The sequence below is a fragment of the Corvus hawaiiensis genome, chromosome 26, assembly GCF_020740725.1.
Source record: "Corvus hawaiiensis isolate bCorHaw1 chromosome 26, bCorHaw1.pri.cur, whole genome shotgun sequence".
In the NCBI taxonomy this organism is placed as follows: domain Eukaryota; kingdom Metazoa; phylum Chordata; class Aves; order Passeriformes; family Corvidae; genus Corvus; species Corvus hawaiiensis.
The window spans coordinates 404,787-464,940 of NC_063238.1; the positions used below are offsets into that span (position 1 = coordinate 404,787).

General features: G+C 39.6%; 1 long non-coding RNA gene across 2 annotated transcripts; it reads left to right on the forward strand.

The window, feature by feature from the left end:
• The first annotated feature begins 13,417 nt into the window (after window positions 1–13,417).
• On the forward strand, window positions 13,418–39,221 carry LOC125317391. 2 transcript variants are annotated; one of them, XR_007200052.1, is made up of 5 exons: window positions 13,418–13,737; window positions 21,944–22,191; window positions 24,989–25,103; window positions 35,997–36,146; window positions 36,917–39,221. It is a non-coding gene; the product is annotated as an uncharacterized LOC125317391 (long non-coding RNA). The 2 variants fall into 2 exon arrangements; XR_007200051.1 differs by lacking the exon at window positions 21,944–22,191.
• The last annotated feature ends 20,933 nt before the right edge of the window (window positions 39,222–60,154 follow it).

A 60,154-nucleotide genomic window follows, 5' to 3' on the forward strand; every position in this document is an offset into this window, starting at 1 on the left:
TCCATACATGGTGACTAGCCAGAGATTAATTCCTCAAAAGGCATTATACCAATTGCACATATATCTAAGTGCAATTTTTATTTAAAACATTTCTTACTGCAAAATGGAGTGTGATATTTTGTTGGGTTGGTTATCAGCACAATGCTGGGCACTGCAGTGAGCTGAAGGACCAGCCTGTCATGCAATTAGGTGGGTAAATGAGCAAAATGTTGTGGTGTTCTTTTGCCTCTGTGTTTTCATAACCTTACTCTAGTAATTTCTTCGTGTTTATTATCCAAATAAAACCCCTGCAGAAGCCAACCAGTGCATGCAAATACCCAGCTGAAAATGCATTTTAGAATTTGTGTAGACATGTTGGGCTTTTGTAGAACAAAATGTTTGGTAAGCAGTGTGTAGTAAGTATTTTAAAAAGCTTTACAAAAACTCTTGATTTTGTCAGTGTTCTTATCACCAGGTTTTAATATCCCATGGGAAGCATTTTGCATTAAGTTCAGCTTTAGGTTTGCAGAACAGAAACTTACCCAGGATGTTTTCACTGAAATTTTAAGGGGTTTTCTGCCCACGCCTTTAACACAGAACACTATTTTTCCTCTGAAAGCCTGTCAGATCAGACCCTTACTATCTGACACTGACATTTTCTGACCTTTTCTCTGACTGGTTCCCTTGTAAGAAATGCTCACATAAAGTGCATAAAAACAAACATTAAAATACAGACAATAACAGTATATTCTTTTCAGGCTTCCAGTTCACATCTCATTTTCTCTGTTCCTGCCTATTCATTTGTAAATTCTTTGTCTCTCATATACTGCAGTGTTCAATGCTGTCAATTAGGAAATTAATAAGGGTGAAGAAAAGTTTTGTGTGCACTGACTGTACAGAATGCCCTCTCTCTGAAGCACATATTGGCTCTCCAGTCAGTATATAATTGTATCCTGTTATTCAATATATTTATCCTTGGTAGCCCTACATTTTACAACTCTCTCTCCTCTATAGATGGGAATTTGAGGTATAGAAATAATAGAGGTTGGATCTGCCAAATGAACTTAATATTATATTGCTTCAGCAGCCCTAGCAGCATGTAAACATGATGAGAATTTAGAATCTCAATTTACCCACTGCCTACCCCTAGAATATGTAAAGTCCCTAAGTAACTGATTTTGCACTATGAAGGTCACTAGATGTCCAGCCAAGTTTTCCTGAGACTGCCCTAAATTATCCAAACCTTTCCAGTGCCAAGTAGGTAGGATCTTGACACAAAATGGGGTTCAAAAACTGAATGTTTCCCCGAGGTTTTTATATGGTTGGGTTCCTCAAGGTGTTCCCAGGTAAACCTAACTAGAAAGTGCTGGGAACAGTAAGGATAGTCTTGATCACTGACCCACATCAGAGGCAAAGCTGCAGGAATGCCAGTACCAAAGCCACTGCAGCAACTGCTAATATCTCCACATGTTAAACAAATAAACAGAGGTTGAAATTTATCACAGGACAAGACCAATGATGCATTATCAAAAGGCTGGGGAGATCCAGAGCAGAACACAGATTTCACCCACTAAGAAAGATCCCAGGTAAAATCTAGATGCTGTAGAGTTTACCAATTTCAGGGCAAAGTACTAAACTTTAGTTTAGTTGATTCAGCAACGTCAGGTGAAGCGGTATGGTTGAATGCTTCCAAGCTGGAAAGTTAGTATAACATTAGCTGAAATTATGATAAACTATCTGGGGAACACAAAACCAGTCCTCAATGTGTTCTATAACTTCAGAATATTTTCCTATGCGTTATAAACTTATCCCCGAGACATTTTCACTATGAATCAGAGTACAAGTACTCTATGAATCAGAAAACACCACCTCTCTCGCATATTCTTTCCTTTCTAGTGTCATGAGCACTAAAATATTTAACAGTAACCTTTAGAATAGTGTGACTGATACTTGTACCTCACCACTATTGTTTCAGACTGAGACAGATACATGTGTAGTGGTTGGGTTGTCCATTGTATTCTCACGGTTTATTTTGAGCACTGCAATTAGAGAGTCAACTTTCCTTTCAAAATGAAGTTTACTGTCAGAGGAAAACTCTGACAGCTGTCCTATCCTATAAAGGAAGCATTCTCCTTATTTAGGAACACTGGTCTGATGTGTATTCAGAGGAAGAAAAGTGATTAGAAAACAATCTTAATCCAATGAACATACTCACAGGTTTCAGGGAGAAAAGCACGGTTCAATCTTTTTCAGATATATATGAAATTATATACTTAATGAAAATAATATAAACCAACAATAAGGTTAAAAATTACTTTTAGTCTCCACTTGCAGAAAAAAAAAAAGTAGAAATTACTTTTTATCTCACTACCATTTCATTCGTCTCTCAAATTTCCATTCTGAAGAGGTTGTAGTTGTAGCACTAGACATGGAAAAAAAGATGTTTGCATCTTGTTAGGATTGATCAAATTTGTGAATATTAAATGAGCATAAGATACCTTTTGAACTCTTTCCCTGTTGCGCCATGCTCTGTGAGTCAGTAGCTGGACTATGTTCAGTGGAAGAGGGCTGCTGATTATCCATTCCAAAGGGATATTTTGGGCTTCTGTCCAACTGTTTTTACAATGCAGGTGAATTTACATTTCTGATCAGGAACCTATTTTAAAGGGCTTTTAACTGATTTTTCACTGGGTTTGCTCCATACAAAAAGGAAATTATTATTTCCTGAAGAATAAATTCATATTGAAGAGTGGGATGAACTCATAATTTTGAATTCCCAGAATCCAAGAAGCATGAAGTCTTTTTATTGCTTTTCCCCCTTACACTAACGCACTGTTTGCCTTTAACCCTAATTTAACTTGATTTTCTTTCAAGTTTTACTGTCTCTGGATAGATTTACTGTTCATTATATTTATGTCTTTCATTAGGGGGCAGTAAAGAAAGAATCAGAAGATTAAATTAATTTTTTGTTTCTATTTTTATAACTCAGCATTAGGACCTGAACTAGTCACTAGATGTCATTCTAACACACCAAATAATTTCTTTGCAATTAGGCAGTGTTCTACCACAAATGCTACCTGTGTCTTGAATTTCCATTTAAAGGTGAATGCTTACTTTATTGCAATTCCTACTCATTGCAGCTGCAACTAATTAATTGTTTCAATGTTCTGACCACAAAAAAAATTTAAGAAATTGTTGAAGCTAAATGATTAATATCATCAGCAATTCTTGCATTACACTGAATTTGTCATCTGAGACTCATTAAATAATCAGCCACTGCTGAGTTCAAAAAATGTCAAAGATTTCATTAATTCTAGTATGTTTGAATGTTGTCTAAAATTCATACTGAAAATGTATTATTCATTTTCATTTCATTATATCAGCTGACCCAGGAAAGAGCAATATTATGCAGCTTTGGTGATCACTTTGCTGCTTGAATGAGTAGTCAAGGAAACAATGTTCTTACACAATATTTTTTGGTGAAAGCTATAATCAATCTCTTTTCAAAATATGCCTGTCTGAGGACTTAAAGATCCTTTGTGCCACCATTCTGCAGTAGAGGAAGACTGGCCACTGCCAGGGGAATAATAGCAAGGCATTCCGGAGTTTTAACTCACTGTCCTCCACTGCTTCCTTTCGTCTTTCGATCCCTCTGATGGTTGGTATTTTCATGTGGGTGTGATGGCTAAAACATGAACCTTACTGAAGGAGCTCAGTGTGTACCCAGATCCAAGACTGAAGAGAATGAAGACAGGGACAAGGTCAGCCTGTTGTTCTAATCTTTTGCCTTTATTTTCTTATGTTCTTTCTCTTCCTATCAATCCTCCTTCACTTCCCTTTGAAGTCCCATTGGTATAAGATGGCTATTTTCCAGCTAGATCAATTCTGAATGTTGATTCAATGTTGAAACATTACTGTAAGATCCTGCATGTGTCTGGATACTCTGATTTACAGATCAGGAGCTGATGTTTTTGCTAAAGAAATTTCCGCCTTTGGTTGTTCAGTGCCCTTTACTGGAGATTACCCCTTACTCCCCCCATCCAGTAAAAGAAAGTGTGTGAATTCCCAACTCATGATGACCAAAGTCAGTTACTTTAAATCAACTAATCAATGAAAGAAGTGTCTATAAACTCAGCTGGTTTTGATTGAGGTAAGCTAGGCTGGGCTCTTAGAAGCCTTTCAGTAAAGAGGTAGGGAGTTGCACAGGAAAGCAAAGAACAGCTGAGGGTAGTAAAGGCTCCATCTGATATGGATAAAGAAGGGAACATCCACCCCAGAAAACGTGGAGTTAAAAAGAAAATACTTTTAGAGAAAACTTTAATATAAAAAAATATTTGTAGAATTCAATTTAATTTAGAAAAATCCAGCTTGCTACATGCACCAAAGGTGAACTGAATTAAACACAGTGAGAAAGTCACACATTGAGAGCTTGTTTCTCTCTTCATATTTTGTTCCTGGTCAATCTTATGACAGATCAAATCTTCCTTCTGATAATTCATGGACTACTGTGGCAAAAAAGAGTGTCAAAAATGTTAAGATATGGGTAGAGTCTCATGAAAAATTGTGCCTATACAACTAATTTGTAAGTTATTATATTGCATATTGAGCCGCAAGTGAACATAATTTTTTGCCTATTGAAGACCAAAGCAATTAATTTTTAATATATATAATAAATAATATATAATAAAGGTAAAGAAGCTTCTGCTTCATTAAGTTTTATTTAGTTTATTATTAAGTTTTATTTAGTTTATATGGAACCTTTGAATCAGTGCAATTTTTTAATTGACAATTTAGGTAGATCGTATATATATGCAGACATGTTTTATAGCATATTGCAAACCTACAGTGTGACATCTGATGATTTACAGCTACCTAGAAGGTCCATTAAATTAGTTTGCTGCAGAACAATGTTTACACTGAAAGTTACTTACCATTTTCTTTAGTGGAAAACCTGTCAGCAAACTAAAAGCTTTGCATTTCTATCCAGTTCCCAATTTGTGCAACCAATCCTTTCCCATGAGAATTATATTGTGGACAGGGTATTGTTGATACAAGATAAAGGAGAGGGAAGGGGCATATACTTTTGCAGTAAAGAAAGGCAAACTCCTAGTCTAATCATACTTTATGTGGAAACTAAAAACCTGCGGTTTAATCATTATACTTATAACAGAAATTAGTACAAATATACCTTTGAGAGCACCTAACTAGTAGATATCACTGGTAGATTTGTCTCAAACCAGAGAGGTGCAATGCAATTCATGCATGCACCTAATCCTTAATTTCAATAATTTCTATTTAAGATGTTGTTGGACACAGAGTTCTCCCAGACTACCTGCACAGTGTTAGAAGTTGATTCTAGTGATTGAAAAATGGAGTATGATGTTTCCTTTTATCTCCGCTTCTGTGGATTTCCTCTGGCAGATGTGGGGTAAGTGCTGTAGTTTCTAAAACAGCATGACAGTAATGTATAATAATCCTGCTTCACCTCTGGAAGATTCATTCTTAACTTTTCCTTCTTGGTGTGGGACTCAGCCCTTCTGGAAGGAGGTGCCTCCATACCTTCTGGAAGAGTTCTTTGAGCAGGTCAAACGGGGAGCTGGGGTTGATCTTAAAACCCACATTACAATTTTTGTTGCATATGCTAGAAAACAGACTGGCCAGGAATAGCCCATGCCCAGTTCTGCATGAAATTGTTGTAGTTGATCCACTGAAATATTTAAGGGTTGTAAGTGGAAGTGTTACACAAGTGAGGTTCCATTACATAGAAGTATTTCTTGTGCTGTTTGCAAAGAGGGCAGAACAGAAAGTCTGAATGCAAGAACTGCAAAGAAGTAAAATGAGTCCTTCAGATACAGTGAAATGCTTTTGTCTCCCAGCCTTTCAGTAAGGAAACACACAGCTTTTGTCCTAACCCAAATGGCTCTTCCTAATGCAGTTTGAAGTCATCCAACCTGTCTTAAATCACTTTTTAAAGTCATAGCTTCTCTTCTACATACCTTTCATAATCCTACTGAAAAAAATCCTGGGGTTAAATTATCCTCCTAGCAGCAGTTATCAGAAGCTAAACAGGAATAAAAGAGATGGATTGCATATTTTTACAATGAAAGATTGCAGAATAGTTGCATAGTTTTACATTTTTATTTGTCTCCCTTTGTCAATTTAATGTTGGCAGCAAAATCATTAGGTTCTGGACACTTCAATCTCAGCAATTTATAGAACGTATGTCAGAAATACTGCATGCTGAACTTACAAAACTCATCACTATGGAGACTATAATTATTTCAAGAAAAAAACCATGAGAGATTGTTGGAAAAAAAGCTTCATCCTTTTGTGGAAGAGGAACTCTGTTAGTATAATTCAGGGCTTGATTTAATAACTGTAGAAGCCTACAAAATGTATTTTTCTTTCCACCTACATATAGTCAAAACTAAGGCCATAAATGAAATTCTGACATACACATGAGATCCTTCAACATGTTCAGATTTCTCTGGTTAGAGCTGTTTTACACCCCTGTTACAGAGATGCCTGTGGTTTAGCTGTACCCTCACAGTTGTGTTGGGACGATGCAATATTTACTGAAAAATGAAGATTTTTCACCCATTTAGCTCTTCTACCTCTTGAAGATCTACAAGCAGCTACACCTTGCACTGTGCAATGTGCAAAGGCATTATTTTACTGGCCAGCTGACTGAAGTCTGGGGTTTAGTCCAACACCACCCATTCTGGGCTGTAGACAGAAGTAGCATTTCTCTCTACTCCTGGCAGACACAGCTGTGTCACCAGAGTCCTCATATTGAGAACAGAAATTGGCCTTTATTGTAGGCAAGAGCTTCCCATTTTGTCAATGCCAGTCAGATAAAGGGAAGCTTTTGTTTTTGTGAAAGGTCGTTTAAAGACTTGGGTCAGGGCTTGAGGGAGACTGTAGAGTATAAATCAGTTTTCACTGGTTTATTTTACATAAATTTTATGTGAATGCATTTGTGTGAAAGCTTTAGGACTTTTCATCTTCCTCCTGTGCAAGTTGGACCCAGTTCTCTTGAGCTACATGTATAATTGCCAAAATTATTGTTACTTATACTTAATGAGCACCTGAAAAGATGTCTGGTTCTAATAATGCACTTTGGAGTACCCTGTGCTGTTGTTAAATCACCTTGAGCCCTGTTGTCAATGATTATTATACAATTGTTGCAGCTCAGGGGACTGGGGTTCACTTGAGTATCAGGAATCTGAACTAGAATAAGAGTATGTCTTCATTTTATTAACTCACAGTGTTAAATATACCCTGGTTGAACACGAGGATATTGAAAAAAATGCCATCTAAGAGGAAGTTGCAAGATGGACAGGGAGGAAGTTTATCTCATGCTTTGGCTTTACCATGAAGTTGCTAACTTCCACTAAATTATCACCTGGACAGCCTCTAAAGGCAAGTATCATACATTTTGCTTTTTGTGTATGTAAAAATGATCTCTGTCATAACAAAGAGATAGCAAGAACCTTCACAGTGCACCTACTTTCCTTTGCAAAGCACTTGTCTTCTACTGACCTAGAAACTTGCATAAGAAACTGGCTTGAGCACTGGCAGAAGGAAAAGGTGGGAAGTAATTTACCCAGTGGAAATCTTTAGCCATTTAAAGCCTCGAGCTGCTACAATTCAGCACTAAATTGGCTCAGGCAACAGTCAGTCCTGTTTGCATTTAAAGCTTAGCTTTCCACTGCTCCAGCTGGAGGAAAGCATTTGCTCTCTGTCACCAGGTAGTGTTGTGCAGCTGAGCAGACTGAAGGCAAAGCCCTGCATGCACACAGGCTGACTTCCAGCATCTCCTTCCAGACAGGTCAGGCCACCAACACTGCAGCTGCAGCACATTGCCTCAGCTTGGTGGTGTCCACAGAGCACCAAATTGTTCAACTACATAAGCCCAAAGTGCTTTAAGCACATCTCTTGGGTTTTGCACTAAAATTGGCTCTGGGTGCCTACACAGCCAGTTACAGCCAAAAGGCTCCTCACGGCTTTTGGCAGGGAGTTATTTTTTTCCAGCTAAGAGCAATACCTGACAAAACTGAGGACAGGCTCGGTGTGTCCAAAAAATTATATCTGGTGCATTAAGAAAACGTCCCTAAAGGAAGTCTCAATTGTCTCCCCACATCTTGCGGGGTCTTCACACATTCAGGCAGAAAGACTGGCCAAAGAACCGAGCCCGCAGCACCCGAGTGCAAAAGCAGGGCTTTAGGCACTGAGCCATCTGCCTTCTGTTTTACTGGGAGTGGCAAAAAAGTGAAAATATACATTTATTCTGCAAAAACTGATTTAAATTTTTAAAAATCCAGAAAGCTGAAAACTGAAGTCTTTGGTTCATGGGTCTGTGACTCAAAATTAATTGCTAAATCTGCTATACAATAAGATCAGTTAATTAGGGCTCTCTGGTTCCTTGCATACTAGAGGACACGATCATCTGACTTTGCTGTTTGTATATTGCAATGTACTGAAAATAGAAAATAAAAGTTACACATGATAAATTATTGATTAATTGTCTCCAAAAAACAAAAAGACAAAACAGCATTAACCAATTATACAAATCTTTAAAAGATAAACTCATGGAAACAACATTTCCTTCTGTTACAGTTTCGTTTGGAACAGCAGGCTGTGCTCCTGAATTAATTTTACAGCTGAGACACAGCTAATCCACAAATAAGCCTGTTACAGTTGGTGGGCATAACAAAAGAAATGCTTGCCAATAGGCACACATGACATCTGGAGCTTGAAGGCAAATTTAAGGGGAAAAGTATTTTTGGTAATACATTAAAACTTGAGTAGGACCTCAGAGAAAAATGTATCCACAAATATCCATACCTGCTATAGATTCTCACAAGGAGCATGTGCTCACAGAGCATCTGCAAATATGAGAAAAGCTCTTTTAAATATTCTCACTGATAAAAAATTATGTATAAAAAAGTGGGAACTCACACTTTTCTTATTCTTTAAATTAATTTCTTATACAGAGAGGACTAAGACTAATTTTTATTTTAATATGCTATTACTGAAACCTGTTTTCAATATATTAAATATTGAAGCACAGAAGTAGTTCTATTTGAGCAGGATTGTGAGTAGTACAGGTGAGATCTTAGCCCTTTTGAAGCCAGGAGCCTGTCTCCTACGATTTCTAAGGAGACCAGAATATTATTCTGAATATTCAGGTACATGTAAAACTTAAAGCTGATAATTCTAAAAGGAATTTACTCTGGAACACCTACCAATATTTAGTTTTCAAGAAATTTGTAAATTTCAGGAGTTCCACATGTGAAAAAGAAAAAGTAGGTTCATTCACATCATTTCCCTATCTAATAGAGCTGATGCCAGCCAGGAGAGTAACGTCATTTCATACGTGTTGGCACTTTGTGCACACAGGCAATGCCAGATTTTTTAAAAATCCGTGGGCCAGCTCAAAGCCCTGTCCTTAAGTGCAGAGATGAGGAAGAAATGAGAGGCCAGTGGGAAGGCAAACCACGTCTGTCACCTATCTCCTGCGTGTAATGTTCTCCTAATTAAAATGACATTCAGGCAAACACTTGAGCAAGTGCTAATTTAGGTAATGACTTTAATAGAATGATTCTCATGCTTAAACATCACATGAATAATAAAGTGCTTTGAGATGTAAATCTGTCCCTTACAGAAAGATATATAAGGTGCCTTTAAAAAGCTGGTAGTTTGTGTTTTCTCAAGCAAAAAAGATTTCTGTGTTGGTCAAACTATAGAGGGTTCCAGACTGGTAGAAAATATTCATTCTCAGTATGTACAACTAAATTCAATGGCTAATTATAGTCCCATTAAGACTGTGTTCCACATCGTTTGAGGAAAAATGTCAAAGGATACCAGTAACGTGAAATTTAACGACAAGAAGGAGATTCCTTGTTTATATGGGAATGCATTGCTAATAAGGGCTTTAATGTGAATAAATTGATGCTTTAATGGTAATTAATTTCAGTGTGCATTGCTAAAACTTAACTGCATGTAAAGGAGCAACTATAACTTAAAATATACTGGCCTTTGCCCAGCGGTCTGGAAAATGCACTGCATAATCAAAATCATGAGACAACTGTGCAAAATATTTTGTTATCATATCAAGGGTTGAACTGCATGATTGCTATTAAAACCAGTGTTAGTGGCAGGGCTTGATATCATTTTTGTAGTGCTTTGCCATTGCTATCCTTACAACCCACAAAAATTTCTAGCAAGCTCAAGTTTTAAAAATCCAGCCCTGAATACTTTACGGAGAAGTTTGCATTAGATTTGCAGATGCTCTGCCAATAGCATTTATGCAAGAAAATATTGCTAATGATGTTAACACATTTGGTCTTGGCTTAAGATGTTGGCAAGTTCAATTTCAACATATTTGACTGTTTGTTACCTTTATGGGTTTCAAATAGAGGTGATCCAGCTTCTATTTATGTTCTTGAGCAGCACTGGAGTACTGTAACAGCCAGCTAAGTCTCTCATGTCTCCAAGAAAAGGGCTGCTTTATCAAGAAAATGTTAAAAGAGGAGCTATAAAAAGTAGGTGTGCCAGCTCTGGAACTCCCTGAAGCAAAACCTAGTGTGAGAGCTTTGCAAAAAAATCTCATACTTTGTTGCTCTGATTTCAGGTTTGGGTGTGATACAGTGGTTTAGGGTGTCAGTATTTTCTCAGGAGAACATTAATTGTTCTCTGGGCTGCATTAATTTGCTTACAACAACCACTCAGCAAGAGGGTGATAATTGGGACATATGCCATTGGGACAGCTCTTCAATGTGTTCTATCTTTTGACATTTGCTTGTCTTTTCCTAACACAGGAAGTGTACACAGGTAAAATGCCCTGAATTAGTGGTTGGACTGGAGGCTGGCAAAGGGAGCAGCAATTGCGTTCTGTGTGGCCAAGCTGAGGTGAATCCGTGATGGTAACATGGTGTGAAGCACTGGGCTGTTTCAGAAGAGCTAATTTCTCAAAGTTGATGGAAACTTTTATTCCACACTTATGATGGTCACCTATTCAAACAATAATGTGCATGACTGTACACCAGTACCAAAGCAGGTTGGCACCCTGTATGGTGTTTTACTTCCAAACTGTGAGAAGCTTCACAGAAAAAGAAATGCTTTGACCAGAGAAACCCTCTCATCCTTTGTGTGCAGCTCTTCTTTTTATCCTCAAGCAGTTTCTGGGTTTAAAGTAGTTCTTTCCTCTGTTCTATCACAGATGAGAAGAAAAAGACCATGATTCCCTTTGTGCACTCTCTGAGCTGTCTGCTCAGTATCACGATGAAGAGCTCATCTGCACAATAGAAGCAGGCTTTTCAACCTCTAGTTAGAGACAAGTTCCCAGCATGGAAGCAGCCAAAATCTTGCTCTTGGGGAGCTTTTTAAGATAGTCTTTGTCAGTTGATTCACAGATCCAGCCTTCAGCTATGAGAAAACACAGTGCAGTGCAGACCAGAGTGGATCTCTGCAGTCAGTAACTGCAAGGTACTTTGGCTGTGGTTAGACCTTCCAGCAGTCACATAACTAGTCCCTGAGCCCTGCCCCAGCAGACCATGAAGGATTGATATGAATTCTTCATTTTAAAAGCTAGGATAGAAGGCATTCAAATATCTCTAGTGGCCCACACATACCATAAACTGTGAACTCAGTTTGTATGGCAGCAATCATTCAGTGCAAAGAAGCCAAAAAACAGTTTAGGATCTGTATCTGGAGACTCATATATTTGATTTTAAAAGCATATTAACAGTATCCCAGCTATCTGTTCAATATGAGGGGTCTAACAAAAACTGGCTAATTTATAAAGACCAAATTAAAAACCAAAAAATTGTAACATAGTCAAAATTGTGTCCATTTCTTTAAAGCTGATAATCACATTTTCTCAGTGTATCACTTAACTAGCCTTCTATTTAAAGGCCTCACACCTAGCTTTCCTGAGTTGAAAAAGTCAGCACTGTTGTTAAAAAAAAAAAAGAGAAAAGATAAATTGCAGTATTTGATGCATCATACCTGCAGTTTTGGTTTAGATTTTTTTTTTATTTCTGCAGAAATACTGCTTTTCAAGTACGAGGTGCCATTGATAAACATCTCACTGAGCCCCAGCTATAAATTTTTTTTAAAAAAACCTTTATGATGTTGTCTGAAATCCACTTCAAGATATTTGAATCCAGGCATGTATAGCAGTTTATAAAATAGCATTTTATAAATTTTAGAATTTTACTGAGACATCTACACAATTCAGTTGTTTTGGCAATGGAAAGCCTAGATCTGAGACGAAAAATACTGATCTCTAGATGATTTTTTTGTATTCTCATGCACTAAACTAGAACAACCTTCTCTGCTCAGTGCAACAGGAGCCTCTATTTTTACTGGCAAGTAAAAATTAAATTTCTGGTTAACTTATCAAAGCGTGACATTGGTGGAAACTCAAAGTAACAAATATATATATTAATTATCATCTCTCTGTTCATAATCTACAAAGGACAACTCTTACAGAGAACACGTAATATCTAAATGCTTCATCATAAAAAAAATTTGCCTCATCCAAATTCATTGAAACACTTTGATTCTTGTTCCACCAGTTTCTTTTGCTGCACAAAGTGGAATGATTTTGCTATTCTCATTTGCTGATGGTGTCTTTTTCAGAGGTCAGGAGTGCTGCCTCTTTTTGCTATCTTAGCAGCCTTAAATTGTGATGCTTTCAGAACTATTTCTTAATTTTTCAAACACGCTGAAAAAACCCACAAGTTTCACTATCAGCACCTAGCTAATAAAAAATCTCATTTATAGAGCATTAGCCAGGGAACTGACAAAAGACATTGACATGCACCTTACAACTTCTCAGTGTCAAACAGCAGATTGAAGCAGTCTATTAAAACAGTTGGTTTGTGTCACCAAAAGAAGCATTAAAACCCCCATATCATCTGAGGCACACAAGTGTAGCAGAATGCCTCAAATTAGCCCTCAGGAGAGTGAAAGAAAATTTGGAGAATGGGTAAAACCTTGGGAGAAAAGCACTGCATGCAGTGTTACACACTGTAATACTTTATCAGATTAATAGACCCTCCTGTGGTTATTAGTTAATGCCAAAAAATGATGTCTTAAGATATTAAAAAGCATAAATTAATATGAAATAATACATAATAATCATAAAAGAGTAGATGACTCCTCCATCTTGTGGCTGGCATCTTCTCCAAGCAACCCTCAGTTTGCATAAGCAACTTCAGTCTCAAGGACATCTCTGTCTTTTCTTACTTTCTCAGTGAACTGTTTGAGCTGCTGCTTGTAAAGAGTGGGAGACATTGCTAGAGGTCATGGAGTTTCTCCCCTGAGGAAGTCAAATGCTTCTGTTTCCTTGCACAGTTTTCTCAGAAGGAGAATCCTCTACCCAGGCAGGCTGTTTCCTCAATGTATGAACTGACAACCTACACCAGATTCAGCTCCAGAGGGCAGAAGTCTGCAGGAACTTAGAAAACTTTCTCCTTCATAGAGAAGTATTTAGGCTTCCAACACTGTTTATTACAGGAAATTCTTTCAGATTTTCAGAGCACAGAGCAGACATGAACTTCTCTGCTTATCCCCATTACAAGTAAAATGCATCACAGTAACCAGACCCTCTATTTATAGCAATAAAGTTTAACAACAGAAGGCTGGGGGAGGGAAACAGAATGAAGGCTTTGTTCATCTGTTGCAGCAAGAGTGGATTTTGATATTTTTCTTTGAAGAAATCCATAGACCCAATTTCAAATGAAGATGGTAAGTACATAAATAGTGCTTTTCTGAGTCAAAACTACGTAACATATTCTTTTCAGTAAAATAATTGTAGGATTATGAATGTCTCCAAAACTATAGATTTAAAGACAGAAATCTGTTTGTTATTCATTATGTTAATCCTTCAGTTTTCTTTATTGATGTTCATATTCTGAATCTTATTCCTTTTCGTATTATTTGGGAGTTCACTGTAGGAGGAAAAAGTCAATCCATTAAAGTCATTTGCATATCAGAATAGTTGACTGAGCACAAGACTCAAATACTGAATTTTAAACTAGGGGAAAATAAAATATACCAGCAGGCACTGACCTAAATCCAAGTTTAGTTTTGGCCACCACTGAGAAATATTTATAATAAACAAATGTATGATTATTTGCCTGCAAGAAATTTTATTTCCTACTACGTAGAGTGTGGCAGGTGTTCTTGAGCAAGAGATTATTTTCATTTCCGAGCCTTGTATTTTGTTTTGTTTAGGATTATGACAGAGTTTATTATTTAATTCTGTGTCTCATCATCAGTTAAAAGTAAACTGTGTAGAAGCTCTAGGTACAAGAAAAGATACAGGATCCATGTTTCCCTTTTTGTTCAGCCACAGTATTACTGCTTGTGTAGACACCCTCAAGGGGGATCCTTCTAGGGTTTTCTTGCTTTAAATTACCTTGTGGTTGTGCATCACATTAGTTTAATTAAGTCGCAGTAAGTCAAAAAGCTGTAATGGGTAATTATGCAATTACACATAATTACTTCACTGAGATGAGTTATAACATGAGCATTTTTATTAAGCTTGAAAGTCAGGAGGAAAACAGTGTGTACAAGCATTGTTCTCCTAATAGCCAGCCATAAGTTGTCCCCACATTGGTTCTTCATTCATGAAGGAATTGCAGCCGCACAAGGAGACAGAGACAAGAAAATGAGTATTTGTTTCATGATCCCATGTCCTGAAAAGCTCCGTGAAATTTTTAAAGAGTTATGGTAGTAATTTCAGTCTGTTACAGTAGGCATTCAGCTCTGGAGAACCAAGAACTGCACTTCATGGGTAAGAGGATATGTACAAGGATCTTTTCCCCATTCATTTTTTCCTACTGTGACATGAAAGTGGAAAAAAAAAAAAAAGAAACTATTTCTTTGGCACTTTTCCTAGAAGGTGGTCATTCTTGAGCTACACAGGGTCAAAATGAAAAGAACAAAAATAATCTCCATTTTAGTGCCTCATTTGTTGAAAGAATGGAAAGAGTAAAGAGTTCATACCACCTTCTGTCAATGGAAATTCAGTTAAGACTATCAGTTATTCAGTCAAGTACTGCTGAATTCAAATATTTTTCATTCGTCTAAGTGTTTTGAGACTGGCATAATTGTTCTATTCATCCCAGAAACCACTGGGAGTAACAAGAAACAGTGAAAATCTCAGCAGGTTAAGAAAATGCATTGCATAAAACTCTGCCATGGAATTGCTAATATGAAAGAGTCCTGAAAATGTTTAGTGGTTTTGTCATTTTTATAAGAAACTTAGGGTTGTCCTTCTTAAATAAGTCCAGCAACTCATTTAGGAAAACCAAAACCTCTCCCTGCACAGGAGACACAGAACCTGTTTTTGCAACCAAGTTAATTCTTTGAAATATGAGTTCATCACAGAAGCTCATTTTATTGGGTAATGGGTTTAAAACAAACCAAAGGAAATTATTTTTTCCTATAGAATTCCCTACTACAACATGTTGCTTCTGCTGATGCAGTGTCCCAGAGGGACTGGACAAATGCATGGAAGAAGAGTCCATTAAGAGCTGTGAAAGTCTGATATAAATCTATGTTCTAATCCTCTGTCTTAGGAAGTGCCTTAGAGATGGAGAAACAGAAACAGACTGGAAAAGCAGAAATAACTGTGTATATATATATTTATACGTGTGTATGTAGATATAGATGTAGATATAGATGATATAGATATAGATACAGATGTAGATACGCCTTGCCATGTTTTTTTCCAAAGTGTCTTCTCCTGAACACGGTGCTTGGGTCAGGAGTTGCATCTGAGTTACATTAAAGAACTTATCCTTAGGCAAGGGAGTAGAGTGTCTCCCTGCAGTCCCAGTGCTTTTTGCTTCAATTAATTTCTCTAGTTTTTCTCTAGCTAATTCTCAGTTTACAGTGCAGACTGAAAAGGGGAGGCAGGGAGTGGGGATGCACCAGCAGACAAGAGTTGGCGTGATGGCTGAAGTGAAGTTAGAAGTGTCTTCCTGCTCCAACTTGGTGTCAATGTGCATCTTGAGTGTGAAGAGGGAATTGAGAAGTCCATAATATAAATGCAGGAATGACAGTCTTCTTCCTGTGTGTGGATACTCCCTCTGCTCCCAAGCCAGAGCAGGAGGCAAGGATGTGTACATTGGGACACTGGAAGAGTGGGCTGAGCTCTGCAATAAACTGTCTGTGCTACAACATTAGTTTGAGGTTGAGGAACCAGAGCACTGGACATACTTCTGTCAGCTCAGGTTACAGGTGGCAACCAAAGACAGACTATTTTGTGGTTCATTGAATATTCTGTGGCATGACAGGAGGGTCAAGAACATTTTTCCTCACACATTTGTTTTCCTGAGGATTAGGGTGGTGTTTTGCATTCATACTGTAACAACCCACAAGAAGTTACCATTACAAAATAACCTCTAAATTAAATCCTGCTATGATGGAAAATGTATTTTTACATAAGAATCAGTGTGTCAGAGGGAGACAGAGGAAGAGATGTGTAGGATGTGCCCCCTTCCCACTGAACGCTTGAGATTGGAAGGGACATCTGAGGTCCTAGAGCTCAACCTCCTCTTTCAAAAAGGACCAGTTTCTATCAGGTTGCTCACACCTCATCCAGTCCAGCTTTGAATGTTTCCAAGGGCAGAGATTCCAGGGACCTTCTGCTCAACCTCTTGCAGTGCTGAGCCTCTTTCACAGTGAGTAATTTTCTTCCTTACATCCACTAGGAGTTACCCTTGTTCCTTGCTGCAATGTGTGCTCATTGATCCTTGTCCTTTCATTGTATACTCCAAGAAGAGCCTGTCTTCACTATAATCCCTCCTTAGATCAGTGGCGGTTGCCCTCCTTAACCTTCTTTTTTCTAGGATGAAAAACCCCATGGTGATAACACAGCACATCTTGAGATTATAGACCTTGCCTGGGAGTTGGCAGCTTAGGCTCAACACCAGGGTGTCACAAGAACTGGCATTACAGCTTAGAGCTGGCTGACACCCTCGTGGTGCAGTCTGCAGGCAGAGCAGGTTTACACCAGCCTGCAGCCTGTCAGGTCGGCAAAGCTGCAAGGATGCTGCTGAGTTTCTCCCGAGTATTTAATCTGGTGGCACTCACTAGAACAGAGCACAGTAATAACCAGCTTTATCTGCTGAGCAGCATTAGCGGGGAGTTAGAGTCTAAGCTGCTGGAACTGAGCCCAGACACTCAACTCCAGTAACACAGCTTCAGTTTAAAAGGATCTACCATGAATCTTCATAATGCCAGAGAGAACAAAGAATCCATTATTATTACAGATCTCTATTCCTGTAGCAGTTGGATCTCCCACATCTTAGGTGAAGACCAAGCAAGTACAGAACAAAAGGTTCATCCCCTGTCAAACACCTTGTGAGTACTGTATATTCTAAAAGACATTGCTGTAACTGAGAACAAAAAATAAGATTTCAAATTCCTTGAAGAAAAAGGCCAACACATTATAAAATATTGAAACAGGTGTGCCAAGAGTACCTTGACAACATTGCTAAACAGGTTATGATTACCAAGGAGACTAGCTAGGTTTTGTTATTGCTTATGAGAAAGGTTATCACTGCTGCAGGACAAAGCTGAAAGCATCTCTCCTGACTTGTAATTGGTTTTAACACAACAATTAAGCAGAATACGTAATTCATCACCTTTTATTTCATGACAGAGTAATTAAATTCCATCTAATTTTAAAACTTTGGTAGCAAAAAATTGTGGCTCTTGATTTTTCTCTCATGTCTCTAATCATATCTCTAGTGGACAATTTTCTTGGTATTATCAGAGGTGTTAGGTATGATTCTAAACACACATTTTATTTCCAATTACTTAGCTCAGTGGAAATACTCCCCTACTGTGCTCTGGTATTCTTGATAGAGTTTCTGGCACTTGAGACTTGCTAGTTTTCTAAAACTTTTGTAGTATTCAAGGTGGAATACTAGACTGTTGCCTTTTGTAGCTAACATTTTCCATGAAACTGTGGAAGAGAGCATGCACTGGTGTGGAAAAATTTTTTTTCTGATTTTTTCTGATCTGAATTTCATGTAGTAAAATGAAGTAAGGCAGCACATTTTCTTCACCTGCCCTCTTTCTGAATCAGACACTATGTATATATTTGATGAATGTGCCAGGAAGTTCTCTGCCTAAGATAGCACAGCATCTCTCAAAGGAAAATCTTACAAGATTTTCCACTGGTCAAGTATAGGCCATGAGGAGCTCTGTGTAACGACCATAGCAACACTGAGGCATTCTGACAGGATTAACTTGACTTGCCTGAAGGGTGCTTTTGCACAGATTAATACTTTTGGTTGGCAGCAAAGGGCTATTGGGTCACCTTTATCTGAAACAAAGACTGCAGTTTTGTCTCTGCAAGTTTAAAGAGAGCATCTCAGCCTATCATCTCTGCCAGCTTCCACTTGATTGATGGTGGGATAGACTGTATTTCAGGATGAGTGACAGCGTAGGAAGTCATTACATGCATGGGTGCTTGCTCTAGGAGTTTGGTGGGAGGCTTAGTCACAGTGTGTTAATTCTGGCAGGCATAATTATTAACACCAACACATCTTAAGAATTGGCTTCCTAGTATAATACAGTGACAAAACCATGAAGCAGCTGTGTCACACAAAAATGGTTGCACACAGATCTAAAACACTTCATCCGCTCTTCAACCACACAGCACCAAAATCAGCATCACATGAAAGGTACTTCACACGATGGTCTGGACCAAACAACACCTCCATCCTGTGTACCTTCTCTCACTCATCTTTTCCCTTCTCCTCCCTGGTGTTCTGAATCAGTAAATTAATTTCCCGTTAAAAATGCTGAAATTAAAATCTTCTGACTTGATATTTCAAGTGGAAATGCTTTGAGGCAAGAGTGAACACAAATCCAAGAGACAGAAAAGCATTTCCATTGTGCTTTCAGGTATCTGAACACCCATATGCATTTTCTTTCTCAGAAATATATCTTTGTACACAGGCAAAAAATCTTATCTTTCCCAGCCCTAGGGTTTCTATATTATTTTCCTATTTATTGTATTAGTACTACAGTATTGCACCTGGGCTGGGCTCAGGGTTCCAATGCTCAGATTTCTTTGAGAAAACATCACTTTGTAAAGTCGGCATGCAGGTTTCCATCCTCTTTCTATCCTCAGCAGAACAGTGCATGCAGTAGTCAGCTGGAGTTCACTGCTGACTGCTCACACCTCAAGCTTCAGGCAGATGAACCAGGCCTGCAGAGATGCAATTTTCTCATGTTCACTGCCCCAAAATAGCAGTCAGGAGTGCCACTCTTAAATGGTGCTCCTCTCTTCCTGACAATGTTGTCTGCAAGAGTAGCATCATTTGAATGTAAAACTAGAAGGAAAGAAACACTTGGGAGATTAAACAACTATAGTTGACTAAATATTCCTCAGGCAAAGTAGGCAGATGGGGCCAAATTTTTAGTAATTACTAAGAAATGCAGACAGACATTTAAGACAAAAGGACATTATGCATTTCTTCTGCTGAGACAGAAAGAGTATCCACCATAATCACTGACCTCTTTCCTCCTGGAACAGATTTCAGTGCACCTTCTCCACACCTTTACCAGAATTTCCTCCAGGTAGGAGCAGTAACATCTCAGTGAAATCTCAGCATTCATTGCATCAGAACGTGTACTACAGGTTCTGCTACTAGTACTACAAGGAAAATACCTTATTGCCCCACTCTTTGTGATGCATTGAATATCCAGAAACTGGGATGTTGGATTCCTGTTTTGTGAAAGGACACCCCCACCCTGTTTCAGACACCAACACCTCACTTACATGGCAGCAACCCTTCCTCTCCCTGCTCATTTCCTGCAGCCTAGAGAAGCCTCCAAGACCCTCGGAGAGACTGGTGTTATAATAGTTGATGTCCCTGCCTCCAGAAGCAACTCTCAGACTTAAATCTTTATGAATTTGTTCATCAGCTCAAAATGTGTTACTGTGTTTACAGGCTACAAGACACTGGGGAAATCAGTCGTAATTGCTTCATTTTGCAACTATGAATAGCTTCTTTTATATTACTACAGAATCATATTCCAGAGCCTCTGTGAGTCCTTGCACGTGATTAGAGGCTGATGCCTCCCAGGCAATTCCCCAGCAGGCTCTGTCCTAAAAATTATTTTGAATATTTTTGAGTAATTTCAAGTTTTAAAGAGAATTGAAAAAAGACCTTGTTTGTCTTCGGTGTAAATGACAGACAACACTGACAAGTAGTGAAGGGAGAGCAGTGTTTTGGTCTGAGAGCTCAGTGCCCCTCTATATGATACACAGCATGATAAATGCTACAGCAGTAAAATCAGAGTATGTCCCTTACTCCCAGGCACATGCTGATATTAAGGAAAGGGGTCTGTTATTTCAAATCGGGAATATATTTATTCTGGGGCAAAAACTAGCAGCCCAGTCATCAAAGAATCATGGGAAAGACAGTCTGGGAAGTTGCTTCCTTAAATCTAATTTAAAAAGGGAAGAAAGTTTGCCAGGAAATGGTAAAGACTGAAATCATTGTGTGCCTCTGGTCATGCACAGTTTAGTCACATAACGGAATAACCACGTGTCAAAACTGGAAAGTGCCATTCATTAAAGCAAAAGTGAGTTTGTGCAAGCTTGACAAATACTCCACATGTATTCTCAAGGTTTTATTTTATACCTGAGCTAACATGCAGAGTCTGTTATGCAGAATAGATCTTGACAAGTGGTTTAATGGGGGTTTTTTTAATCTCTTAGGGGAATCTGATGAAAAAAAAAAGACAAAAGAAAAAACGGGAGAAAAATAAGCTCTCACACAGAACACCGCCATCCTTTTTAATCTATTATCTAAACCAGAAAAAATGGAGTCTGGAAAATTTTACTGTGCCAAACTGGCCTTGCTCTGACCCCTCAGCCTCATAAAAATTGTGAGGTTAAAGGGAGGGGAAAGAGAGTCTGTTGCACTTTTCTTGTCTTTTTCAGCATTCCACAGTCGAATAAAATGCTTTATAGGCAAGCTTCCAGCTCTTGCTGGAATCTTCCAGCTCACTTGCAAGCACTCTGATTAGTTAGGAAAGATTCAGGAAAAGAGCTGCCTTTTCTCCTCAAAGGTGTTTCTGCTAAGTCACTCGACCTCACTGTAGGAGAGTTTCAGGACAGCTTAGTACAATTTCTTTTCTCATAAAATAAACAGCCTTAATTTAACCTGGACAACACCTTTTCTCTTCAGCACTCAGATGTTTTGGCTTTGTTAATCTGTGGTCAGTACTTATAAAAGAAAGTCTGCCTTGCCCCACAGAATTTATTCTCTCCTATTTCCTTACACCAGGCACTGTGGTACTATGGTAGGTCATGCTGCTCTTCTCACATTAAAAATTCTGGTATAGAAGCAGCACCTAGCCACCCATCTTTTACAAATTCTCTAAAATTCACATGGGACATGCTAAAGGAGAAAAATGCACCTATATTTAGTTTGATAACTCTCTTGCCCATGAAAGTCTCACTTTTACACCTCATTTTTGGAACTTTGAGAAGCATCTGTGTACTGCGTCTGCTTACTATGCTTCCAGTAGAGTCTGGCTCCTACAATTTCTCACTCCTGGAAAAATGCAGTGGGGCTTTAATATGAACTGATTATTCACTTCAGCTTGTACATGAGAAGTCTCAGATAAAGGCATCGTGCAACAAACCAAATGGCGAAGATTTTCTATGTTTCTTGGCAGTTACCACTGTTATGAAAAATTCCAATTAGATATTCTACAGCTGTATATTTCTTAAGTCAAGGTACCTTATGGAATACTGTCAACTTTGATTAACTTCAAGGTTAAAAGTCAGGCAGGTTACCAGCAAAAAAAGTGCTTTCCAGACACCTTTCATACTTCACCTTCTTTGCTGCCAATGTACTTGGCAGGGTAATGAACTGCTGAGGCTGGAAGCTTTCTGATCTTTTATTTCCAGGTAAACCAACCAGTGAACTGCCTTGGAGGTGAAGCCATCATAATTTTCTAGTCCCCAACTCCAGGAAAAATGAGCAATTTTATTTCACTGAGAATTACAGTTTTTGGGAATGCGTTCTGGAAAACCAACAAGAAGCTGTAGCAGAAGAGTGTGAGGAGTCCTCCCCCTGAGGAGGAGGGAGTGGCAGAGACATGTGATGAACTGACTGCAGCCCCTGTTCCATGTCCCTCTGTGCCATTGGAGGAAAGGTAGAAAAATCAAGAGTAAAGTTAAGCCTGGGAAGGAGGGAGGGATGGTGGGAAGATGTTTTAAGATTTGGTTTTATTTCTCATTATCGTAGTCTGATTTGATTGATAATAAATTCAGTCAGTTTTCCCAAGATGAGCCCGTGTCCTGTGGCAGTAACTGCTGCATTATCTCTCCCTGTCCTTATCTCCACCCATGAGCCTTTCATTATGTTTTCTCTCCCCTATCCAGCTGAGGAGGCGAGTGATAGAATGGCTTTGGTGGGCACCTGGCATCCAACCAGGGCTAACTTGCCACATCCTCTTACATTTTAGTGTTAAGTATCAAGCTATGAGCTGTTTCAAACTACCCAACAGAAAGCTGAAGAGGTAGAAAGACTTGTTTCAATGAAGTCAAAAATATATTTAAAAGTAAAATGATTGGATTTAAAAAAAAAAACAGCAGAAAACCCATAAGAAAGTAGCTCTTCATTTGAAGAGCACTACATTAAAACCATGCTATAAGGGGTCATTGACCATAAAGAAAAAGCATAATTAGCCAAAAGCAATTAGGTCAAAACTCCGTTCGGACTGATTGTTATGCAAATGTTCTGGACTGGAGATTATATTCATGGCCACTGGCCCTTTGGTACATTAAGTTTTAGAGGATATGAAAGAATTTGTGTTTCTTTCATGGGCAGGATGGGGGGGAAGTACAAGTTTTACCACAGAAACTCATCAGTGGCCTCTAGATTCAACTGTGATATTTTAAAACTGTAATGCACATATTTTATAAAGATATTGAGGCAATTTGACTGGGGAAGAACATCTTCTGCAGATGGCATGATACCAATTTACTTTTTGTTCAGTGTAATCACAAACGCAGTGCAGGGCCAATAGCTTTCCCAACACCCTGACACCTGTAATGCTTATACAACCTCAATATACTCAAAAAGTCAAAATATTCTGACAGGTCTTTCCACATCTGAAATACTTTTCCAGACTGACTAAAAATTCACCATTTCTCTCTGAAAGCTGTATTCTTTCATACAGGGATGGTAAGTTTTGGTGGCCATCTTTTTATATGTGTTGCCTGCTTTTAAGAATGCCTCTTTTGAGAATATCCTGGGAGACACCGCCAAAAACTCTACTTAGGTCATGGTTCACATTTTCCTAATTCACCAGGCCAGACAACTTGTCAGGAAATTAGACTATTTTATTATGCTCTGTTCTTAACAAACCCATTTTATCATCTTGCAAATCAAAATTAATAACTTGAGCAGAACCTTTGCAGTTATCAAAGTTCAAGAAAAAAAAGAAAACAAAAAGTTATGGACCTTCTGCCTTTTAACAATGCATAACGTTGATTCTTTTCCAGTCTTCTAAGACCTTCCCTGTCCTTCATTAAGTCTCCAGGTAAGAGCTAGTGTTTCACAAACTACCTTGGCTGCTTCTTTAAATTCCCTTATAAAGTGCTTTTTAATATTGCTTTGCCAAGGAATTGTAGCACACCTCCATTAGCTAAATATACTTGAGTCTGCTCTTTAGCCTCTTGTGAACTTCTCTCCCTTCTGTAACTACTTAATTTAAATTATCATATTGTCTTAAATTTTTGTGAAGATTGAAGCAAAGAAAAAAAAATTGAATCCTTTAACAATCTTTGCTTCCCCTCTTACCTGTTCTTTTCTTTTTAATAAGGCCCAGGGCACACTGCAGCAGAGGGAGCCTGCCAGGTTTCCCCAAGAGTGATGTATGCAAAAAATGGCTTTTCAGAGCAGCTGGGTTTCAGCTGCCCCACTTAGAATAAGAGCCCACCTTGTGTAAATACACTCCTATGCTGCAGAAATAACTGGAGAGTTTTCATCCCTGCATCAGTCAAGCCATACTGTGTACAGAATTATTGTAGTTCCTCTCTGGCATCAGGCTCATGGGTTGTGCTCGCTGAACACAGAAGAAAACATCTCCAGAGTTTATTTATGCAACATTCCTTTGTAAAACTGCAAAAAACATCACCGGAAAAATTTTCTGACTTCTGAAAAACCTTAAAATTTTAAAAATTAAGTTTTCTTCTTTTGACAACGATATATACACGGCTTTTTATGAAATTGTATTTTAAGAAAATACTTAAGGATTTGATTACTGATTTCTTTTTCCTTTTCCACACTGTTAGTATTTCTTCTTACAATGGTCATGTAACAAACAGAAGGGTTGAATCTAGCTTTTGCAGCAGATCATGAGGGCAGAGGGGTTTTGCTCTCAGCTAGGGCAGAGTCTGCTGTCCTTGCCAAGACAGAATTCCCGTGGATCTCCTTGCAGCTGTCATGTATTCCTTCTTTTTACACGACAGCCCACCTAACAGAATGGAGGTTTTAAATCCTCTATCCATGCTGAAAAAAAGACATTGTCTTCACATATCTAACCCTGAAAAGTGAGTTGTATTTCCAAAAGGATACCCTGGGGGAAAGCATGTTTTTCTTCCTTTTAAGACTAGGTAAATTGTGAGTCCACAACGAAAATGGTTTTCTTTTTTTTAGTCTTGAAGTTTTTTGGGTCGGTGCAGTTTAGATCACTCAGCAGGTCTGCATTTTGCATCACTTTCCAGACAGCTGTCATACTCATAGGTCGTAGCCTACACATCTTTTTAAAATGAGGTGGTAATTTTGTTCACTATGGAAACATTTAAAAGATACACAATGTTACAACAAAAGGAAACAGCAGTTTCATAACATACGCCATAATGAGTCTATCCTGTGTCAGACAGTACAGTCTGTACAGTAAGAACATCTTTCCTTTATTTCAGTTCTGGTTTTAACTTTTTCAGCTGAATCCAAGGAATACTGACAGCAGAAAGCTGGCACCAGTGAATGTATTTGGACCAATCCGCCAGCGCAACATGTGTTGCAAAAGCAAGACCGTGGAGACAATCATGGAATCAGGTTAGAAAAGAGCTTTGAGATCACTGAGTCCAACTGTTAACTCAGCACTGCCAAGTCCACCACTGAACCATGTCCCCAAGTGCTACATCTGCACGTCTTTTCAATGCCTCCAGGGATGGTGACTCCACCACTCCTTCGGGCAGCCTGTTCCAGTGCTTGATCACCCTTTCAGAGAAGAAATTTTTCCTAATACCCAATCTAAACCTCTCCTGTGCAACTTGAGGCCATTTTCTCTCATCCTGTAACTTGTTATCTGAGCGAATAGATCGACCCCCACCTCACTACAGCCTCCTTTCAGGTAATTATAGAGAGAGTGATAAGGTCTCCCCTAAGCTTTCTTTTTCCCAGGCTAAACAACCCCAGCTCCCTCAGCTTATCCTCATAAGACTTCTGCTCCAGACCCTTCATCAGCTTTGCTGACCTTCTCTAGACATGGTCTAAGTAAGAAGCTGACAGTTAAGAGAAGCAAAACAAAATCAGCTCCCTTTCAGCTCAACTGGGCAGGGACCAGAGCGAAAAATAAGAAGGCCCTAAAAGTGTACCTTCTGGGAAATCATTCTGCCTTAAGGTTTGTTTAACAGGTTGGTTTCCTTGGCCTGGTCAAATTTGGGAGTGCCATTTATTTGATCTGCTGAGCAGGCAGCACTCTGCTCCTTCAGCTCTTTGCCCCTGCCTCTCTTTGGAGGTGCAGCCAGGACACACTTCAGGAACCTTGTCCCCAGGTATTGAGACTGTTTAGGGTTGGCCTGACACAGAAAGATGTTTTGAAGACAAATGTGGTTATTTGCAACGGGGGAACCATGTATTGGACAGTGAATGTAAAGCAAAGTATTTTTAAGCTGTGGATTTATGCAGTATTTTTAAATAGCATCGTCATTTCTGTTGTACACCTCTGTACATCAGAGAGTACACTGACTGTGACCACAGTCCATAGCTGTCTGTGTTCATGCATGTAGAACTGGAAAAATTACTTGCAGAAAAAAATACTGTTTTCCTCTAGCAGCAGGTATTTAGCATTCAGCAACAGCTTTGTCTCAGCATGAAGCCTGATAGGAAGCAGAGAAATAAGATAATTGAAAAGGAAAATGTTTCAGCACTCAGGACGACTTCTGCCAGTCTCTCTGAACTAAATCTCAACAACTGACTGCCAGACAGTATCTGCCAGTGTCTCTCTGTCAATGGAATAGGTTGGCCCTGACCGTCTTCAGAAACTGAGACACATCAAACAAAAGACAACAAGACTCATCCTCATTTCATCTCACAGCTATTAATTTTACGGTGTGACTCCTCCAAATAACAGATGCATAGCCAGAGCTGTGCTCAGATTCCAAGTGATGGGAGACCAATTTCCACCACCTTGACTCCTCTAATTACACTGACAAGCCTCCTGAAAACTCTGCTGTGGTTCTTCAACTGAAACAAAAATGCAGATGATTCTCAATAGCATCTGTTAAGCTGAGAGGAATGAGAGGATTAATTAGTTGCAGTTCATAAAACAATAAGATGAAAATCCATGAGTAACTGTAAAGTGTAATTGGCAATAATGATGCAATCACCACAGAGCAAGAAGGATGGGATCGGGCCCAGATATTTTACACCTGTAACAAAATACATCGCTTGCACTGAGACCATGGACAGGGAGAAGTCCAGATCACCAGCTAGCTCTTCAGCTTTGCTGGCTTGGGCAGCTGCCTGCTTCTCCTCAAGGCTGCCATGTGGGCAGAGTAGCAGTTCCTCAGCAGAGAGGCATCTCCTCTACATCTCCAGAGGTCCAGTGATCTCCATGGGTCTTACCAAAGGACTTTACCGGGGTGTTCCTCAGCTCACTGGTGAGGGTTATGGCTAACTCTGCTCTCAGGGTCTCTGAGGTGCCCTGTGGAGGAGGAGTTGTGCAGCAGATAGCGCAGTTTTAAGCCTTCCAGCCTCACCCCACACCCTGGCCCCAGATGTGGTACATGCTGTTGGCCTCTGGATGGTGGGGCAGCCACATGGCACCCCCTGCCACCCTCCCAGGCACTCTCAGCTACCAAACATCACCACGGACAAAGGGTTATTTGTGACTAGTACTGCTTTTCCTGGGTACAGACTGTCTTCCATAATTTTCCTGTTGGTGATCGAATGTAGCCACACACATTCATCAGACAGCTGCAAATTGGATTAGTTCTGAGGAGGAATCAAATTAATGAATTTAAGCACATTCATAATGCACAAATTTTTGTCCTAATAAACTCTATGAAGAAAGTTTCAATAGGCCTTTATAAAAAGAAGAAAAAAAACCCAAACCAAACAAACAACCCTTCTTTTTTTTGTTATAAATTATCACTGAGATATGTAAAATGCAAGAATAAATATCAGATATGCAATAAGTATAAACCTTGCAAAATCTAAAGTAAATTGCAAGAATCAGTATGTTTAGGAAGACTAACCTGCTGGGCATAATTTCAAGCATTGTTTATAAGTGTTTTTAAACACAGTTATTACAACAAACATTAAAACACAATTTTAAACACTGTTTATGAAGTGCACCTATATTTTAAAGACAGAAGCAAGAATAGTCATGCTCTTGAAGAAGCTTCACAAGTTTATTCTTGACAGAAGCATGATATTCAACTAAGGGAGACAGTAGAGAATCCATTCCATTTAGAGTAGTATTCAGTTCCAGGCCAGGAGAAAAAACCTAAGGAAGGAACTTTTCGGTTGCTAATTGTGCCACCTGCCTGAGCTGAGGTACTATCTCAGGTAACTGCAAATCCACCACTTTTCTTAGTGAGGCTCTGGCTATAGATTCAAAGTTGCAAAAATCGTGGGCTTTTAATTAAGGGAGATGACATTGCTGTGTTCAGTGAGATGAAAGAGGCCCTGGGCACTAGCAACAGAGAAACTTGCACTCTTGTAAGGCATAGAGAGCTCCTCCAAATATCCAAATGATATTATTTTCTCCCTTAGTTTAATAGTCTCACAAATTTTATTTTGCAAGAAGAAATGTATGTTGATTGCCAAGTAATATATGCCGCAAGTTCTAAGAAAATTGTTTGTGGCTTTTAACTGATTTTTTATGAGGCTAGAATCTGTTTACGAATTTGTGGATGTGTCTAGGAAACCATCCACTATAATAATAGTGTCAGAGGAGAAATTTCCTATTTACAGGTGATAACAATTCAGAGCTCTAACTTGTTAGATCTCACATGAAATCCAAAGTTAAACTCATTTGACATGGAATTGAGAAATGGGGGATTTTTACAGAATGAGACTAGTTAAGAAATTATGAAGAGGCAAATCCAAAAGATGGAGTGAACTTAATATTTGTCTTCATTTACATAGTGTTCAATTTCTTTGTGACAGCCAAAGATCTGGCTCCATCTCTGGATATGCATATGCATGGCTTTTGTAATCCTCCAGTGTCTGTGGCCAGTGTTCAAGAGTGAAATTTAAACCAGACTGTGGCCCCTTAGAAGCACATTAAGAAGAAATGGACATTGGAATAAATTGTTGCATTTCGCAGATGGCTTATTCATGTTTGCAATTAGTCCTTGGGATTGACACAACCTTTATATTCTTCCCATGAAAAGACACTTGGCCCACATATTTTCAAGGAGCTGTCAGTCAACTTCTTGAACGGCATCAATGCAGTTTCTAGAGCAAGGAGGGGATTAATCTTGCATAATTTGAACTATTCAAAAATTCTGTAATTTGAGCCCCAATAACCAACTAGAATTCTGTGAATATATCAGGAAAAAAACTACTTCTGTCTCAGGTAGGTTGTTTCCAATGCTGAGTTCATTTTACCCCAGAAGCCATTGTTGAGAACAGCTGATCTTTTGTCTTTTTGTCTTTTGTACATTTGTCTTTTTATTTCATTTCAACTCACGAAAGTCACATATCAACTATGTACAACAAGGAGAACTGTTCATAAGTGAATGTGACTTATGAGTGAGTGAATGTGACCTATCACTGTGAGATAGGTCAACTACCCCATTTCATTGCATCATCAGCGTGTGATTGGTTCAATTATCAGAGAACCATTGAATCAGAGAATGGCTGGGGGTGGAATGGACCCAAAAGATCATCTAGTTTCAACTTCCCACCATGGCATCCACTAGGTCAGATTACCTAGATCCCCATCCAACCTGGTCTTGAGTTCTTCCAGGGACAGGACATCCACCACTTCCACACTTGTAGTGTCTTACTACATTCTGAGTAAATAGTTTCTTCCTAACACCTAATCTAAATCTCTCCTCTTTCTGTTTATAAGCATTGTCCTATCACTATCTGTCCACTTAAAAAAGTGGTGCAAAATTTATGCTACACCTGATGGACAGGTGTCAGTTCTAGTCTTTGATTTTCTTCTGTGGAGGTGATACCACCTGAGGCAGCACTTCCCTGTGCATCACTACACAGTGAGATATGGGGAGGACAACAGGCATGCTGGACTACATCCAAGTCTTCTCATAATTTTGCCCTAGGCTTAGCCTCTCATTGCAGCAAAGAAGAGACATATTGCCTAATTTTAGGCTCAACCTATAATACACAGGTGCTACGACTTCAGAAACAGTAAACTGAGACTTTACAGAACACAAGGAAATCTGGCGTAAGATTGGGTGGCTGGTAAAGGGACAATGTGAGGATCTGACTTAGAAAAATATGTGTAGGACTCATATAAAGGCATTAAAGAATTTAGTTTTTATGGCAACTATTAGAAAAGACACTAACACAGTACAGTTTGTAGCAGGTACAAACAAAGGTTTCGTGTGGCAATCTGTTTACCCACTGCTTTTCTGATCCCATCTGCTCCTCCCCCACGTTCCCCTTAGTCCTGGCCACTCCCTCAGGCTCTCCCTATTGGTTCCTGTACCCCAACTCCACCCATGTACCGCCCCTGAGCCCCTGACAAAACCCCCCTGCGCCCGGATGATGAGGTCTCTCTGCCTCTGGGGATCGCCAGGACAGGATGTAACCATTAAAGGCCCTCTGAAGCCATTATGGAGAGACCCTTCTCACCTCCTTCACCATCACTGTGTTGTAAAGCTGACAGCCACCAGAGCAAAACCACGGAGCCATCCAAAAAGGACTACGGGAGGGCGACAATGATCACACTGCCCTAAGCAGCCCCGCTGAGCTCTCAGGGAAAGCTGCAGCTTGCTAAGCTAAACCTAGCACTACAACAGTTTAGAACCCGAAATCCCTTAGTGTTAGTAATAAGATGTTTTAGGTGAACTGTACTGGACTCTCTGTAATGCCTTTATCATAGAGAGAAAAACATCTTCAGATCTGTGAGTTATCTTTTCATAATTAGACATAACTGTGGAAATTTCTAACATCATTTCTTAACAAAGGGGCCATCCAGCATTCTGCTGTGGTTCTGCAGTATGAATAAAAAGCAATACCTTCTTCCCATATCTTGCAAGCCAGCCAGGTTTTTATTTTAATGATTTGTATTTCCACTCATAGATCTCACTGATCAGCAGAATCCCTGCTATGCTGTTTGTCATACAGGGATATAAGAAATTCTATCGCAGTACGCATAGCAGACCCTATGCACCCCGTACCTGTTTGGTCTGGGAAGTTTGACATGACTTACAGAGTTTTCCAAGAAAAAATCATTGCATAAAATCTAGAAAGTCATATAAATGTAGGCATATAGCCATATAACAATTTCTCAAGGTGAGGCAAGAAGTGAGTCACCCTTGCCTTGCCTCTTAGCCTAGGCAGGACTCTATCATAGCTTGTGAACAATATTATTTGGCTGAGAGGAGTTTTCAAAAAACTTTTAAACTTTTCCTTTGCATATAGGCAAATCTGCTATACAAAAACCTTATTAAAAATATCTCATGGAGAAGCAAACACAATTACAAGTGAAAAAAAATTCTTTGTGTTTGTAAACCAAGATCAAGATACAGTTCACATACCAAATATAATGGTAGATGACCCTGCTCAGAAATTTACAGGCGAAAATCTCTCTTGGGGAATTATGATTGAGCTGGAATTTGGGGAAAACCTTGTGGTTTATAAGAAAACTTCACAACAAAAAACACACGCTACAGAGGATATTTTTACATTACAGGTAAATAGAAAAAGAAAACACATGTTCTACACTTGCAGCATTAAGTCATCTTTATAGTTGGATCATCAGCTGGTTTATGTCAGTTCTCTCATGCAGACTGGAACAAACCCTGGCTGTTGGGCACAAGCTGACTCAGCTGCTTCAAAACAGACATTTATTGGCATGTATATTGAGTAAGATAGGGTGAATTCAACTTGTTGTCACATTTAAGTAAATGATGCTTTACAGGACTGAACTACCGGTAAGAACATGCTGATGCAGTGACACTCAGCCAGTCACCCAGGCACAAAGAGGCAGCAGTACCCTGCTGTCAAGCCTACCAGAAACAAAGTCATGTTACTTGTTTCCATGAAAGAAGTGGAAACTATGTGCATGTTAAAATCTTTCACAGCTTCCCTCTTAGGATTACAGTAAGTTTCTTTAGTAAGAACACACAATGCTTGGAAAAGATACTGACTGATAGTGAAAGACAGATTTTCTCAAACTATACATTTTGAAAACTAATTGAAAATCATGGAATGATTATTACATTGTTTACTAAAGAAAATATTATAACAGGAATATCGTTATATTACTTCTATTTCTAACTTTTAAATGTCTCATTTGTGGAACTTCACATGTTTTCAGCAGAAGATGACTCGTTTCCCCACACAAAAGCATATATGCCATTGTGTACATGTATTCTCAAATTATCCATATATATCCTGTAATTGTACATGCAACATCCTCTGGAGTATTGTGTCATCCCATCCTTAAGAGGAAAAGAACACCCAAGATTCATAGATGCCCATCATTGAAAAGGAACAGCAGAAGTCAGAGGGTCTGCAAAAACTGACAAATTTTATTTGAGAGAGAATGAATGAATGAATGAATGACCAGTCCTGGCTCCAGCACCGATCCAGCTGATGGGGTGTCCAGGGGTGCATGCATGCCCAGACGTCGTGGGGTTACTTTTTTATAGACAGGTTTCTCCCACCCTGGAGCTAGGTTTCTTACTTTCTTATGCCACTTAGGTGTCATGCACAATCCATTCTTGTAGACCTTTCTGGAAATGGCTCAGAGGGCTTTGGGGGATTTTTGGCAGTCTTGAACCTCTCCTACTGGATTGGCCTTTGATTGACATCCCATGCCCACTTCTCAACCTCATTCCTGCACTTGTGCTGTACTGTGTTGTGCTTATCTCCAGGAGACAGAACAAGGCCATTCATCCCAGAAAAGTGCTGCCTGACCTCCATGTGGCCCTCTTCTCCAGCCACATCCTGTTTTTTTCACAGTGTGTTCTTACCAACAAACTTTAGTTGGCTCCATGATTATCGAGCTATAGATATTTGTGACATACACAGTAGCTCCTTATCTTCTGGGCTTCTCTTTCAACATGTTAAAAAAAAATGAAAAAAATGCCTTTTTCTCACACATCTCTCATCATGCATATGTTTATTTTTGCTTGTCCAGTCCAGATTTTTCAATCTGTCCATCAAGCTTATAAAAATTAGAACTAGAAGCACATCACATCAACCATGCTTGATGCATTCAACAATTCTAATTCTGAAACTACCCATGTTTTTCCATGACCCACCAGGTAAAGTATTCTTCACTTCCAATCTGTTTCCAAGTAAAATCTCCTGTCCTAAGGAGAACCACCAGCACCTACAAACATATTTCCAGATTCTCACTTCTGCTATACAGGAATTAGCACAAGATGCACCAGCCATTCTCCTCATTTTCAGCTCTCATCTCTCCCTTAATACATTCAACAAAGTAATTTGCATTAAACTACCCATTGTAAAGCATTACGCACTATAATTAAGAGAAATTACATGAAGAAAGAAAGCACATGCATTACAAAAAATCTATTTGTCTATATATTTAATAACTGGTGCAAAACATTATTTCAAAGTTATGTTGCAGGCAGGTTTTAGCCACTCATTTTGGCTGAAAGGATTTTTAAAGCCTTCTAGGTAGTCGTCCTATGAACTGGTCATCCATGTCCTCTTTTTTCTCAGAACAGACCCCACAGATTGGGTCCAGTTTGTTCTGGCCATTATGAACACCTGCAAAGCATGCTTACTGCAGAAGTGACATCAGTGAGTGTCACCCCTAGCCTCATGCATTTTGGTGTCCTAAGGAGTTATCTTGGCAGGATGGACTGTTTGCATTGGAAAACATGAAATCCAGAACTGTTGGATGCAGTACTCAAGGTACGGCCTCATGAGAGTGGAGTAGAGGGGGAGAATTACCTCCCTTGACCTGTTGGCCACACTGCTTCTGATGCAGCCCTGGATGTGGTTGGCCTCCTGCACCACAAGCAAATCATAGGAGCTTTCAAAACAGTAATTGCAGCCCACCACTCCAGATTTAATCAGAAGCCAGAAGTCTGATTGGGCAAAATATTGTGCAATATTTTTTCTTTTTATTGTCCAAGTAAAGCAAACAGATTTGGCATCTCAGAGACTGAGCAGAGGAATTAAGGCGGATGATCACGAGAGCACACTAAGATTCTGTTAAGTGTAGTATAAAAGCATCAGCATGTGAAAAGTCAATTAATCTTTCATCACCATTCTTTTAGTACCAGCCCACACCAGAAGAGCACTGCAGGCCTGAAGACAGGACAGGGCACTGTCATGATAGAGGTGGCAACAGATAAATAGGCTGCCTGGCACCAGCAGTTCTCTTGCTAGAAAAACTGTGGCGTTACCACTCATTTTCCTGCTTAAATTACGCAGACATAAATCTTTCTCCTGAATGTGCTACTTAGCCAGGAGCAGTTGACAAATAAAAATTATCCCCCAGAACACTCCTAGCACTCCAGCCATATTAGAAAAGGGGCTGGAGCAGAAATTAGCAGCATTTCCAGCTACAGGTCCTCAGATTTGTAGTCTTTTATCTGCTGCCATTAGTTTCCTAGATATTTGCATTCCCAGTTTTCTGTGTCTGTACCCCTAAAGCAACTAAGAGTACAAGCTTCTTTGCATTCCAGTGACATTTATTTCCTCAACAAAATACATTTCATTTACTTTAAAATGCAAGGCAACAGATCTGTATCTTATACCTGTGATGCTAGGCTGCCCCAAGGATTCAAGACTGGTTTATATCGCCAGCATTTCAAATAGCAAATGGAGATTCAGTTATGAATGTTGAAATACTAGACGTCACTTTCTTACCTTGTCACAGCCCAGCATGGTGCTATAACTGCAAGCTTCTATTAGATGTCATGTTTAGCTATAAGTACAATAAGTACATAGCAGACTTGCTTTTTAATTATAAAATCTATAAATACTGAATTATCTATGTATCTGTCATGTAGCATTTAATTTCTGGAAGTCTTAATGGAAACCATGTAGATGCTTGAGATCACTCTGTCCTTGGTACCTACATCTCAGCACATATGTCACTGTTTTAGCACCTGCTTACCATTTCAGTCTTGACAGCTACAAGTATGTCAATTAGCTGCAAATTCCACTAAATTAGTACAAGCTGCAGATCATCAGTCAGCCTGAAGAACATTAGGTCTGCAAATGCAGCAGCTTCAATGTAACAGCCGACTTCTGTGTTTAAAAATTTCATCTGCAGAAGAGTTATGTTGTCCAGAAATAAGCAAAAATTTTGAGACTATATTGTGAGGGCTGTGTAACATATTTTCACTACTTTCCGCCCTTAAAATAACGAACTCTCTTAGGACTTGGATAACTGTTTGGTGTATCAGTGTATTCAGTATATTAGAGAAGATACGTGAATCATCTAAATCATGGACCCTTTTAAAAACCTTCACTTTCAACTGATTGTTAAATACCTTTATGGAGACTCTAACATTATTGCTTAAGATTGGCAGGATTATCAGGAATATCAGAAGAATGGGCAATGTACAGAAGACAAAGAAAGGAGAGGTTTTGGTCAAGTTCAAGAAAGATACTTTTAAATTAGGTCATGGACTTGTAAAACCCTGTGCTCCTATGGTTTTTTGGGGAAGTGCAGAATGATTGTAGTCTGTAGGCACAGATGAGGTAAAACTGCATGCTATCAGAGACAGTCCATCTCACACACCTAAGGCCAACACCAGGAACAGGCAGGGAAGTAGAACTTAGATGTATTCAGCATCTTTCATGTCTTGGCTCAGAGTATCCCTACATACAACAGAGAACCTTGTCAGCACACAGAGGCGTTTGCTAAAAAAAAAAAAAATCAATAAGGGGTAATTCACTATAGTAATAAAGAAAGTTTGCAATAGGAAGTTATAAGTAAATTTTCTGCTTCTTAAGAAATATATTGCTAAGAGTTGTTGAATAAGAAGCCTGGAGCATAAATGAGTTATAAGAATCATGCCTTCCTGCAATTGTTTAATCTAAATCAAGAGGACTGCATGCTGTCCTTCCTGTAAATCATATATTGTCTCTTCTGTAGAACCTTTTGCTTATCTCGGCAGCCAAATTAATTCTTGTCTGTAAAACAGAAAGGATATTTGCAGGGGATGCTTAACTATTCTCAATTTATTTATGTGATATGCTTATTGCAGCAGAGCCTTAAAGGATTCCGAGTTCCTGGAGGCTACAAGGAAGAAATATGCTCTCAAAAAGTAATTAGATAAGGGTATGACAAAGCCAATAAAACTATATTTTTGTCTTTCCTTCCATTTCTAAAGGAATTGCTAAGGGTGAGACTTTTCTGCTGAGAATAGAAAGTTTTGCCTACAAATTGTTTCTGACAGGCTAAGTGCATCTATTTTCAAATTCTGTAAAGACTTAGTCCAAATGAATGTTTATAAGCAGCAAATTAATTCCACTGATTTTTTATGCCTCAAGGGACTATTACAAACTCTACTTTGTTTTCTTCTGCAGAACAACAAGCCAGTGAATCAATGCTTTGAAAAATAGAGGAAGAAGTAAAATAAATTAGAAAATCACAGGCTAAGCTTTGAGAGTTCATGTCATGGATTTTACTCCTCCCTTCGTTCAAGAAAGCACAATATAGTGAGAAGAGTGAAAACAGTAAAATACCATCACAATGCTATGGTTCAGAAAAAAACCTCCTTGAATCATATTGGTGTCTACTCCAAAGCAATTCAATGAGCCACTTTCCAGTCATTTCTCTTCCCTTAAAACCTTGGAACAGACCTTTGGCAGCATTTTTTTTAAACAATGTGGCATTATTTTGTTCATATATTCTTGTGTACATATTTAGAGCTCACTGTATTTGCTCAGTTTAGTGGTGCTGATTTGTACAAAGTGAAGACAATTCCTCTTGAACTGTCTTGCTAAAATATGGCAAAATATTTTTAATGCTATCTAATTTTTACTGCCCCAAATATTTTGGTAGCTGCCTATTGTTTTTGCAGTGATATATGTATGATAATGCATATCTTACAAAAAGTGCACATAAATGGGCGTGTTTCTTCTCATGTGGTCAGGAACCCAAAAAGACTGCCTGTAGATCTACGCAGAAACAATGCCCTAGTGCAGCATAAGCCTTTCATTGAAAATGTTTGTATCAACTGCGTATCTTCAGTGTAATCCACCCGCCCTGCATCACTGACTGCCTTGGTTGTCATGTGGATGGGATCATTATATGCATCCCAGGGGATTAAATACTTCAACTCCACTTGTCCTTCCCTAGGGCCACCTAAAGTGCATGAGTGAGGAAGATCTAAGTTCCCTCAGGAGAGGAATTCTAGTGGTAGTTTTAGGGCCAAATTTCCTCATGGGGGTCTGCACCTATGGAGTGTGTCTGAAGCTGTTTTTTCTGGTCTTTGTACTTTCAGAAATCAAGGAGCACCCAGTGCAATTATGAAAGCCAGGAACGAAGCCTTCTCACTGATACAGATCACCGATGACAGCAGGAGAACATAAACATAGCACTATTCCATAGCTTGATACTTTAATACTGGGGGTTTCAGTTTCCTTTTTGAAGCCCCTTTTTCATCAAAACATAGAAAGCAATGCTAATAGGCCACCATTTCTTTTATTTGGTGTCCTTCTAGACCCCAGAGCAAGGTCTAATAAACAGAGTGCTCTAGAGAAACACTACTTCTCCAGAGTTCCTGAGAAGTGCAATCACTTCAGTAAAGTCTGTGCCAGGCAGAGGATTCTCTTCCTCTCTGCCAACTATTTCAGCTGGCATGGGGCATGGTGGAGGCTCTTGTCCCCTGATCCAGCTCTGTATCATCTCAAATCATTCAGCTCATCCACCACCCTCTTACCAAAACAATGCCTGTCCCCTACAGTGGCTCACAACTTGAAGACCGGCTCATATAAGTCATCTGTTCCTTCTGCTTACTGAATTTCTCTTGGAATTGGGTAGAATGGACCCCAAACTCAAGCTCTGTGTCCTTGAAGTCTGCAAGGCTCACAAATCCAATGGACCAATCTCCGGCAAGCTCATCTAGCTCTTTCTTCAAAACCCAGCAAGAAGCCTCTACCAGAAAACTGCAGGCTCTGCCAGAAACTCTGTGCAAAGTTTGCTGAGAATAACCTCACCATAAGCACCATACCAAGGCCTGGGGACAGAAATATGCAAGAGGGAGAAGCCAACAGGCTAAGCACCAGGCAAAGCAAGAATGGTTCCCAAATTTGATTGTGACTACAACTGGTAGTCTGGGCTTGGTAGTTCGACATTGCTCAGGTTCTCATCAGTAAGGGAAATATTTGCCATAATTTCCCATCTTGAAGAGTTTCACTGTGCAGAGAAATCATGAAACTAGCCAGCTAAACATTCCACAGACTGGTAGTTTGCTGGCCTGTAAAGCTAAGTCATATTGCAATTGTGTCTTGCATAATATTCAATTATGGAAAAGTCTGAAAAGCAACAGATGAGAAAAACGGATACTATTATTCCTGCACTAGGATGAAAGGGATTAAAATGGTATCCATCAGGCTGTAACAGAAGTCTGATGAACTTGGGATGACTAGACGCTGTCTCACACTCTTGATCTGTCCTCCTTTACCTCTGTAAACCTTTTCCAGATTTAAAAAATATGAAAGTGTACTTCTGCCCAAGATGCCTGGCAACTTTGTAGGACCTGCACACCTGGAAAGCCTAGGGTTTTATATATGCAGCAGTGATCATTATAAATGAACTAGTCAAATGAGAACACATAAAAATGAAGGCAGCCTTCCTGAAAGGTCTGAAGCATAATGGAAGAGGTTTTTTTCATCTAAACAATGCTGAAATAGGGATCTGGAAGCACTTCTTTCAAGATTCTCTGTTATAAATGTTTCTGCTACTCAAAAATAAAAGTCAATCATAAGTGTGATCATCTGTGTTAAAATAAGGGAATCTCAATTTCATATTCTGCCTAGATGAAATGTGTTCTTCCCTAGCAAGCCTTGACTGTAACACACATTCAACATGTTCTTTATCAGTCCTCTCGTACCCATGCCAAAAACCTTATTGACTCCACCCTGAACCAATAAATATTATAAAGTCAATAGTGCAAGTTTGGCATTAAGACTATTTGTGTCTTCATGCAGATTCTTGCCCTTCACATGCCCTTAGAAACAGCACACTGACCACTAATCCCGAAACGGCTTTGAAATGCCTGCAGCAAATCACAGCACTGCTTTGCTTTTCAAATAAAGCATCTGTTTAAAGGGGACCACATTTTTAAAAGGCATTAAACAGGTGTAATTCTTCTTTTACATCAAGGGTAGATTTACACATTGTAATGAATTACTGTGATTTAGCGTCTTGTATCCTAAGTTGAGGGTCTTCTGTGAAGAGGAACCTTTATCCAATTTGATTTACATTATATTTCCTTTTATGCTCATAGATCTTCCCACCTGTAATTAGCCACAGCTTTCAAGACTGCCTGTACCAGGACATATATAATGCTTCCAGTTTCAGAGCAGTGTGACACCCTCAATTAATGTTTGTGGTAAAATTTCTAGTAATTTAAGAAAAATATGTAATGAGGATTAAAAAGTCACAATCACTATGTCCATGCATTGTAAAAAAACAGTTTAAGACCAGTTAACCTCCATGGTGCAGGTCAGCATTTTTTCTCTGGAAATCATTGCATTCCAAAAATTAACAAAATCAGTTTGTCCAATAAACAATATTAGAAGAGAGATGTGAATTATTCTTTTCCTTTTCAGCCAAATAATTCTTCGGTGTTTTAAGTCATGTACTTCTGAGGTATCTCAGATTACAGGCACAAAGCAATACAAGTTGAATACCAGAAGTTTTGTCCAAGGTCATACTCAAAGTCTGAATCAGAACAAAAACTGAACACAATCCCCCAGACCAAAGCCCTCATGATTTGTATTGAATGTACTGCAGACAATTCAGAGATGGTACTTGGACAAATATTTGATGAGGTATCTTGAAATGTCTAGGGAGAACTAAGCTCTGTTTCTGAAACAGCTTAATCCCAAGGAACTCCTGGAAAAGAGGCAATTTTCTACATGTCTGCTCACATTCATAATATTTATCTGTCTTATCTATTATGCTCAGAGCATGTTTTCTCCAGAAGCTGTCAAACCCATGCATCAGTGAAGAGGTCACATGAGAACAATCATGCCCTCTGTATGTATTTTAATTGATTTTTATGGAACTATATCATAATAAAAGCAATATCAGTTATCCAACCTTGCAAATTCACAAGCACCAATAGCACTACACAGCTCCCATTACATTTTTTTAAAGGTCTTGCAATTGTCATTCTAAAACAGCACAGAAAAAACCACTGCAGACAGACCTTTTAACATGGGAAGTAGATTAATCATAATGTTAACTGTGTTTCATTGTTAATTTTTAGTAGAAATATTAAATTGCTAATAAACAGATTAAAGTGGGCTTAAATTGAGCTACGGTGTAGTTATGTTAATAAGTTTTAGGAAAGTGACAGCCACTTAATGTGCAGGGCAGGACAGATTAAAGAAAACTGTAAGAACTTGGGAAACCTTTATGCTTCCAGAGGCATTTTCATGGAGCCTCAAAACACAGGCAGCCTCCAAGCAAGAGCTTCCATAGTCATATTTCTGGGCTTAGTCAGACTTCTAAAAGTTTAAGTCCCATTTTAAGTGCTCAAGTAATATTCTGACTTTAGCTAAGAATATAAAGCTTGGACATTACTTAATGTCCCCTTAAACTACGACAGATTGAACTCTCTCAAATTTCAGGAAGGGGATTATTAAATTTAAGAGAGTCTGTATTTCAGATATCCTGAGTGTCAGCTTTGAACATAAATACAGGTGCTACTATGAAGTCAAGACAAGAGGGATATTGCTCAGCTTTTCCTAGAAAAATCTGTTATGAATAGAGTTACAATAATGAGAAAGAGCTTCTGTCAGCTGTCTTCATGTTGGTCTGAAATACACAATGGCACAACTCCGAAAAATGCCAGTGTTACCACTTGCTTTCCTGCTCTGGGGCCAGACCTGTGACACCCCCCTGAGACCTCACTGCCCATGCATGTTAGAGCAGGAGCAAAGTGAGGACACAGACATGTGAAAAAATGTCAATATATCTGCTAGTGCCATACCCAGATAAGTAAAATCTCCCACATAAAAGGTTTGTCACATCACACAATTTAAGGGCAAAGACCTCAGGTGAAACTTTCTTCTACCACAATCAGAGAAAAAGGAAAAAGTCTAGAAAAGGCCAATCCTTTTATTTGTTTGGTTTTTTTCTCCTCTCACAGATGTATTGTCTTAACCAGTATTAGAGAGATTATCTGAAGCTGTTCTTGGCAAATGGAAATTACCACAAAAATATGATGATGAAAGCTCAGCAAAATCCTCCAGATATATTCTCAGGCCCTTGTTTGAGATAATACATTTCCATTGTTGATAATTTCTCACTTTCTCTTTACTTCCATTGAGTTTTTGTTTGCAAAGGGGAATCTCTTGTTTCCTGCTTGATCACTGTGTACTGCAGCTGGCTCTTGCTCCACTGACAGCAGCTCCCAATGAAGTGGCAGGACAGCTTTACATGTTTGACTTGAGGGAAACACGGGGTATGTGAAAAAAAGGCACCTGGAGAATTTAAGTCATCTCAGCAAACAGCCCAGTTCACACAGCACTTAAATCCACTGCATTTTAACTCACTGCTGTGTACCAACATTAAATAGTGACCTTGTAGCTGCATTTCTTTCTTTCAGTGTAATAAGAGAGAGTATCTAAACTCAGCTTGCCATCTTCCCTACAGGTTCCTATAAGCTGCTTATTGTCACTGTAGCCCATCACTTGTTTCTACACAAAATCTTCTCTCCTCAGCTTCTGTAATCCAGGACACCTCCAATGAAACCAAAGAAGCTGCATGTTCATTTACCAGGTGTTCACTCAGGGAGAATTTAAGCCTCGTGCATAAGACTAATAACATTCATTACATTTTAATTTTACCAATGTTTGCTCCTTTCATGAAGCAAATGCAGCAGCAATGCTTCACATCAAAAGCCTCAGCTCCAGCGCTTTCCTGGTGGCCAGTGCTGTGGCATGGGACTGCCCTCTAGAGACAGTAACAAAGACAGTGACAGGACATTCATCTGCTTCTGTCCCAAGGCAAGCTATTCATGAGGAAAGGCTGAGCTCACTTCAGATGTTAGTACTCTGTTTCCAGTGTTCTCTCTCTCCTAGCAGAATAAAATTTCCTATTTGTTAAAGAAAAGACATTCTACCCTAGAATATGCAGTTCTTCAGCTCGTCATGGGTAACTGGAAAACCACTTGTGCTCCTGGTTTTCCAAAGTAGTCTGCTCACTTGTCAGAGATAGACTTTCTTGGGTTTTATCCTTGTTGTCTTTGGAATGAATTTTGGAGAATGAAATCCCATGCTGAGAAAAGAAGAGTTTTCCCAGTGCTGGATGGACTCACAGAGGAGCACTCAAGCCACACATTCCATGCTTTAAAAGAGTCCTTCAGACATGACAAAACAACACTGGTATTCCCCATATATGCAGTGTCCCACATCCAAAAAGCATCCAACCCTATTCTTAATTTGTCTGTGATAAGTGTGACCCTCTCTTTTCTGAATAGCTAAAAAGCTCTCACCCAGACATGCTGAGGTGATGGGTGTTTGTGCCTCTGACAGTGTGTGTGTTGTACCACAGTTTTCATTTGCCCCTCTAAATGAAAATCACTTCAAGGTTGTTGTAGCTTATTTAATTCTTTCTGTTATGGAAACTCTAGTCCCTGGAGGCTACTCTACTCAGCTTCTCTCTGTCATATTTCTAGCACCAGAGCTTGTGCAAAAACAGCGTAAGAATTACAGTGTCAGCCTTCTGTGTGATATCAAAATAAGAAAATAAAACCAGATATAGGAATTTTAAAGATCAAGTAAATAAAACCACATCCTTGTTGATAAACTCAGAAAACCTCCATTAAACAACATTTTGAGAATCCCATGAGCAATCATTTCCAATTGTTCTTACTTGCAGTGTTTGGAAATCCTCATTTTTCTGAACACTCCAAGTATTTCTTCTGATTCTTTTACAGTAAATTTTTATCTAAAATTTCACTTTCTCAGGACCAGTAAAGCCATTTTAATCTTGAACTCTCAAGCTGCTAAATCTTCAGAAACCTGCCACGTAAGCAGTTTCCAAGAACTTCCCCTTTTGTAGATATTTGCGATAGTTTTAGAGCTGAGTACAGTGATTAATTTTGCACATCAGAAGTCAACATCTCTGAGTGGATTACATAAAAAAGGTTTAAAATCAAACAAAGTAAATTTAATGTAAAAATTGTTGTCACATAAGAATTCTGTATCTGCTTTTAAAAAGGTATGAAAGGTGGAAAGGTTCTAAAAAATGTGCTGAATTAAATTTCAAGCTGGTGCTTTCAGACATTCCAAGAGAGTACCACGCTCACTCTGCCAGCAGTGCTGACAGCAAGGGAAGTGAAGGACTGGAAGGGGATTTGAGTACCTTGAGAACACCTCATTACAGCACTCCCCTTAACTTTTAATATCTCCTCAAAAAGGCATTCTTCAGGTTTATTTCCCCTATTTCTGTATCACACGTCACATTACTTTGTTTTCAGTAGCAATTCTCTCAGGAATTCTGAAAATAAAAGAAAAATGAAAGAACAGAGACTAAGGCGGGCCCAAAGGTGCAGAGCTGAGCATGGCAGATACTCCTCAGAACAGCCAAAATTCCCCTGTTTTGGCTGGTTATCACTGCTGGTCTTATTCACTGGATTCATACTGTAGTTTTGGCCAGGAGGAGAGGGGAAAGTAGACTTCCAGCAAATGAGAAAACATTTTCATCATGTAGTTCTGGTTTCTTTAGTTAGCTGAATATTCTTACCAAGGCTTCCAATTTATCCAGTGTAATTGGCAGAGTATTTGTACTTTTGTTCTACTTGTTTCAATAACTGAAACAGTAATGGGACTCTATATTTTATATAAATCTCTGAAGGTTCTCAAGTACTCTGTTCTCCATCTCATTTGTAAGGTGGAAAAGGACAGACAGATTTTCTACTTTCCATCTACTTTCTACTTTTCCATTGTTTGCTACAATGCCTTTGGGAAGCAGCTATTTTACTCATTTTGACTTTTTTTTTAAAAAATCCTATTTAAGACTCCTTATTTGGTTTTGAGAATCCTTGCCAAAACAAAACCTGAAAATGAGTGACTCGAAATTCAATTTTCTTTCACACTGTAGATTTAATGGAACCCTACATCAAAGTAAGAATAGAGTTTGTGGCCTGTAGGAAAAGCCAAGAGAAGGCAGTTTTCCCCCTCAACAAGAATTTAGCAATAAAGTTCAGTGTCAGGATCAGGTGCTGCCACAGGAACCTCCTTGAAGCCAGGAAATTCAGTGAGAAGAAGTTAGTTCTGAGAAAAGGGCTAAATGCCAGAGGTAAGGATAAGAAAGAGGTGGAAATAAGATGCCTTGTTATCCCTGCAGGAATCTATTGCTTCAATTCCCTTTTTTGTTGTGAGTAGGATAAATACACCAGGAATTTCTCATTCTCTCTCTGTGCTGCAGGCTCTTCTGAAGTTATTTTGGTGCTGTCACAGCACCCTCTAAGAGTCACAGATGGCACTTTAAGAGACCTGTCAGTCTACTACTAATGGAACACTCTCAACTAGGATTTCTGTACAAATACAGCTGGCATTGGATGTTAATTGCCAAATGAAAAAAGATACCTGGCCTGAAAATCTCCTTCAAGCCACCAGTTAATAACACAACTGCTGCTTTCCTCATGAAAATGTCGTATCTCTTGTGCTTCAGAGCTTACAACGCCCAGCTTCACCTCACTGCGATATGCACACGACCACGTACATCCTCACAGAAGGTGAAAAAGCACTCCTTAGAAATTACGGTCTGCAACAGATGAGGGAATCTCTTCTCTGGTGTCATACTGTCAGTCCCTCTCTTGTGAGGAAGAATTCAATTCCCTTCAAATTTACATCCTAGACTGCCAAAGCGATGCGATCAAGTACACCAGACCAGCTAGAAAATGAACAAGGAGGGGGTGATGACTGAAGGGGAAAAACACTAACAAGGAGCAAATGTGATACTGGAATGATGGGCTCCAGAACAAGCCATGTTTGCCAACTCTGAACCAAAAAGACCCTTTCTGTAAGCATGTGATTTGACACTGACGCCACAAAGATCAGCCACTCGTGCTGCCTGGTGCTTTACAGACTGACACTGCTCCTCGCTCCCCGCTCTCTGATACAGATGAACTTTTGACAGACATATGGAAGGATTTTAGTCCTTTCAGATTGGAATTAGCTCTGAACAGATCCAAATTATTTCTCCAGAAATGTTGCTTATTTCCATAATCATCCCAGTTGCCAGTGATAAACTGACAATGGATAATGAATGGGAGATATCTCCTCACTATTGTTTCAACTTCTTCCTTGAAAAATTAAAGTGGAACAGGGAAGACTTGTAGCTGTTGTTTTTCTAAGTTGGAAGAGGTAAGATTTCCATAACTCAAAACACTTTGAATTATCTTACATTAGAAATTGTGAGAGAATTTTTCTAGCAGCTAGAAAAAGCTGCATGTTTCTCAGACTGGGACCCTGAGTCTGGGTCAAAGGAAGAGTTTAAAGCCAATGTTTATGAACAACCTTCAGGAAGTATTACTGTTCTAAACTGACCTACTGGTCAAGCTTGAAGGAAAGGGGAAAGTTTTTCTGGGAATATGACTCATCAAAAATACATTTCTTCAGCGCATCAACAGAAAGCAAATAAATACCAAGACTTGCAGAGCTACGTGGTAAGACTAGACATGATTTTTTGACTCATGCCACAGGGATGCTAAAATTATTTTAATACTACAGTTCTGCTCAAGAAATTTGCACAGTTGTTGGGTTTTGCCACACAACAAAGGACAAAAACTAAAATATTTTCCAGGAATTTTTTATGGCTCCAAATTCTTGCAAGTGTTTGGGATAACTCCTTGGAGGAAAGAGCCCAAACAGAAAAGGGGAGTAAACAACCATTAACCAGGAAAAGAGGATACCCAGCAATGTACAGAGGGAGGTCTTCAAGTGAAATGGAGTCCTCATTCCTGAAGGATAGGAGACCATAACTCTGAAATTGTTTCTCTGAAAGAAAGCTAAAATTGCCTTCTCCTGGAGGACTGGGCATGATCTTCCAGCTCACCTATACTGCCAACCAAGGAGCTGTATCGCTCCTCTTTGGAAGCAAGAGAAAACACACTGTAACTTACAATTGCCTGGTCTGTGGCTTCCTCCAGCTAGGCAGATGATAAAAAGCAGATTTCTTCAGACCCGAGAAGTTCAAATGGAAGAGAACGAGAAGGAAAAACCCTTCAGTCCCCCCACTTGGTCCAGGAGACAGGACAGCATAATGCCTATTCCCCTCCACAGCACTGCTCTTTCCTAGAACCTTGTGCCAAGAAATAAGAAAGTAAAAGGCCTACAGGATCAACATCAAGCATCTGTTTTACCAGGGAATTCTCTTGCTCAGAAGCAATCTTCAAATCTCAGAAGCATCTTCCAGGCTGAATATGTAGGCAAAAAATCTTGGTCCCACTGCCATGGGACACTGACACCATGAAGTTCAGAGCCTCTATCTCCCATTTGGCCAAGGGAAAACAGCACAAAATGATTTTTCTTCCTATGACAGTCAGGATCACAACCTGTAGCTGCTTAGAAAATCCCAGTTGTATAAAGGTTCTATCTCTGAGAGAAGGCTGGATTTTTGAAGAAAAATAGCATATTTCAGTCATGAAATATCTTGGCTATCAGTGAGAATTTGATATTGGGGTTTGAAGGATGCCAGAAAGCATATGTGCCATGCATGAATCCTGATCGCTACCAACAACAACTGTTCCTGACAGCCCTAATACTTATTTACAACATTCTCATATTTAAATCTGATAGGCAAAAGGCAAAAACCTCAGTCTTCAACATTACATGACATAGAAAATGCCAACATCGTTCAGCTATGAGCAATCCTCTGAAACACAAATACTGCCAGACTTGTTTCAGTTGTTACCCATTTCCAAGAGACGTCACACCTACAATATCATGACATGTGTTGATGATCCCCCCCATTCATTCCTACATTCCTCTGTAAACAGCAAAACTTTTTGGTTTGGGAAGATAGAAATTAAAGTCTGACCAAATGCTTCCCAATGTTGTAATAGCCCCTGCATGTAACCCAGAAGATTTACAAGTCCAGTCACGTAATACCCTCTTTTAAGCTTCAATTCATTCTGACACAGAAACCCTTAGTATAACTGCATAATAGCTGGACAGAACATCATCTTTTAATGGAAAAAAAAATCTGTTTAAAAGAAGTGTTCCTTGTTTAGTTAAAAAGCTTTGGTCAGCTCTGACAGCAGTTCTTACGCAAGCCAGACATACCTCTCAGCCGGAGAAGAAGCGTCTCAAGCAAAAAGACAAAAGCTCTTGGCATGAAATTCTCTCAGACCAGTGCCTGCTCCCCCAGTCTCTTATACCCTGTCTCAGGATCTCACACATTCACAGCCCCTTGGCTTCTCTGCAGGGGAAGCTGTGCTCCAGTGCTGTGCTGCACCTGAGACCTTGTGTCTTTGAACATATCCCCAGATCAATAACTTGGCAGTTGAGATATAAGAGAGAGGAAAAAACCCAAAGTTTGCTTTCCACAGCTCAGTCCTTTCAGATAATGTTGAATGTTGCAGATTCTCAGGTCTCACTTGCTGTTCTTCTGTGTCTGATTAGAGGCAGACCATGTGCCCTCCAGCCCAGTTGCCAGGGCAGCTGGGCTGTCTCTGTTTATCACCAGCCCACAGGAGAGGTGATCCAGCACATCCCATGTTTCTTTCAAAGAACTGACATAAAGAGCCAAAGCTCATCAACTCAAATTAGCTTCCAGCTCGCATGCAGCGAATCATCAGCCTGCAACTGACTCCTCTTCTGAGGCTCTGTCCTGCAGGAAAAGTCTGAATACAGGAAAACTTGCCCTCCATGGAGGAGGACCAGGTTAAGGAACATTTACACAAACTGAACACACACAAGCCTGTGGCCTCTGCTCTGACACAACTGTGAGTGCCAAGTGACCTGGCAGATGGTAGAGACAGGTCACACTCTATTTTTGAAATGTCATGGTGATCAGGGTCAGTTCCCAAGGACTGGAAGAAACTCACACTTGTTTCCCACTTCCTTCTTCATTTCTTTTTAAGGTGTTCTAAAGTGAAGCTAAAATAAAGCTACTCTTTCACAATAGAGAATACAGCTTTACCGTGTGTTCCTATTTATATAGACATACACACATATAAATATCATGTGCTTGTATCTCCCAAAGAGGATATCTTCACCTGACAGCCATTTTTAAGCATCTGTTCTGCTCTTCCCTCACTTCTGTGTAAGAAAGCTTTTCAAAAGAGCCAGAAGGGCTTTGAGCCCTAAGAGCACTCCATGAAGTGTTGGCACTGATCAGAAACAAAGGTAAAGAGCTTTCACTTTACAGAAAACAGATAAACAGAAAAGACCAGCATGTGCTCAGGCAACTAAGATCTTTCTGCACTCTCAACTAAAACCTGTGGGCAATGCAGTGAACACTTCTTTTAGTTGGAAGGTCACCACCTGCCCCATTCCATTACACACGAAACCTTAAGGTTTGGCATTGCTTGGTTTTGTAGAAACAGTCCTAATTTCTGGTTGTTCAATGTGGATCTCACCTGCAGAGTGACAAAACATGGCCAGCTCTAGTTTGCTCTTCCTGATAGATACTTTTATGGAGCATTTTTAAGAGTGTCACATGAAGGAGCCTCTATGGTCCCCTTATGGCAGTGTTGGTGTTCTACTAGGCTCAGAAATATGTTACTGTTATAAAGTTTGTCCTAATGTCTTCCTGATCTATCCAGGATGGCTACACAAAATAAATTATCCCCTTCCTCTTTGCAACAGCCTTGAATAATAGATAAAATGCTAGTATAGTCCCATCCCTCTTCTTCCTCCTCTGAGCTAAACTCCTTTTTCAATATTTTTCATGCTTTCCTTTTAGGTAGCATTTTCTTTAGGCTCCCAACCCATAGCTTTTCTGCACTCCAGACTTCTTCCTTCAGTCTACAGTTGTTACCATGACCTCCGCAATCCATAGGCAGGTATCTGTGGCTTCTTAACCAGGCACAAATTTGGAAGAAGTTCTGCTCACTTTTTTATTCTGTTTATAGAAACTGGAATCCCTCTGCAGTCACTGGTGGCTTTGGAAATGGGTAGTTTTTTAGATTTTCCACTCTAGCATCAGAAGTTTTTTCCCCTGTGTTTAACAGAGATCATTAAAAACACAGTGGGTTATAAATGTTAGTACCTCATGGCCTGATCCCATTGCCATCCCTCCCAGCAGTTACTCTGCTGACAGATAAACACTCCAGAGAGCTCAGGGAACAGACAGAACAAGTGCCTATGGCCCCATCAAACAAGTCCTTTTTCTCTGAACAGCAAGGGTTTGGGGTTTGGGCTTGGTTTGGTTTGGTTTAAATCCCTGTCTAAATGAAAATTAACTCACTGGCCCTGTTGGGCTGGTTTTTCCTTCCATAGCCATCAAGAGTTACTCTGTGGCAACAGTACCAGTGAGGCAAAACTCAACTTCACAGTTTTCTGTTCTTTAGACAAATTGGAAATAAAAGGAGGTATGCTAACATCCAAATTACCCCTTTTACTAGCAGTGCACACACTACAGAGGTAGTAGCCTAGCTACCTCTGAACACTGCTGTTCTGCCTCAGGGGAAGTTCCTGAAGTGTTGGAGATGGGACGCGCCACAAGAAAACCCCACCTCTCTCACCAGGGATCTGGTACAGTCTCTGTGCAATCATGAGAGGCATCACTTGAAAACACCTGCAGAAGGAACAAATTAATTATGAAGCAGGCCCAGCTCAGTGGTCCACAAACTCAAACCAGCAGATCATAAATTATGGTTCTCTCTAGATGCTTCATTTTGCTGGCATTTTGCCCACAGAAAGTAATGGTAGACATAAAATAGTGGAGTGCAGTTACCAGCAAATTCCTTCTTCTTGTAGAAATTCTTTTATATGCCTTTGATATTCACTGTGCCTTTTCTCATCCTGCTACTTAGTTTAGGGGATACAGAGACTACAGCCACAGATAATACCAATATATTGTGGAACTCCCCGCCTCTAGCTGAGTAACAACTGCTCTCACACAAAATCCATCAGCCCTTCAAATGACTTTGCTCTGCACCAAATACTTAAGACATTCAGTTTTCTCCCTCAAGCTCTTTACTTAAGTATTCAGGGATTTCTCTCGTCTCATTTACTTTGTCCAACTTCTTAAAAGGACAGGTACAATCCTTTCACCCAACTGCATCATTTTTGCATTTGTCATTGTCCTCAACTGTTTCGCTTAGCTGGCCCTTACTCTATCTTCTTGCCCACCAAATATATTTTGCATTTTTTTTCCAATTGGCACCCTTTTGTATTTTAAAGTCAGATTTGAAGATGACACATCTCTTCAGCCTTTTTTCTCATATTCCTTTGTAAACATTTTTATTGGCTGTAGTGTCTTGACATTATAGAACTTACATCACGTCACAGGAAAAAATTATAAAGAACTCTCCTTCCATGACCTTCCACCAGGACGGCTGCAACAGAGCCCCCAGATCATCTTCATGGCATCAGGCTTAGTCATTCACTGCCTGAAGAATCCTTTCTGTATGGAGTCTAATTCTCTGTGACTCAAAGGAACATTTCTTATGTCTCATATGATATTTCTGTAAGCCCTGAGGCCTTGCAGGATGCTTGGGAAGCTGCTTCAAGGTTTTTCTCATAAGTGAGAGATTTTGGAGTTCTGAGAGGCTTTTGAAACTTCAGTGATTCCAGGTGTGGTGCCATAAATATGCAGGTGCAGAAACATTATGGGTCACTAAAGGAACCTGACACAGACCTACATTAATCCATGTAATACATTTGCAGCAAAATTAATGTCACCTGGATTATATCTCCTCCCAGGTATTTCCACACGATGCTCTCAGGCACATGGTGTGATTCTTGGGGCTGTCCTGTGCAGGGGCAGGAGTTGCACTTTGATGATCCTTGTGGGTCCTTTTTAACTCAAAATTCTCTGTGATATCTATTCCCTGAAGAATTACTTTCTCAGCTTTGAGGGAAGAGGACGATGGTGAGGAAAAGAGTGGAATACCTTAACTTTGAGTTTTGTCTCCTCAACAGACATCTTAACCACTTCAGCTAAATTTATATAGTGGTTTGCTTTCATGCTCTGCCTTGCAAGCTGGTTTCTCTCCTATAATTAATAATTTGCAATTCCCTAACCTAAGGGGAAAATACTGCTCATAGAACATCCTTGCAGCATCCTGAACCTGTCTGAGGCCATGAACAGCCTACATGTGGCAGTGAAAGGCTTTGAAACCCTCTGGTGGTGGTTGGACATTTTGAGTTGATCCCCGTCTATAACTTGGTTTGGAGCTCTGAGAAAACCTGCCCAAATGTGTGAGCAGTTGGACACCACTGCTGACATTTCCTGCTCTCACACAACAGATCTTGCCTCCCTGTGTAGGAAAAGGTTAGTACACATTGCTCTAAAAAGTGATGTTACCCTTTCACCACAAGACTGACTATTAGTGAAAAAATGAAAGGCAGAGAAATGTCAAATCCAGTTTTCTATTATCACGTGGGAATAAAACCACACTTCCTGGTGTTTAAATTTCTCTTCATATGAACTTGTCTGAATTGAATTTATATTCACCATTGACAAAAAGCAAGTTGGAAACTCACAGCTGAGATGTTTAATAGCTAAGAACTACTTTTTGTTTCAGGTCAAAGTACAACCAGTTTATGAGGTGCTAAAAAAATTAAGAACAAATCCATCTCCTGTACCTTCACTAATCACATCTCATCTTCTCTAACAAATATTCAAAGACTCAGAGAAATAATTTTCTGAGCTGTCACAGGCAATGATACATTAAAAATACCTCTATGCAAAACCACTCTAAGAATAATAAATTATATTGACCCTTCTACTAATCTCAGGAGCACTAAACTCATGCAGTGTGGCCACCCTGAGAATAATTTAATTTTTTTTTTTGATCATGAGTTTTTATGAGGGTAAATTCCAAACTTCCATTATTTGCCTAATGTTTAGGAAGCATTCAAGCTTTTAGCTCAATGGATACTAGCCTACTAGTGAATCTACAGTTTTCCTGTAATTCCCTGAATCCCAGAACTGACATTCCAGCCATGGCAATGAGGCAACACGGAACAAACAAGTCACGAATGGAGAAGATCAGTAAGATGAACATCTGTTCAAAAGCTCCGTAACTTCCGTAACTACATCACAGACAGAACACTTCTCATGATGCATCAGCAAATGTCCCAGGACACCTCTGCAGCAGGAGCACCTGTCAGAGCTGCCCCAGGCAGGTGACAGAGGACAAGGAGGGGTGAGTATGAGCACTCCAGGCCAGCTCAGGGCTCCTCTCCTTTCCGCCCCTTACCTGTACACTCCCAAGGAGTGCTCCGACATCCAGAGTCCTTCTGGCTCTGGCGCCGTCCGTATTGAACGTCCCATCCCTCCAAAGCGCCGGGGAAAGGATGCGCTGCTTGGGCTGTGCAGCTGTCATCCATGTGCAGGTTTGCGAGGCGTTCACGGGCGGAATGAGGAAGGGATGGAGCCTCACGGGGAGCCGGTCCCTGCGCCCTGCAGCTCCTCGCAAGCGCCCGAACCCTGCGAGCGCCGCCGCCCGACGCGAGGTTCCCCCCGGCCGCCTCTGCGGGCTGGGGAGCCGGGCAGCCCCAGCGCGGCACCGGAGCATCCCGGCGCCCCGCACGCCGAACCCCGCCGCCGGGTCCCCTAGCTGTGACACACGATGTGACACACACAGAGCTGTAGCTGTTCCTGTCAGCTGGGAGAAATCTTCACCCTGAAGTCCACAGCACCGAGACTAAAAAACCCCAAACCCAAAACCCAACCCAAACCCTTTATCTCCGCCATAAAATCTGGTGTGTTCTCACCAGTTAAAAGCCCATCCCTCAAAATCTACTTCTGCATACAGAGTGGTGAAGGGGCACCCTATCTGCTTGACCAAGGCAGCTCTAAATCAAACTTGATTCAGACTTAGGCTCTCTCTGTTGCCACACTGGGCTCTGGGGCTCATGTCACATCGAGGCCAGTGCAGAGGAACCAGGGCTGCTCCACGGTGTCTGCAGGGACCCAGGACTCCACAAGCATCATGGGGCTACTGGAGCCAACCTCTTCTATCCTTCCCTGGGGCCATTGGAGGCCACTGGGTCAAATACAAGAAAGAAATAAGAGTAGTACACACACATCGACACCGACATCTGGCAAGAAACACAGATGGGTTTGTCACACATTCATCAGAAGCTGAACCCAAAATGTCTCTGAAAATAGAAACTGGCCCCAAAAGAGCAGTACATGGTGCTGAGGCAGAGGGTGGAGGGTGGCATGTCAGCAACACTACCAACCACACAGCATCATTTCTGAGTGTCCTCTAAACCATGACTCACCAGCACTGAGTTGAAATTCTTGCTTTTAAATAGTCATATTTTATCATGTTCCAAAAAATTAAAAACTCCAATAAAAAAAAAAAGCACCTCTACTTAAAACCATTCTTATAGTGATTTTTGTAACCAAAAAAAAAAGTAATTATTTTCCTTAAAGTTCACATTTTATTCCCATCAAAGTATGATAATGAAACAGAGGAGAATACAAACCAAAGCCTTCTTGCCATTTTTTATTTTCCCTCCACTGAGATATGCCTTTGATTTATTCCAGTTCAGCAAAGCAAGAAGCCACATAGACTGTTGATGTTACAAGCAAAATTATGGCATATTATACAATTCCCAATACAAGCACATCTCCTAGAAAATTTAAATCCTGTTTTCAAAGCTAGTACCCATCTGGAAACTGTTCTGACTTTGACAACAAGCCTCCAAGATATCACCAGTCTCTGAATTCATGGAATATGAGGTGAAGTAACAATATGTACTGAAACATTCTCTCCCTCCCAAAAAGCAACACTTTTAAAGAAACTGGGTTTCTTAGGAAGCAGTATAACCTTATTGTCATTTTTGACCTGAAAAATTAGTAGTCAGGGAATTTGGATTGATTTGCACTGATGATTAAAGTGAAGCAATACTTTGATGGAATGCAAAGAGAGAATACCAGGATTCCTAAAAGTCACTACCTCCCCTGGTTCTTAAGCTGCCCCTTCCCATTTTGAAGTTCTGCCCCAAATCTTCCTGCCTCAGATTTCTGTCTGGGACACAATACAGATACTCCTTCTGTAATTTTTAGGTGTGTTTTGCCAGTTTCATTTTGCTTTTGCAGAAGCCAGTTGTCATAAGCAGCAATTTCAGAGAGGTCTATGATTATTTGTCGAAGCCTTCTGACCTCCAGCCTAATTTTCTTTAAAGCTGCATAAAGGATAATAGAGGTTTAATCTCAGAAAAGAAAAAAACAAAACAAAACAAAACAAAACAAAACAAAAAAACCTTTAGAAAAGCTTTCTATTATAGGACACAAGTCAGATGCATACAAGTGGATTAGCTTCTGAAAAGCTCTACCAGCATATTCCTTGGGCTTGCCCGAAACAGCCACCAGATGTCTGCCCCTGCTGGTCTTTCCTGATACTTCTACAGGAACCTGAGGGAGAAGGAGGCTAAGGCTTTTATGCTTATCTCCTTTTCCCACCCGAGCTGAGGAATGATGGTTATATCTTTCCTTCTTCCGTTCCATCATCCATAATGAACTGAGAACAGGCAATTTCAAACAGCAAACCTACATAACTTTTCAGATACCATTTTCCACCCTCTTCCTTCTCTTCTCTTGACCACAGGTGCAACAACTGCTCAGAGTTCTCATTAACCCTATCACTTTGTCTTAGCTCCAGTATCAGGACAGAATAAATTTAATTTGGATTAAGTATTTATTTGGATTTTTTCCCCCCTCTGACCCTTTTTAGTTGCCTAGTGACTGTCCTTTCAGCTTTCAGTGCTTTCATCTGGGATAGAGTTCATTTTTTTTTTAGTAGCTGTGTTTTGGATTTAGAATGAGAATATGGGCTTGGAGATTTTTGTCTTTGCTCCTAAAGAAACTTGGCAAACTTCAATTCATTTCATAGCCACAGACACTCTATTATAATCAGTGGTTTACAATGTCAAACAACAGTAGTCTGTCAAACAGTTGGTTTTGTACTATTAACTTGTAAAAGCAACATTTTGAAATGAAGACATTGACTTTTTTCTCCTCAGTCAGGAGCCAGTGCTGTCAGGGCTGGCATTTCTTATTTCTGTGTCTTTGGAAACGCTGCATTGATCAATGCATCCATCATACAGGTACTGTATAAGGAACACCAGACCTGACTGTACAACAGAAGCAGCCACACATGACTAAACACCCCTGACAGGAATAATGACCCGTTTAACAAACTTGACTGTCTACAGCAGCACACTGGATTTTTACTAAGATAGTTGATGCAGGGCATTCATAATGAGCAGGACCAACTCTACTTGCAGCAGACAATTCTATTTGGTAAACTGCCCCAATAAACAATCAGTCCTCATTTCATTTACCATGAAAGTGGTGGAATTTAGCTGTAGGTTACTGATGGGTTCGGTCGGGACGGTCGGTGACGGAGACGAGAGATCTCTATAGTTTGATCTTTGAACATGCGCCTTATTGCAAAGGGCGTGGGTATAGGGGCACTGCTCAGAGCTGCCAGACTCAGCTCTGAGCAGGCCCAAGAGAGCAGGAGAGTAAGCGGGTAAGAGAGAGAGAGAGAGTGTAAGAGCAAAGAGAGTGAAGAAGAAGTAGTAAGAGTAAGAGCAAGAGTGGAAGTGTCTGAAGTCCTGGTTACAATACAATAAATCATCTTCTGTACTGAATATTCTAATTGTCACTAACCAATCTAATACAAGATACAAATCCTATAGCATTTACATACAGCCTATAAGAGTTCTTATATTACCATAGAGTGTTACATCTTAACTTCTAAAAACTACTCTTTGGACCCCTTCTGCTGAGCTAGTAGGGTCTGCTCTGACCATTGGACCTGTTTGCAAGCAGAGGGTATTGTTCCATCAAGAGGGGATTACCTTCAGTTGGCCATACCATTGTTTTCCAGTTGTTCAGTAACTAAGACTTGGTATTTCAAAAGTGGCTTTCATTTCGATGTTGCCTGTAGTTTTCATATTCCCAAAATCTTTTGTCAGGCAATCATATTTATAAGGCTTTCCTGTTTCATCTTCCCCAACATTTAGCAACTTGCTTTTAATTGCTAAGTTCCTTCTAAACTCTTTTAGCAAGCAGGAGTTTCTGAACTGCTGTCTCATCTGCCCCTGAGGATGCTCATGCAGGTGTGTTGGTCTCACAGCTCACCCTGGGATTGTTCATGTGATCAGCTAAAGAGCAGCTGCTTGAGCTCTTGTTTTCGTATGCTTTTTCCAGAGGTGCCTGGCACTGCAGGGATTCCATAAGGCTGGAACCTCCCTGTCATGCCCTCCTCACTTGCACTGAGACACAGAGCACTGACAGCTCAGGCAGAGCATCAGCTCACAGAGGAAGGATGTTAGTTTCAAACCAACACACTTAAATGCACAAGTTTTCATTGTAAAAATTCCATTCAGGGAAAAAAAAAAAAAAAAAAAAAACACCACAAAGTTGCTCCTTCACAACTGCTTCTTATTTCCACCAATACTTACTGCAGCCAAAGTGAGGAAGAGGATGGTAGCACAGTGAAGAAGGTTTCCACTACATATCTGCCCTTCCACTGTCATCCCAATGCACACACTCTTGTTAGTCTTGTGTAACAGAGCCATACCACTGTGCAGAGACCTCCACTGAAAGGGATTTAAACATCTTGCTTGTAATTGGAATTTCTCCATGCTAAGGAGATGAATGCATTTTCATGTCAACTTTCATCAATGTCAAGTTTCACACACTCAGAAATTATATTGTAAAATGCTGAAAATATCTACCAAGCCTTCTGAGAAATTCTAGCCCGTAGCCAGTTGCATAAAAGACTGAGAAAAACAACAATATTGCTTTGGACAAAAGAAAACTTTTCTGAGGAGTATGTTCAACACCCACTCATATTTGCTGAACTCTGGCTTGCAAAGTGAAAAAAATCTTATCTGGTAGGAAAAAATATGGTGATAAGCAACAATAAATTATTCCCTATCTCCTGGCAATCTTATACTGATCTGTTATTGAAAAATTTCTAGATATTACTCTAAAATATATATATATATATATTTTGAAGTGGCATTTCAGTAAGTTAATGAAATATTCTACCCTAATATGCATCTATAGCAGAATAAATAAATTTAGTAGTGTTTTTAGTGCATCTGAGGATACAATTCATCCAGAATGTTTAGCACTCATTTGACCTACAGATGAAGAGAGTGGATTTGAAAAGCAGCCAGGAAGACAACATGAACCTTTAAGGCAGTGACATGTCCCCTCTGTGGTCTGGAGAATAAAAGCTGTAATCCCTGAAGACAGATGTTAAAATGAAAAACATTATTAGCTGTGATTCCTGAGCCTTGTCCTCTTAACCTGACGTGTTCAATCAGTTCTGTCACAGCAGGAAAACTTTTTGGGATAGTCTTCCCTCATAGGCCTCCCACTGCTCCTCCCAAGCAGAGCCACAAGTGCTCTGAACTGCCACTGCCCTTTCCTCTCTCCAGCAGCTCCCTTAGTTGCCCATGGCATTACAATCAGGAGGGATTTTTATAGAAGTTTTTTTGGTTGGTTTTTTTTTTCGGTCTTGTTTGTTTGTTTGTTTTTTAAACTTGTCTTGTGGCTGCAGAACTTTTGGTACAACTGAATCATGTTTTCAAGTATTTCCCCAACATCATGAGAGCTGCCAGTGCATACTACAAAAATCTGATATTTTCAAAGCATCTCCTGGGTCCAAGAGCTTAGGATTTAGCTGCCACTAAAACTAAATGCAACGAATACAACGCTGGTGTCAGCAACTGTAAGAAGTGGAGCCCATGTCTTGAGCACACTTTTGTCCCTCCCTCTGGCATGTCCCCAATCACAGCATCTGCACTGAGAAGTGGGGAAACCTGGGTATATCACTGATCTTGTCTTCACAAGGATAGGAAGAAATATTTTGCCTGTGAATTTCAGGAAATATTTCTTTTCTTCTTCAGAAGGGGTTCTTTCTCTACAAACTCCTCAACATACAGAAATACCTCCTTCATCCTAGGGCTTCAGAGTAGCTGGGGATCATGGGGCAGCTGTTTAAAGATTATCACTAAGTTATTTCCCTCAGTAAGTAAAAATCTATAGTCACAGTCTTGTTTTCTTGTTTCTTTTCTTAAGCAGAATTTTCTTCATCTTGCAGGAAACAGGGTAAGGAACTATGCCACAATAATCAGGAGGAGAACACCACATCTATTCTAACTTACAAAGAGGAAAACCCAGAGGAATAACACTTGCAAGCATCAGCTGAATTGATTTATACACTGCTATAGTCTGACGGCAACAGTTTTAAAACTGCATTCATTTTTCCACTTCTTCAGCTACCACCAAGCAATTAGCAGAACTCATTAACCGAGTGACATTTTACAAATTAATGATTTACTCCTGTAAACTAGAAATGCATAGTAAATAAATCTTGAGTTAAATAGGATCAGGAAACAGTCAGTGTTTAATCTGCATTCACGGTTTTAAAAATAGAAGTGTTGAAAAAACTATCATCTTCTGTTCCAGCCTAGCTTTTACTCTATAAGAGTCATCTTTCCCATGAAATTGTTCAAGGGTAATTTTGAAAAGACGGCAAACATTAAGATTTTAAGGGACTGAAGAAAAGGCAATGTGCATATGAAGAAAGACCAAAGTTCCCTCAGTGGATTTCCATTACTGCAGACATCTTTATATTTTAGTATACTCAGAAATAATCCCTTATCTCACTGGAGCAAGAGTGTAGTAAGTGAAAAATATCCAGGAGTCTTTACTGTATTCATTCAGAGACCTGACTTCTGATACACCTGGGCTGGGTGACACTTTTGGTATAGTCAGCTCTGTGTCACAGTAGATTCTGAATTAGAAGACAATCTTTTAAATTAAAAGTTCTGTCCCCATTACTCCAACTTTGGCTGTCATTGCACCACACGGTTCCATTCTCCTCCAGGCAACATCACTGGCAGGGTAATGGCTTTTCTGTAAGGCAGCTGTACTTACACTTTACAGCTGAAGAATAATGAAAATGTTGATTCTGTAGTTTAGTCAGAGAAGGGAAAGTTTAACTTTAGATCAGTAAGAAAGCTTTGGTATATTACCAAGATTCTTTACATTGTGTGGTTATTGTGACCTCAGGTTTAAATAATAAAAACATCTTTATTTTTTTAAAATTTTCATTATTCTATTTATGCACTATCCTTCTTCCCAAGGCATAGGCATTTTTCCAGTCAATCTAGCACTTTGACAGAATTTTTCTCCCAACTTAACTATATTATCTTTTTATCTTAACAAACAAGTTATACATGTATGTCTCTGTGTTACACAGGGAAAGAAATTTGGTAACAGCTCAAAATACAACCTATGCAGTGGGACCCACACTGGCCATGGGTATCAAGTATTATTTCTGCTGAACAGGAACTATGTCAGTGAATCCAAACATGAAATTCTTCTGTTTTTATATTGGAACCTTATGCATTTCTTTTGGAGCAGCACACAATTTGAGTGACTGCCAAAGAATAGTTACTTTGAACCTCTCTATTCTGCTGGTGGACTTAGCAAAATCCTGTCACAAAAGTGAAATTTAAGTGTAGCTCAGTTTATGCTTCAAGAAACGGTAGAATTTCCTAATACTAAGAACTTTTCCAAAAAATCATGGAATTGTACTTAATAGCTTAGGTACCTTCCCTGTCCAGAGGGAAGAGATGTAACTCCAGGAGTCCAAAGTTATTTAGTAAAAAAACCTAAGATTAAAGTTTTTGGGGGGAAAAGCTGATGTTTCAAGGCACAGGTCACTAGAGCATTTGTATCTGAACAAAAACTAGTTACAGTCAAAACTGGAAGTGGATTGGTGCTAATTTCCTTTGTTAGCTTCAAGTCTTGGATCCTGAGAGTCAGTAATAATTATCAATGACCTCTGACATGAGGGATAAAAAGGAGTACCATTTGGCTATGTAAGGATTCAGTGGGGGAGAAACAGATCTCCAAACCTTCTATTTGTAAGTTTCTAAATGCAGAACTGACCTCTCCCTACATTATTTTCCCTCTCTGCTATTTTTACCTGAATCTTTGATTATACCAAAAGGACATCAAGAGTTGCTGAATCTGTCCTCCATCAAGTATCAGGTTCTTGCTAGACATAGTAATAAGTTCATTTTCCCTCTCTACAATAGTCCATTATCTTTAAAGCCATTGTAGTGGGTACATCTTTAGAGTTACTGCAATTTATCCATAACCTTCCCAGTGCATGTCTGTGGTGCTTTTCCCAAAAACTACCAACATTTTTGGGTATCACAGTCAGTGCTTCTGATTTTACTTTTGATTTTTTACATACTCCCTTATCTCATTTATCACTGTAAGAAAATGGGATGAAAATTAATTTTGAGTGGAAATTTTGGAAGTCTCTGGGAAA